Genomic DNA, 72,089 nt, shown 5'->3' with positions numbered 1-72,089 from the left:
TGTGTGTGTGTCTGTGTCTGTGTGTGTGTCTGTGTGTTTGTCTGTGTCTGTGTGTGTCTGTGTCTGTGTGTGTGTGTGACTGTGTGTGTGTCTGTGTGTGTGTGTCTGTGTGTGTGTGTGTCTGTGTGTGTGTGTGACTGTGTGTGTGTCTGTGTGTGTCTGTGTGTGTGTGTCTGTGTGTGTCTGTGTGTGTGTGTCTGTGTGTGTGTGTCTGTGTGTGTGTGTCTGTGTGTGTGTGTGTCTGTGTGTGTGTGTGTGTCTGTGTGTGTGTGTCTGTGGTGTGTGTCTGTGTGTGTGTGTCTGTGGTGTATCTCTGTGTGTGTGTCTGTGTGTGTGTGTCTGTGTGTGTGTGTCTGTGTGTGTGTATGTGTCTGTGTGTGTGTCTGTGTGTGTGTCTGTGTGTGTCTGTGTGTATCTGTGTGTGTGTCTGTGTGTGTGTGTCTGTGTGTGTGTGTCTGTGTGTGTGTGTGTCTGTGTGTATCTGTGTGTGTGTTCTGTGTGTGTGTGTCTGTGTTGTGTGTCTGTGTGTGTGTGTGTGTGTCTGTGTGTCTGTGTGTATCTGTGTGTGTGTCTGTGTGTGTGTGTCTGTGTGTGTGTGCCAGGCATGCTGGGTGAGCACCGCGCTCCCTTGGTGGACGAGGTGGGTGAGCGCCCCACGCTGGATGAGCTCCGGCACTTCGTGGTGGACGGCAATGGCCGCCCAGCGATCCGGGAGGCCTGGCTCAAGCACCCGGTCGACGTCTCACTCACTCACTCAGTCACTCACTCAGTCACTCAGTCACTCACTCAGTCACTCACTCAGTCACTCACTCACTCACTCACACACTCACTCACTCAGTCACTCACTCAGTCACTCACTCAGTCACTCAGTCACTCACTCAGTCACTCACTCAGTCACTCACACACTCAGTCACTCACTCAGTCACTCACTCAGTCACTCACTCAGTCACTCAGTCACTCAGTCACTCAGTCACTCACTCAGTCACTCAGTCACTCACTCACTCAGTCACTCACTCAGTCACTCACACACTCAGTCACTCACTCAGTCACTCACTCAGTCACTCAGTCACTCACTCAGTCACTCACTCAGTCACTCACACACTCACTCACTCAGTCACTCACTCAGTCACTCACTCAGTCACTCACACACTCAGTCAGTCACTCACTCACTCAGTCACTCACTCACTCAGTCACTCACACATTCAGTCACTCACTCAGTCACTCAGTCACTCACACAGTCAGTCACTCACTCACTCAGTCACTCACTCACTCAGTCACTCACACAATCAGTCACACACTCACTCACTCAGTCACTCACTCAGTCACTCACACAATCAGTCACTCACTCAGTCACTCACTCAGTCACTCACTCAGTCACTCAGTCAATCAGTCACTCAGTCACTCACTCAGTCACTCACTCAGTCACTCACTCAGTCACTCACACACTCACACACTCAGTCACTCACTCAGTCACTCACTCAGTCACTCAGTCACTCACTCAGTCACTCACTCAGTCACTCATTCAGTCACTCACACACTCACTCATTCACTCAGTCACTCACTCAGTCACTCACTCAGTTACTCACACAATCAGTCACTCACTCACTCACTCAGTCACTCACACAATTAGTCACTCACTCAGTCATTCACTCAGTCACTCACTCAGTCACTCACTCAGTCACTCAGTCAATCACTCACTCACTCAGTCACTCACTCACTCACTAACTCGCTCACTCTCACAGACTCACTCAGTCACTCACTCAGTCACTCACTCAGTCACTCATGCACTCACTCACTCAGTCAGTCACTCTCTCTCACTCACTCTCTCTTTCTCACTCACTAACTCGCTCACTCTCTCATGCTCGCTCACTCACTCAGTGACTCACTCATTCAGTGACTCACTCACTCACTAACTCTCTCACTCACTAACTCTCTCACTCACTAACTCGCTCACTCACTCAGCCACTCTCTCTCTCGCTCACTCACTCAGTTAGTCACTAACTCTCTCACTAACTCGCCCTCTCACACACTCACCCACTCACTCACTAACTCTCTCTCTCTAACTCTCTCACTCACTCTCCCACTCTCTCTTTCTCACTCACTCGCTCGCTCACTCACTAACTCGCTCACTCGCTCGCTCGCTCACTTGCTCACTCAGTCAGTTACTCACTCAGTCACTCCTTCATTCACCCACCCTCTCACTCAGTCACTTACTCAGTAACTCACTCATTAACTCACTCATTAACTCGCTCACTCCCTCACCCACTCACTCACTGACTCACTGTCTCACTCACTCACTGACTCACTCACTGACTCACTCACTGGCTCACTCACTCACCCACTGACTCACTTACTCTCCCACTCACCCACTTACTCATTCAGTCACTCACTCACTTTCTCGCTCACTCGCTCACTCACTCAGTCAGTAACACACACACTCACTCCCTCACTCACAAACTCTCTCACTCACTCACTCTCTCTTTCTCACTCGCTCGCTCACCTCACTCGCTCACTCACTCACTCGCTCACTCACTCGCTCACTCACTCAGTCAGTAACACACACACTCACTCCCTCACTCACAAACTCGCTCACTCACTCAGTCTCTCTTTCTCACTCGCTCGCTCACTCACTCACTTACTCACTCACTAGCACTCTCACTCAGTCACTCGCTCGCTCACTCACTCACTCGCTCACTCACTCACTCATTAACTCGCTCGCTCACTCGCTCACTCACTCACCCACTCATTAACTCGCTCGCTCACTCGCTCACTCACTCAGTCAGTCACTAACTCTCTCACTAACTCGCCCTCTCACACACTCACCCACTCACTAACTCTCTCTCTCACTCACTCTCCCACTCTCTCTTTCTCACTCACTCGCTCGCTCACTCACTAACTCGCTCACTCGCTCACTCACTCACTCACTCCTAGCACTCTCACTCAGTCACTCGCTCGCTCACTCACTCACTAACTTACTCGCTCACTCAGTCAGTTACTCACTCAGTCACTCCCTCACTCATCCACACACTCACTCAGTCACTTACTCGCTCACTCACTCACGAACTCGCTCACTCGCTCACTCACTCAGTCAGTCAGTCACTCACTAACTCGCTCACTCGCTCACTCACTCACTCAGTCAGTCAGTCACTCACTAACTTGCTCACTCACTCTCATAGACTCACTAACTCACTCTTTCCCTCACTCACTCGCTCGCTCACTCACTGGCTCACTCACTCACTCACTGGCTCATTCACTCACTGGCTCACTCACTCACCCACTCACTCACTCACTCTCTCACCCACTTACTCGCTCACTCACTCACTGGCTCATTCACTCACTGGCTCACTCACTCACCCACTCAATCACTCACTCTCTCACCCACTAACTCACTCGCTCACTCACTCGCTCGCTCGCTCACTCACTCTCTCACTCACTCACTGGCTCACTCACTCGCTCGCTCACTCACTGGCTCACTCATTCACTGGCTCACTCACTCACTCACTCACTCACCTACTCACTCACTCTCTCACCCACTCACTCACTCACTAACTCACCCTCTCCCTCACTCGCTCGCTCACTCACTGGCTAACTCACTCACTCACCCAATCACTCACTTACCCTCTCACCCACTCACTCACTCACTCTCTCACCCACTCGCTCACTCACTCACTGGCTCACTCACTCTTTCCCTCCCCTCCTCCCTCCCTCCTCTGTCATCCCTCCTGGTCAATGTTACTAGGGCGCAGATGTTGACTACCTCACCTGGTCTACAGGAGGACGTGGGTTCCATCCCGACCCTGACGATGTCTGCCGCTGTATTTGAAGTTGCGTTTTAACCTCGGCTGATGGTCACTCATCCAGCAGCGGATTGACCTCGTGGTGGCTTGGTGTTGGTGGTGGTGGCGGTGTCTTGGTGGTGGCGGTGGTGATGGCTTGGTGGTGGTGGCTTGGTGTTGGTGGTGGTGTCTTGGTGGTGGTGGCGGTGGTGGTGACGATGTTGGTGCGTGACTCCCAGGGACTGTCCCAGCTGTGTGTCACCATGGAGGAGTGCTGGGACCAGGATGCGGAGGCTCGCCTCTCGGCGCACTGTGTGGAGGAGCGTCTGGCGCAGCTGCGGACCGACCCGGGGCTGCCTGCTGGCAGCGGTGGTGGTGGTGGTGGCAGCGGTGGCACCACAGCCGCCCCTCCACCCACCACCACCGTCACCGCCACCGTCACCGCCCCTCCACCCACCACCACCACCACCGCCCCTCCACCCACCACCACCGTCACCGCCCCTCCACCCACCACCGTCACCGCCCCTCCACCCACCACCACCGCTATCGTCACCGCCCCTCCACCCACCACCACCACCACTATGGTCACCCGCCCCTCCACCCACCACCACCACCACCGTCACCGCCCCTCCACCCACCGCCAACGTCACCGCCCCTCCATCCACCGCCACCACAGCCATCATCACCGCCCCTCCACCCACCGCTATCATCACCGCCCCTCCACCCACCACCACCACCGCTATTGTCACCGCCCCTCCAACCACCACCACCACCGCTATCATCACCGCCCCTCCACCCACCACCACAACCGTCACCGCCCCTCCACCCACCACCACCACCGCTATCATCACCACCCCTCCACCTACCACCACCACTGCTATGGTCACCGCCTCTCCACCCACCACCACCACTATCATCACCGCCTCTCCCCCCACCACCACCACTACCAGGCCCCTCCGCTCCGACCCCATCGTCCGTCTCTCCAACGCGACACCCCCGTCACTCGTCGTCACCCCCATCGAGGAGTCAAGCCTCTAGGCCGGGGTGGGCGCGGTGGGTAGGGGTGGGGGCTCCGGGGGGGTGGGGGCGCTGGGGGGGGGGGCAGCACGCAAGGCCCCCCACGGCGTGAACGTGGCACGGCCTGACTGCAGAGGCTTTTTCACTGGGCCTGCTTAAACAGGCTTCACTAGGCCTGACTGGACAGGCTTTACTAGGCCTGACTGAACAGCCTCCACTAGGCCTCACTGGTCAATCCACAGCTGGATGAGTGACCATCAACATTTCCTATACTGTTGAAGTCCTATCGTGTTTGTGTCTTATGTTGTTTTTGTCTTAACGTTCTGACACCGTGCCCCCTACTGGACATCTGTGACACACCAAGAGCTTTACAGCTCTTCTGATTCCTCCGGTGTTAATAAAGACTCTGACATCACTCTCAAATGTTTGTCGTTTGTAAAGCTTCCGCCCCATTACGCTCCCAATGACTACGACGCATTAGCAAATCGTAGCCGTTTAGGATCAGTAAGATCACACCCGCAACAGGAGTTGTGTATGGGTTAGTGTAAAGGGTAGTGCATAGTAGTGTAGTGCAGTGGTGTCACTAGGGGGGTGCGGACCGCACAGGGTGACACCATCAGAGGAGGTGACACCAAAATGACCGTCTGTACAATTTGTGTGCAGTGTTTCAGTATAAATTTATTATTTTAAGAAAAAATATATTCCTGTAGTTCTAACAACAAACAACTTTGTTGTTGTCATAACTAAGCGCAGTTTGCATGTGTAGTGGGTTGTATGGAAGTCGGAGACGAATCTTGGAGGCGACACTTTTATACAGGTAGGAACAACAGGTTCCACACTGCCCACCAGGGATTATCTGTCTGTCGTGCACACTACAAACGCCAACACGACTACGGTATCCAACACGGATCGCTCGAATGCGCTGTCCAACCAAGTTCCTACCTGCCCACTCCGAAGGAACGTGCTTCAACATAAACACCCGGCAGTACAGTCCGAGTCTCGCACAGGGCAACTGTTGCACACTCGAAATTAAGGATGTTGGGCAGGTGCTCCAAATCGAGAGCAATCTGTAAAATGCAACAGCACGTGTGTCACACACAGCAATTCTTCTGAGTCGCCATTAACCACGTGGATGGTGTACACCATCCATCTCGTAAACCCACTTCTCCTACTCATAAACAAGCGTTGTCTTTGACGATAACATTTGCACTTCACTATTCGAATATTACTTTAATCCTGAGCTGTATGTCTATCTATACCATCCACTTATATCGGTATTTTACACCCATTATCTGTACTGTATGTGTACAGTATATGTACTGTATTTGTCACCATTGTACAACTTACTACTTTACATGTGTTCTATTCTCAATAGCATTGCAAGTGGTCATACTCTGGGTGCATGGACATGGTTATAGAACAAACAGTATTAGGGTTAGAGAATTAAGAATTGCAAGTATTAACTACAGTACGTCATCCTTTACAATGCACAGTGCAAAAACTCCTCCAATTGAATATATCACAAACTAACAATTCAAAGTCAAGCTTGGAGTCTAAAACAAGTCTAGAACAGTTCTATAACGATCAAAAACAACCTTTGGGTCCTTTACCTGTAGAATGCAACAGTACGTGTGTCACACACAGCAATCTTCACCGAGTCGCCATTAGCCACGTGACTGGTGTACACGTGCGGTTGATCACTAACCCCGCCAGCCCCCCCCACAGGCCCAACTCAGTCATCACATGCTGGTGTACACACGTGCATTGATGTACTGCGCAGCACATGAGGACTTATTAAAAGAGTGGTCCATTCCTAATGTATACTCTTTGGCTTTTTTGGGAAAGTCACGTAGGTAAAACAAAAAATTTATATCGAAGTAATAATAGAAATAAAATCAATCACGACGTTTCGGAGGCAACACAAGCTTCCGTCTTCAGGTGTGATTTATTATTTTACTTCTATTATTACTTCAACAATTGTTTTGTTTTACCTACGTGACTTTACCGATAAAGCCTAAGCGTATCAATCCTTGCAGTCACGAAAGCTTCAAATCTAGAATTCATTCCTAATGTGCCACACAACGGCCCTTCTCTATCGCCACCGCCTGGGGAGGTGCTGCCTCCGGCTACGGGTGCCCGAGAGGAGGCTGCTCTGACCCGACCCAGCCAAGGTTGGGGGTTCCGACCACCGGCCCGCTCGGACCCGGCCCTTACAAGGAACTCACGACCTCCTGTATACCAGGGTCTCACCGCTTGCCCACAGAGTCCCGGCCCTGGCAAGGGCAGCGTGGCTAGGGGTCCCAGGGTTTCTGGCTGGCCGGTCTTCTGGCTTCTTCCTGGACTGGCCCCGGACCCTTCCCGGGGTCCGGCTTGTATACCCAGCACCGGTGCGTCAGCCCCTGGCCCCGCCCACCTTCCAGAGAGTTCCAGAGGGGGCTCCGGGGGATCCCAGGACAGCCTGCAGCCCCCTCCTGCCTTGGGGCTGGGGAATGTGGCTGACTGCCCCAGTTGGACCCTGACTGCCCCTGCAGCAGAGGTCGCAAACAGGTTTTGGTTCCTTACCCGTACCCGACCACACCAGGGTCGCAAACGGGTACCCGTACCCGTACCCGGCCGTACCCGTACCCTACCCGTATCCGGCCGGGTACGGGTAGGGTACGGGTATCGGGTACCTGATTGTGACCTCTGGGATGAAGCCATGTTGCAGGCACGGGAGGGTTGATTCTAGGAACTTGAATTGTGAGAAGAGACAAGACGTTGGGAAATGAGTGACAAACGGTTACTCACCAGTGACTCACGGTCTACCCGTACCCGTACCCGGCCGCACCAGGGTCGCAAACGGGTACCCGTACCCGTACCCGGCTGTACCCGTACCCGGCTGTACCCGTACCCTACGGGTACCTGATTGCAACCTCTGGGATGAAGCCATGTTACAGGCGCGGGTGGGTTGATTCTAGGAACTTGAATTGTGAGAAGAGACAAGACGTTGGGAAATGAGTGACAAACGGTGACTCACCAGTGACTCACGGCCTACCCGTACCCGGCCGCACCAGGGTCGCAAACGGGTACCCGTACCCGTACCCGGCCGGGTAGCCGGGTATCGGGTAGGGTACGGGTATCGGGTACCCGGTTGCGACCTCTGCCCTGCAGTTAAGTATACGCAGCCCATTGACATCGCTACACACGTGTTGAGGAGTGGAATGCTGACGTCAGGTCACGCTCGCCTCGGGGGAATGCCGTCAGGGTAAAGTGACGTCATGCCCCCCGGGGTATTTGAGGGGAGACCCGTGACGTGGACGGGCTCTTCGATGTGGGTCAGAGGAGTGAGCGTTAAGGGAGTAGGGGGCTCCGGGATAGAGAGTAGAGAGTCAGGCTAAAGGGGGCTGCTTTACCCGGCTGGCCGAGTTGGCTGAACCCTCGGCCAGTGCTGTGGGAAGAGCCTGATAGCCTGGTAGGGTGTAGGGAATTCCCAGTACCCTTCCCCTGGGGAGATTAGTTAATTACACTGTGTTAACCCCTTCCCCTGAGGAGATTAGTTACTAACTCTGTGTTAATCCCTTCCCCTGGGGAGATTAGTTAATTACACTGTGTTAACCCCTTCCCCTGGGGAGATTAGTTAATAACTCTGTGTTAACCCCTTCCCCTGGGGAGATTAGTTACTAACTCTGTGTTAACCCCTTCCCCTGGGGAGATTAGTTAATAACTCTGTGTTAACCCCTTCCCCTGGGGAGATTAGTTAATAACTCTGTGTTAACCCCTTCCCCTGGGGAGATTAGTTAATAACTCTGTGTTAACCCCTTCCCCTGGGGAGATTAGTTAATAACTCTGTGTTAACCCCTTCCCCTGGGGAGATTAGTTAATAATTCTGTGTTAACCCCTTCCCCTGGGGAGATTAGTTAATAACTCTGTGTTACCCCCTTCCCCCGAGTTAGGCGTAAGCCCTTAATAAACAGTCCCTACACGACCGGCTTCAGCGTCCTTTTCTACCACACAGCACATGTACAATACACCCACAAGGCTAAAACTCTATGCTAATTCACTTTTTAAATCCTTTATATTAAGTTTGCTTGCTTGCTTGCGTGCTTGCGTGCTTGCTTGCTTGCTTACGACCGTGCAAATCTTTCGGTCGTTTTTTAACCCACTTCCCGTGATCTAATCGAGCTGACATTTTGCACACAGACTCGTTGTGCGAGACAATTAATGTTCGTGAACATTAATTTTACACTGTTTAGGGAAAACAAATTAAATATTTAATTACCAATTGCTTAATACTGGCAGACAATCATCTGACCCATAGGTGGCAGCCATCTCAAGCCAGAGGACGAGAGGACTCTAGCAGCCACGCATATAAAGGATTTATAGTGAAAAACTTTGTTTTTACGGCTTATACTTGTTAACCCTAATGCGCTCCGTTCAGAGCTGTCATTATTACCCAATAACAGTGACGCTTCGAGTCACGTGGTTTCGTCTGCACGTGCTATACCAGCACGTGCTGTTGTGTTCGTCGCTGCTGGTGTTTTTATAGTTGCTGATTTTATACAATTTTCTGGTGTTTTAGCTACAATGTTGTGGCATTTCGTTTTTGTGAACCTATGTCAATAACTTTTTTGAGAATAAAGTAGTAATTGAAGGATATGTGTAGTGTATAGTGTCGTGTATACTACACACTACTTGATATGTACACTACACTATACACTATAGTGTATAGTGCAGTGTATAGTGTCGTGTATACTATACACTACTTGATATGTACACTACACTATACACTCTAGTGTATAGTGTAGTGTATAGTGTCGTGTACACTATACACTACTTGATATGTACACTACACATATACACTGTAGTGTATATGTGTAGTGTATAGTGTCGTGTATACTACACACTACTTGATATGTACACTACACTATACACTATAGTGTATAGTGTAGTGTATAGTGTCGTGTATACTATACACTACTTGATATGTACACTACACACTATACACTCTAGTGTACACACACTATACACTCTAGTGTATAGTGTAGTGTATAGTGTCGTGTATACTATACACTATACAGTGTATAGTATGCACTACACTATACACTGTAGTGTATAGTGTAATGTATAGTGTCGTGTATACTATACACTACACTATACACTGTAGTGTATACACTGTAGTGTATAGTGTCACTATACACTACACTGTAGTGTATAGTGTAGTGTATACTACACACGACACTATACACTACTTGATATGTACACTACACTATACACTCATAGAAATACACTATACACTCCCACAAAAACTCTAAATATACAGCAGCAGATATTGTCAAGGTCGGCATGGAACCCACGACCTCCCGTATACCAGGCGAGATAACACTGGTTAACACACTTTGTCTGGCATAAGGTATTGCAACGGTTGTAAGGTCATTTTGGGGTGCTGATTCCAAATCTGGCATCAGTTTTTGTCTATCACATGAGGTATTTGAGATATCAAATATTGCATTTCCAATAAAAACTGCGGAAGAAAAATATTAAATAAACGTAGATGTCTACATAAAATGATATTATAAACACACTATCCTAAAAATACAGCACCATATTTTAACACTAAAGAAGTCACTAACTCGCAACAACTTGCAATCATAAGTGACAGAGTTAATTTCGGGTAAAATCAATGAAAATGGGGTATGCCGATAACATAAAAATGTGATAGAGCAAATCTGAGATCAGATTTGGAATCAGCACCCTGAAATTAGTCTACAACAGCTGCAAAAGTCCAGGCCAGAATTTTTTGTTGTTGACCAGTGTAATTAATCTCCAAGTCACCGTGATGATGATGATGAGAGAGAGAAATTAATGATTCCAAATGTACAGCAGGCATCCTCAGGGTCTGGAATGAGCACACGACCTCCCGTATACCAGGAGGCGAGATAGTTAATCTGCAAGTCACCGTAATGATGATGATGATGAGGCAGAATCTCAGGCGATGATGTCACAGCTCCTCTGGTGACCCCCTGATCGATCATCTCAGATGAAATGAGTGTCATGCAACGCCACTCCCCCTCCCCCCGCCTTGTTCGCAGCTGTTGAAGCTTCACGGGTCAGCACCACACCTGGCTGAAGCAATCAAGTTAATTGAGGTTAAGGGTCAGGAGTGGGAGCTAAAGCAATTGACCACTCAGTAAATGCAGGTGATGGGATGGGGGTTGGGCACATCTTGCACAACACGTGGCTGGGCCAACTCAATTAAGACCCAATACCAGCTTGCTTCAAATGCTGATGTCATATCCCTGCACCACCACAATCACCGCCATCATCACCATCAGCACGTGTGGAGAGGCAGACGAGGGGTGGCGGTGGTGCAGAGAGGAGCTTCCTGGAAAGACGGGAGGTGTGGAGGAAGGAAGGTGAAGTGAGGAGGAGGAAAGTGAAGTGTGGAGGAGGAAGGTCAAGTGTGGAGGAGGAGGAAGGTGAGAAGGAGGAAGAGGAGGAGGAAGAGGAGGAGAAGGAGGAGGAGAAGGAGGAGGAGAGAGGAGGAGGAGGAGAAGGAGGAGGAGGAGAAGGAGGAGGAAGAGGAGAAGGAGGAGGAGAAGGAGGAGGAGAGAGGAGGAGGAGGAGCAGCATGGGCGAACTGCATCTGCTGCGGCCTCACGCAGGGAACTTTGTCCGCTACCTCCTCCTGCTGCTGCTGCCGCTATGCGGGGTTCGTACTGCACCAGCCTCCTGCTCCTGCTGCTGCTACACCAGGAGACAGTCAACGTCTCTTAGTCGCTGTGGCGTTGAAAGGTGGAGAGATTTTTTGCTCTCCTTACAATGTGTCACCCTCCCTCCCCTCTCCCCTTTCTCTCTCCCCTCATCCCCTCCCTCCCCCTCACCCCGTTCCTCTCCTACTCCCTCTCCCCTCCTCCGTTCCCCCCTCCCTGTTCGCATCCCTCCCTCCCTCCCCTCCCCCACCCTAATCTCCCTCCCTCCCCTCCCCCACCCTAATCTCCCTCCTTCCCTTCCCTCCCTCCCCCCTCCCTTCCCTCCCCCTCCTCCCCTCCCCCCTCCCCTCCTCCCCTCCCTCCCTTCCCTCCCCCCTCCCCTCTCCCCCATCAGTGCCACGCCTCGGGCGACTTCTCCTTGCAGTTGACGTCTCTCCAGGCCCTGCCCAGCAGCAGCACCAGCAGCGGCAGCAGCAGCAGCGGCGGCGCTCTCCGTGGTGCCTCCTCCTCCTCCTCGTTCTTGGTGCTCCGCGTCTGCCTCGGGGAGCCGGCGCCGGGCCGCCCGTGCCCCTTGGGCTCGGCCACCACTCGCGGCGGCGTCCCCGCTGCCGCCGGGCTCCTCGTCACCAGCAGCAGCACCAGCAGCACCAGCAGCACCAGCAGCAGCAGCACCAGCAGCACCAGCAGCACCAACAGTAGCGGTAGCAGCAGTACCAGCAGCAGCAGCACCCTCGTGGTGGTGCTGGTGGTGGTGCCCTTCGACTTCGCGTGGCCCGTGAGACGCTCGCCGCGGCGGCGGTGGGGGTGGTGGTGTTGGGGGTTGTGGTTGTGGGGGTGGTGGGGGTGGTGGGGGTTGTGGGTTGTGGGGTGGGGTGGGGGTTGTGGGGTGGTGGGGGTGGTGGGGGTTGTGGTGGGGGGTGGTGGGGGTTGTGGTGAGGGTTGTGGGTTGTGGGGGGTGGTGGGGGTTGTGGTTGTGGGGGTGGTGGGGGTTGTGCTGGGGGTTGTGGTTGTGGGGGGTGGTGTGGTGGTGGGGGTTGTGGGTGGGGGTTGTGGTGGTGGGGGTAGTGGGGGTTGTGGTGGGGGTGGTGGTGTTGGGGGTGGTGGGGGTTGTGGTTGTGGGGGTGGTGGGGGTTGTGGGGGTGGTGGGGGTTGTGGTGAGGGTTGTGGTTGTGGGGGTGGTGGGGGTGGTGGGGGTGGTGGGGGGGGGGTTGTGGTTGTGGGGGTGGTGGGGGTTGTGGTGGGGGTTGTGGTTGTGGGGGTGGTGGTGGTGGGGGTGGTGGTGGTGGTGGGGGTTGTGTGGGTGGTGGGGTGGGTGTGTGGTGGGGGTTGTGGTGGTGGTGGTGGTGGGGTTGGTGGTGGGTGGTGGTGGGGGTGGTGGGGGTGGGTGGTGGGGGTGGTGGGGTGTGTTGTGGTGGGGGTGGTGGGGGTGGTGGGGGTGGTGGTTGTGGTGGGGGTAGTGGTGGTGGTGGGGGTTGTGGTGGGGGTTGTGGTGGTGGGGGTGGTGGGGGTGGTGGGGGTTGTGGTTGTCATCTGCTGTTGTGAGCTATCACCTGTGGAGGGTAACCTCCTTTGTTTACCAATTCAGCTTTCTCCAAGTAAGAGAGGCAGAGGGGGGAGAGGAGGGAGAGAGGGGAGGGAGTGCTGTGACCTCGCCGTGACCTCGTCTTGACCTCGCCGTGACCTCGCCGTGACCTCGTCTGTGTTGTGGCTTCGAGTGGCTCATTGATGGTGACCTTTGCAGCTGTGGTGCTCGCTGGCTGTGGATGTGTGGTACCAGCACAACGGCACCACGCCAGGTACGTGCGGTGGGTGTGTGTGTACGTGTGTGTGTGTACGTGTGTGTGTGTGTACGTGTGTGTGTGTGTACGTGTGTGTGTGTGTACGTGTGTGTGTGTACGTGTGTGTAGGTGTGTGTACGTGTATGTGTGTGTGAACGTGTGTGTGTACGTGTGTATAGGTGTGTACGTGTGTGTACGTGTGTACGTGTCTGTGTGTGAACGTGTGTGTGAACGTGTGTGTGTGTGTACGTGTGTGTAGGTGTGTACGCGTGTGTGTGCGTGTGTGTGTACGTGTGTGTAGGTGTGTACGTGTGTGTGTACGTGTGTGTGTGTGTACGCGTGTGTGTGCGTGTGTGTGAACGTGTGTGTGTGTACGTGTGTGTAGGTGTGTACGTGTGTGTGTGTTTACGTGTGTGTGCGTGTGTGTACGCGTGTGTGTGTGTGTGTACGCGTGTGTGTGTACGTGCATATTGCTCGTGTATGGTGAGCGGTGGTGCAGTGGTTAGCGCACCGCGCTATTAAATTTAGTAGCCAATATTTAAATATATATTTTTCATAAATATTGCTTAAATATTTATGAAGATGTTTCTTGAAATCTCTATATAACACATATATATCGTTCATAATTTTTTTAGCTGTGCATTTAAATAGTTAAATAATACAGACTTTTTTTTTTACTTTAAATATTCATGTAAACATTGAAAGAAATATTTCAATGACATTTGTCAACATTTTGTTCCGCTATTTATTTCAATCTTCGCGCGACATCTTCCTCCTCCACCCGCACACACGAGGCGGAGGAGGAGATCTCCGGCTGGTGACGCGAGCCGTCCACAGGATCAGCGAGCGCCCCGGCGGGCCGTGGCGCTCGCTGCGCCACGTGTCCCCAAGCGCGAGCGTGGGGTACCGTGTCCGCGTGCGTTGCCACCCCGACTACTACGGCGGGGACTGCAAGCGCTGGTGCCGTCGGCGCGACGACCACTTTGGCCACAGCGAGTGCGACGCTGGCGGACGCAAGGAGTGCATGCCGGGCTGGGCGGGAGAATATTGTGACAGAGGTGCGGTGGTGGCGGTGGCGGCGGTGGTGGCGGCGGTGGTGGCGGTGGTGGCGATGGCGGCGGTGGTGGTGGCGTTAGGCCATGATGAAGCACGCACACAATCCTTGGCAAAAATAAACTCCCGACAACTCCCTCGCTGCTGCTGATTTCGTCAAGGAGCATAAACCATCATCGCCACCACGCCAACTCCGCTCATTCTCGCAGCAGCAGCGGCAGCAGCGGCAGTGCGCGGAACTTTCCGACGCGCTTCTGCGGCCTTCTGGAACGTTCTCTCCTTCCGATATATTGGGAAGCCGCTGGGATTGACGACCTCATTTCTTTAGAACCTGATTCTCTCTCGGCTTGACGCGTAGGCAGGCTTTCGCGAACGATGATTGATCGTGACGAAGGTTTGTTGGGATTAGATCGCGTAAGTATAGACGTTGTGTCGTAACCCTCCACCGCCCGACACAGCCAATCGGTAAGGGGATCTGTGACGTAAACAAAATGAATAATTGTTACTATTAGAATGTAAAGTAGTTTATAGTGTGTTGTAGTGTAGTGTAGTGTAGTGTAGTGTATAGTGTAGTGTAGTGTATAGTAGTGTAGTGTATAGTGTAGTGTGTGGTGTATAGTAGTGTATAGTAGTGTATATTGTAGTGTACAGTAGTGTATAGTGTAGTGTATAGTGCAGTGTATAGTGTAGTGTATAGTGTAGTGTATAGTGCAGTGTATAGTGTTGTGTATAGTGTAGTGTCCAGTAATGTATAGTGTAGTGTACAGTAGTGTATAGTGTAGTGTATAGTGTAGTGTATAGTGTAGTGTAGTAGTGTAGTGTATAGTGTAGTGTATAGTGTAGTGTATAGTAGTGTATAGTAGTGTACAGTGTAGTGTATAGTAGTGTGTAGTGTAGTAGTGTAGTGTATAGTGTAGCGTATAGTGTAGTGTATAGTAGTGAACAGTAGTGTATAGCCGTGACGCTTCGCCGGCGATTGCAATCGACCAGCATAATCGTCGCCGTGTGGCGATTTGCCAGAATGTCTCTGTCGCTTCCTGTCTCAGCAATCTGCAGGCCGGGCTGCGATTCGCTGCATGGCTACTGCAACGTCCCCGGGCAGTGCACGTGAGTAACACTTTGACGCAAACAACCACTCGGTCCATTACCAGCGAGGCCTTTGACGACCTGCCGCTGTCGTCGTCGTGTGTCGAGTAGTGTAGTGTATAGTGTAGTGTATAGTGTAGTGTATAGTGTAGTGTAGTAGTGTATAGAGTATAGTGTAGTGTAGTAGTGTGTAGTAGTGTATAATGCATAGTAATGTATAGTGTAGTGTAGTAGTGTGTAGTAGTGTATAATGCATAGTAATGTATAGTGTAGTGTAGTAGTGTGTAGTGTAGTGTAGTGTATGTAGTGTAGTAGTGGGTGTAGTGTAGTAGTGTGTAGTGTATAGTGTAGTAGTGTATAGTGTGTAGTGTAGTGTATAGTGTAGTAGTGTGTAGTGTAGTGATAGTGTAGTAGTGTGTAGTGTAGTGTGTAGTGTAATGTGAGACCCACGGTTGTGCCGGCCACGCGACGGAGTTTGCACCGTGTCTGTACGAGGCGTCCGCTTGTGCACGTGTCTGCGTGTCTGCGTGTCTACGTGTCTGCGTGTCTGCGTGTCTGCGTGTCTACGTGTCTGCGTGTGTGCGTGTCTGCGTGTCTGCGTGTCTACGTGTGAGCGTGTCTGTGTGTCTGTGTGTCTGCGTGTCTGCGTGTCTACGTGTGCGCATGCCGCAGGTGCCGCTACGGGTGGCAGGGCTCGCTTTGCCAGCGCTGCATGCCCTACCCCGGCTGCGCCCACGGCACCTGCAGCAGTCAGCCCTGGCGCTGCAGCTGCCAGCCTGGCTGGGGAGGCCTCCTCTGTGACAAAGGTGCCACTACCCCCCCACTACACTCACCCCCCCTCCCTCCTACACTCACCCCCCCCTGCACCCCCCCCCCCTCCATTCACCCCCCCTCCACTCACCCCCCCCTCCACTCACCCCCCTCCACTCACCCCCCCTCCACTCACCCCCCCCTCCACTCACCCCCCCTCCACTCACCCCCCCCTCCACTCACCCCCCCCTCCACTCACCCCCCCTCCACTCACCCCCCCTCCCACTCACCCCCCCTCCACTCACCCCCCCTCCACTCACCCCCCTCCACTCACCCCCCCTCCTCACCCCCCTCCTCACCCCCCTCCTCACCCCCCCCTCCACTCACCCCCCCTCCACTCACCCCCCTCCACTCACCCCCCTCCACTCACCCCCTCCACTCACCCCCCCTCCACTCACCCCCCCCTCCACTCACCCCCCCCTCCACTCACCCCCCTCCTCCACTCACCCCCCTCCTCCACTCACCCCCCCTCCTCCACTCACCCCCCCTCCTCACCCCCTGCTCCTCACCCCCCCCTCCTCCCTCCCCCATCCTCCCTCCCCCCCTCCTCACTCCCCAATCTGACCACAAGTATTGTGGTGAATGCAGTAACATGATTCCTTGTAAAAAGGTTTCAATTTGGTGTTTAACATCTTCACACAGCTGTTTAGTTGCCAGGAAAAAAGGAGAGACGTCACCCCCCCCCCTGCACCCCCCCCCCTCCACTCACCCCCCCTCCACTCACCCCCCCCCCCTCGCTTCTCGCTAGATCTGAATTACTGCGGCAGCCACCAGCCGTGCCGGAATGGAGGCACCTGCATCAACGCGAAGCCGGATGAGTTTACCTGCATCTGCCGCCAGGGGTATTCCGGCACGAGCTGCGAGATAGGTGAGTGTGGTGAGTGTGGTGAGTGTGGTGTGTGTGGTGTGTGTGGTGAGTGTGGTGAGTGTGGTGTGTGTGGTGAGTGTGGTGTGTGTGGTGAGTGTGGTGAGTGTGGTGAGTGTGGTGAGTGTGGTGTGTGTGGTTAGGTGGTAGTGTGGTGAGTGGTGAGTGTGGTGTGTGGTGAGTGTGGTGAGTGTGGTGAGTGCTATAGACTCACCACACAGAGACCCATAGACTCAACAGAGACCCATAGACTCACCACACAGAGATCCATAGACTCACCACACAGAGATCCATAGACTCACCACACAGAGACCCATAGACTCAACAGAGACCCATAGACTCACCACACAGATATCCATAGACTCACCACACAGAGACCCACAGACTCACCACACAGAGACCCATGGACTCACCACACAGAGATCCATAGACTCACCACACAGAGACCTATAGACTCATCACACAGAGACCCATAGACTCACCACACAGAGACCTATAGACTCATCACACAGAGACCCATAGACTCACCTCACACAGAGACCCATAGACTCACCACACAGAGATCCATAGACTCACCACACACAGAGACCCATAGACTCATCACACAGAGACCCATAGACTCGCCACACAGAGACCTATAGACTCATCACACAGAGACCCATAGACTCACCACACAGAGACCCACAGACTCACCACACAGAGACCTATAGACTCATCACACAGAGACCCATAGACTCACCACACACAGACCCATAGACTCAACAGAGACCCATAGACTCATCACACAGAGACCCATAGACTCACCACACAGAGACACATCGACTTGTAACGCGAGCGTAAATGGGGTTGTTGCTGGGCTCTGGTCCAATCACACGGCCGGGGTATTGGGGGGCGGAGCCTGGTCTGCGGGGCGTGTGGGAGGGGCCACCGGTCACCTCGGCAGCTCCAATGGGAGGCGAGGTGAATGGGGGCGGAGCCAGCGGGGCAGTATGGGAAGGCCGGATCTGACGATCCGGAAGGGGATGAGTCAGGGTCACGTGGGGGGAATGGATATAAGTGGGAGCCCGGAAGAGATCGTGGCAGTCGGGGAAGTTAAGAGGCTGAGCCACGTTGGGTGGTGAGAGAGATCCGCGCCATCGGCCACGTGGCCGAAGATCCTCAGCACGCCGTCGGCCAGCGGTGTGCGGAGTGCGGGAGTAGAGGAGCTAACGGAGGAGCATGCGTGGCACGCGGGAGGGAGAGAGAGAGGGAGCGTGCGGGGCACGCGAGAGGGAGAAGGAGCGTGCTCGGGGCACGCGAGAGGAGACGATGCTGGTCCCAGGAGGAGACCAGCGGGGTGCGGAGAAGAACCTGAATAAAAGACAAGCGGAGACCAGCAGTACCTGCACCATCTTCAGAAGACAAAGAGGACCTTCCTCCGGCGGTGGCGGTCCCGACCATGGAGGGCGTGGGCGAAGTGGCGGCGAGCGACACGACGGGAGTACAAGATGTCGTCGGGGCGGCCGGGCCGTCTGCGTCGACGGGCGCCGAGGATGGCTGGCGACACATGGCAGTCCAGCTTGATTCGCTGCGGGCCGTTCTGCTGCATTTAGTCACCCTGGTCGCGCCAGTGACGATGCCGAGACAGCCACGCGGCGGGCCTTCAAGCGGGGAGCCTTCGGGTGGGGCCGAGCCGTCCGCCATTGGGGCCTCTGCGAGGCTTCCCGCCCTTTCCGACACGGGGCAGGACGCCGCCATCTTGGGTGTGGTCGCGGCCGAACGACGGGAAGCCGCCATCTTGTCGCCGCCACGGCGGGAAGCCGCCATCTTGTCGCCGCCGCAGCCATCGCCTTACGACGATTAAAGAATTCTCAGTTGGAGGAGATTGGAGCGCATTTGCGTGGCGTTTTGAGTCGGCCATCCGATCCGCCAAGTGGACGGATGTGGAGGCCTTGGAAGTTCTGCCGACGCTCCTGGATGACAAGTCTTTGAAATTCTTCCGCTCCATTGCAGCCGCGAAGAAGGCGACGCTGAAAGGGGCGTTTGACGAAATGGCGGAAGCGTACGAGCCTCCGGACGATGCACACCGCAAATTCGTCCAGAGGCAACGGGTACCCGAGGAATCGCCTGTGGCTTTCCGGGGTGCTGTGCTTGAGCTGGCCATGGCCGCGTATCCAGAGATGGAGCCCGACTTGTTGGAGCCCTTGATACTGGGTAAGATGTTGGAGCTGTCCAAGGACTTGGGCATTCCGCTGCCGGTGTGCGGCCATGAGCAGCTGACCTCCCGGATGGCAGCCAAGTGCCTCGATGCGCAGTTCAACTTGCGCCGTTGGGCGCAGATGACCGCCTGGACGGGGAGCCCGACCGTGGAGGGAGATGCCGTCGGGTGGACTCCGTCGAAGGCTGTTTTCGTGCCGGACGAGAGGGGGCCTGGCGATCTCACTGCGGCGGCGGGCCAGTGGGTTCCTCGAGGGTGAGCGGAGTCGCGCTCCGGCCCACCGCTGAGGGATCGGCCACGGCCAGCGGTGTGTGGAGTGCGGGAGTAGGGGAGCTAACGGAGGAGCGTGCGTGGCACGCGAGAGGGAGCGTGCGGGGCACGCGAGAGGGAGAGGGAGCGTGCAGGGCACGTGAGAGGAGACGACGCTGGTCCTAGGAGGAGACCAGCGGGGTGCGGAGAAGAACCTGAATAAAAGACAAGCGGAGACCAGCAGTGCCTGACGGAGTCTTTTATTACAGACTCATCACACAGAGACCCATAGACTCAACAGAGACCCATAGACTCATCACACTCAGACCCATAGACTCACCAGACAGAGATCCATAGACTCACCACACAGAGACCCATATACTCAACAGAGACCCACAGACTCATCACACACAGACCCATAGACTCACCAGACAGAGATCCATAGACTCACCACACAGAGAGCCATATACTCAACAGAGACCCATAGACTCACCACACACAGACCCATAGACTCACCACACAGAGACCCATAGACTCACCACACAGAGACCCATATACTCAACAGAGACCCACAGACTCATCACACAGAGACCCATAGACTCACCAGACAGAGATCCATAGACTCACCACACAGAGAGCCATAGACTCACCACACAGAGACCCATAGACTCACCACACACAGACCCATAGACTCACCAGACAGATATCCATAGACTCACCACACAGAGACCCATATACTCAACAGAGACCCATAGACTCATCACACACAGACCCATAGACTCACCACACAGAGACCCATGGACTCACCACACAGAGACCCATAGACGTACGTACGGCCTTCCTGGTTTTTTGTGCACCATCAGGAGAGAAGGTGGATGACGACGAGGAGGAGTGCAGCGTTGATGGTGTTGATGGTGTTGGTGGTGTTGGTTCTTCGTGTGCGTCCGGCGTGGGCGTCACGAGCATCGACAGCGGAAGATCTGTCCCCCCGGCTTCCGCCGCCATTGATCGTGAGTGGGGGGGGGGGGTGACAGCGGCCGGTCCGGTGAACACTGAGTAGTGTAGTAGTAGTAGAGACTGAGTAGCTAAGTAGAGGAGTATTTGGAGTCTGTGGTTTCACTCCCCTGCCCCCTCCCCTCCCTCCCCTCCCTGCCTCCCCCCCTCCCTCCACCCCCTGCTCCCTTCCCCTCCCTCTCCCTCCCCCTCCCTCCCCATCCTCCCCTCCCCCCTCCCCCATCCCCCCTCCTCCCCCCTCCCCTCCCTCCCCTCCCTGCCTCCCCCCCTCCTCCCTCCCCCTCCCTTCCCCTGCCCCCTCCCCTCCCTGCCTCCCCCCCTCCCTCCACCCCCCTCCTCCCTCCCTCCCTCCCTCTGTTCCCTCCCCTCCATCCCCTCCCTGCCTCCCCCTCTCCCCCTCCCTCCCCCTGCCCCCTCCCCCTCCCTCCCCCTGCCCCTCCCCCAGGCTCCCTGCTGCCTGTGCTGCTGCCCCTGTCGCTGGCCGTCTGCCTGCTGAGCGTCCTGCTGGCCGCAGGGCGCCGCTGCTGCCCGCGGTGTCTCAGGCGCCGGCCACGGGAAGTCTCGTGGATAGCCAACAACTTGGGTGGAGGCGGCGGTGGTGGCGGTGGTGGCGGTGGTAGTAGTACGGAGGAGGAGGGCGGTCGCTCTCCCAAGCTTCCTCGCAAAGGCTCCGACGACGACGACGAGGTGGTGGTGCGCCTGGAGGCGCGGGAGACGCCAAAGTCGGGAGAAGGACGGCCGACACCGGGACGGGGAGGGGAGTTCTTCAAGCTGGGGAACTGGGAGGTTGAAGATGTGAATGCGAATAAAACTTTGCATGTGAAAATGCACGCGAACACGGTGAGATGAGAGGGGAAGAGGTCTGAGAGTGTGTGGAGTGGAGTGAGATGAGAGGGGTAGGTGAAGTGCATTTGAAAAAAAAAATTGTTCAAGTGATTTCCTGTCACGCGACTGCCGCGTTCAAAGAGACGATTTGCGGATCACAAACGCGACAGGACGGACGATGAATGCCCGTCGGTGCAGTGGGGAAGCCAACCAGCATCAAGAGGCAGCCCAGTGTGTGGGCTGGCGTTCTCCATCCACGAATTACTTCAACGATAATTTTTTGTTTGATAATTGGTTGTTTACCCTTCTATCTGGCAACAAAACTGACACCTTTTTACGAGGAGTCATGTTTGCATAGACCGCAATACCAGCAGTCATAATACAAACATAAGAACATAACTCTGATAAAGTGCACTGTCCTTGAAGTTGGGTGTGGACCAATCAACTTCAAGGACAGTGCATACATTATCAGAGTTATGTCTTTTGTTTGTATTTATGACTGCAGGTATAGCAGTCTATGCAAACATGACTCCTTGTAAAAAGGTGTCAGTTTTGTTGCCAGATAGAAGGGTAAAAAAGCAATTATCATATTTTTACTGGCAAATGAGGTTCCCATAGTGTAGAATCTTTTGTTTATTAAAACATGACAGCCTTGATCCGTACGCGAACACAAACACAGATCAACGTGGTGGCTTCGCTCTCCAACACAACCCACGGTGTGCTGCGCAAGTAACGAATTGGCACGTTCTGTTCACGTGACAAACCTTACTACGTTGCCTGTCGGGTGATGGCGGGTTTGAAGATATTTCTATATCTACGCCATCTAACCAAAAAGAACACCGTGTTACAGAGGTCGCAAACGGGTTTTGATTCCTTACCCGTACCCGTACCCAGCCGCACCAGAGTCGCAAACGGGTACCCGTACCCGGCAGTTCCCGTACCCTACCCGTACCCGGCCGTGTACGGGTAGGGTACGGGTATCGGGTACCTGATTGCGACCTCTGGGATGAAGCCATGTTGCAGGCGCGGGTGGGTTGATTCTATGAACTTGAATTGTGAGAAGAGACAAGACGTTGGGAAATGAGTGACAAACAGTTACCAGTGACTCACGCCTACCCGTACCAGGCCGCACCAGAGTCGCAAACGGCTACCCGTACCCAGCCGGGTACGGGTAGCCGGGTATCAGGTAGGGTACGGGTATCGGGTACCCGGTTGCGACCTCTGCTGTGTTATAGATATTGGTTAAACTGGTATGGAAAACCTACCCTCCCACTCCCAGCCTGTCCACTTCCCCTCCCCACCCCGGTATCTTCTGCCGTGATTGTGTCTTGTAGCATCCACTCCCCCTACCCCCCACCCCCTCCCTGTCTCTCCTCCCTGGCTCCCCCACCCCCCATCTCTTACCTATATAGCCTCTTGTTGCAGCAGCCCTTTTGCCCACGTCAGCATATTGTTTGTTGCTGTGGTTGTCCCACCTGGTGACGGACGCTTGTGTTGCGCCCGAAACGTCGTGATTTTATTTATTTTATTTTATACCTACGTGACTTTACCGAAAGAACCAAAGAGTATGGTGTGGAAAAAGTCAGTGGTAAGGGAAGTCCACTCAGCTCCATATCCTCCTGTACCACATACATCTCTTTTCCAACCCGTGTCGTGTCCGTTTAGCCCCCTTTATCTGGCCAAACAGCTTTCTCGGCAAGCGGTGGTTGGGAATGTGGGCTATATGACCCAGCTAATGCAGCCTTGCTTGCCAGAGGAGCTCACTGATGGAGATTTCCAGATCTTTCAAGGATTTGTGAGCTCCTTAAATAATCCAGCCTGGTTAAAACCCAGGATGGATCATAGGCAGGCCAGCCTGAATGTTTCTAACCGGTGCAGATATTCCATTCGAGGGTTTCCACATTTCACAAGCACAGGGTTGGCCTACTCTTCGCACTGGGCAGGTGTTACGGTGCGGTGCGCGAAATAAGTTAGTATCATCCATGGAGCCCAAGTCACACACACACACATAAGCGCACACAAAAACAAATATTTTTTTGGGGGTCTTTCGGTAAAGCCACTGAATTCCTGCAGCCACTGAAGCTTTGAGTCAAGAAAGATGCTTTTGACAATAAGTTTTCCCCTTTTTTCTGGCAACAAAACTGCTGTGTTAAGATGTTCTTGGTTTTTTCGGTAAAGACTTTACCGAAAGAACCAAGAGTATGAATCCCTGCAGTCACGAAAGCTTTAAGACAAGAAAGATGCAGCGGTCTTCAGGTGGAGAACAGGTCTGTCGGAAAGACAGCGTCTGACGAAGAACAGGTCTGTCGAGGAGACATAGTCTGTCTCTCGACAGACCTGTTGTGGTCGAAACGTCGTGAGAATTATTTTATTATGTTTTATTTTTATTATTTATTATTTCCATTCTATGTGACTTTACCGAAAGAACCAAGAATATGAATCCCTGCAGTCACCAAAGAAGCTTTAAATCGAAGAAAAAATGTGGTCTGCTTTTCATATAAACCCTCTTGGGTTTCCAACCTCACCTGCACCGCTTATTTTTTTTGTACCTTGTGTGTGTGTTTTTTTAAATTTGTACCGTTTGTCTTGTATGTGTGTGTGCATGCGTGCGCGAATAAAAATATTCTTACAAATCAAGCCCAACGTTCCGTTAGAGGTGGGGGGAGGGGGGAGGGGCCTGGGCGTGGCTTACGAGTGTGGGCGTGACGTCACTTCCGGCTGCCTCCTCCTCCTCCTAAAGTCGTCCACTCTCCATCCTCATCCATCCATCATCATCGACTCGTCCTACCGGCACCACGTCTCGAGTCCACCGCACCAGGTACTCATTTGAGGCGGAGTCGACTTAGGGGAGGCCCAGAACCGATTCAAATATTTTTTTCTTGGGGTTTCGCCGCTGCACCACCGCTCCCTACATCCCCGCAGTAACCTACAGGGCCTATCTACAGGTAGTCCCCGACTTACGATCATCACTGTGTCTCTGTGTTTGTGTCTGACCAACATCCACACAGACACATCTCACTGTGTCTCTGTGTTTGTGTCTGACCAACATCCACACAGACACATCTCACTGTGTCTCTGTGTTTGTGTCTGACCAACATCCACTACAGAGACATCTCACTATGTCTCTCTCTCTGTGTCTGACCAACATCCACACAGACACATCTCACTGTGTCTCTGTGTTGTGTCTGACCAACATCCACTACAGAGACATCTCACTATGTCTCTCTGTTTGTGTCTGACCAACATCCACACAGACACATCTCACTGTGTCTCTGTGTTTGTGTCTGACAACATCCACTACGAGACATCTCACTGTGTCTCTCTGTGTCTGACCAACACCACTACAGACACATCTCACTGTGTCTCTATGTTTGTATCTGACCAACAATCACACAGAGACAAAGAACGAGGTATAATACACATCCTCCAAGTGACCAACGTGTAGAGACACCCATGGTTGTTAAATGCAGTCTCCAACTCTTATCCACTCTATATCTGGTCTTGTTTTTGATCTGCAATGAAGAAGGGCCATATGCCAAACATCGCCTATTATATACTTTTCCTTTTAAGGCTACAGTGTTATATGACAATGTGTTCAGTGTTTTTTGTTCACGTGCACACGAAGGCATTATTAGGATTCTCAGGAATCTCTGCTGTTGCTCAAAGCTCACAGAGACAGACACGTAAGGCATCTTGAGCATTCTTAGGGCTCAGTGTTCACGCACCAGGCGCGGAATTCTGAGGTCTAGCTATCGGACACAATTTATAATGTGGAGATTTGCTGTTTCAGGTTGTTCGGGCCTCCACTGCGAGAGATTAACAACTCCGCTGAAAGACAGAAAGTGTTGAAATAGACTTCAAGTATACAACAACGGGGTATCAGCATCCGATGGATTGTGAACAATATTCTATTTAAATTTAGTTTGCGCCGTTTGATCGCTCAGGCATTTTTACCTTTGAAAATAATTATTATTGTCTCCGGCAAATATAGATTTGTAGTCTTTTGTTGCAATGTAATTAACCATGAATCGTGATTTACTTGTATTTTTACTGAATATACAGGGCGTTATTTTGAGTGGCCAATAACATTTTCGCTGTGATACAAAAATATTTTTCGATTTAAAGCTTTCGTGACTGCAGGGATTCATCTTCTTGTTTCTTTCGGTAAAGTCACGTAGAAGGGAAGTAATAAAATAATAAAAATAAAACATAATAAAACAATTCTCACGACGTTTCGGCTACAACGCAAGCAGCCGTCTTCAGGTGAAGAATGAGACACTACCAAACTAGGAGCTTATATATAAGCTGCATTGGGGGTTGAAGAGCGCCTTAACAAAAAGAATGTGCATGTGAAGAGGAATTTAGCATATTCATGGAAAATGCGTAGGCGTTGGGCGGGGGGGTGTCAAAGTCATATTATGCCCATGCATTATGCAGGATCAGCAGCAACCAAGGGGGGTGCAGGGATTAGCAGTAACAAAGGAAAGGAATGTTAATGATATGTAGCTGCAGTTACTCAACAACCACGTAGAAAACTAAAGTATAAACTACATAAAAAAACTAAAGTATAAACTGCATCGCACCATCAGTATACTTACTATACTCTATAATAAGCTGAGTTACTAACAGCAAGTAATACATTACAATTCTACCTCGTAAAAATTCTATAATATGCTTCCATCTAAACCTTATTCTCTTATATCACACGAGCATATACCGTACTATATACTGCCATAGATAAACCCAACATTAAATTATATACTGTATTGCTGTAAACCAACCTATATCTTATACATTTAATATAACACTATGTATTATTCTACACACCCTAATGTGTATCGAAATGGTTTATTACGTCCTTCCAATGATTGCTGAGCCAGAATCCATCTTCTCGGTTAAAATTGTCTCTGTGTTTGTATATGTGGATCGCCTCATGAACGAATCTCTCATGATAGCCAGATGGCTTGCAGAGAACCTCTGTCTTGGAGAAGTCGATATCATGTGAGCCCACTGAGTTGTAACAGTGATCTGCCACGGCTGAGGTGTTTGTCCTACCGTGTTTCAGGTCAGCTTTATGTTCACGGATGCGGTCCGAGACATGTCGTTTGGTTTCCCCAATGTAACTGCTACCACAGAGGAAACTTAGTTTGTAGACGCCAGGGTACTGTATGTCTGGAACCACATCTTTTACAGACGGTACCAGATCACGGATTTTATGTACTGTGTTGAATCGGACCTGGATCTTGTGTTTAATCAGGATTTTGGAGATCTTTTTTGTGACCCCAGCAATGTAGGGTAAGGTGATGGTCTTGAAAGGCTCCTCAACAGGATCCTTCTTGATGGTTGGAGTGATGGCTTTGCGGATTGTATAGTCGGAGTAACCATTTGCCTTAAGAGCTTGGCGTACGTGTTTGAGTTCACTGGAAATGTGTTCATGGTCGGAGATGCATTGGGCTCTATGATATAGAGTCTTGATGAGGGAATTCTTCTGGGATGGATGGTGGTGGGAATCCGGTTTTAGATAAGCATCCGTGTGGGTGGCTTTCCTGTAGACAGAGTGGCTCATTGAACCATCAGGTCTCCTTTTGATTAGGACATCCAAAAAGGGTAGCTTGCCATCATTTTCGACTAATCAAAAGGAGACCTGATGGTTCAATGAGCCACTCTGTCTACAGGAAAGCCACCCACACGGATGCTTATCTAAAACCGGATTCCCACCACCATCCATCCCAGAAGAATTCCCTCATCAAGACTCTATATCATAGAGCCCAATGCATCTCCGACCATGAACACATTTCCAGTGAACTCAAACACGTACGCCAAGCTCTTAAGGCAAATGGTTACTCTGACTATACAATCCGCAAAGCCATCACTCCAACCATCAAGAAGGATCCTGTTGAGGAGCCTTTCAAGACCATCACCTTACCCTACATTGCTGGGGTCACAAAAAAGATCTCCAAAATCCTGATTAAACACAAGATCCAGGTCCGATTCAACACAGTACATAAAATCCGTGATCTGGTACCGTCTGTAAAAGATGTGGTTCCAGACATACAGTACCCTGGCGTCTACAAACTAAGTTGCCTCTGTGGTAGCAGTTACATTGGGGAAACCAAACGACATGTCTCGGACCGCATCCGTGAACATAAAGCTGACCTGAAACACGGTAGGACAAACACCTCAGCCGTGGCAGATCACTGTTACAACTCAGTGGGCTCACATGATATCGACTTCTCCAAGACAGAGGTTCTCTGCAAGCCATCTGGCTATCATGAGAGATTCGTTCATGAGGCGATCCACATATACAAACACAGAGACAATTTTAACCGAGAAGATGGATTCTGGCTCAGCAATCATTGGAAGGACGTAATAAACCATTTCGATACACATTAGGGTGTGTAGAATAATACATAGTGTTATATTAAATGTATAAGATATAGGTTGGTTTACAGCAATACAGTATATAATTTAATGTTGGGTTTATCTATGGCAGTATATAGTACGGTATATGCTCGTGTGATATAAGAGAATAAGGTTTAGATGGAAGCATATTATAGAATTTTTACGAGGTAGAATTGTAATGTATTACTTGCTGTTAGTAACTCAGCTTATTATAGAGTATAGTAAGTATACTGATGGTGCGATGCAGTTTATACTTTAGTTTTTTATGTAGTTTATACTTTAGTTTTCTACGTGGTTGTTGAGTAACTGCAGCTACATATCATTAACATTCCTTTCCTTTGTTACTGCTAATCCCTGCACCCCCCTTGGTTGCTGCTGATCCTGCATAATGCATGGGCATAATATGACTTTGACACCCCCCCGCCCAACGCCTACGCATTTTCCATGAATATGCTAAATTCCTCTTCACATGCACATTCTTTTTGTTAAGGCGCTCTTCAACCCCCAATGCAGCTTATATATAAGCTCCTAGTTTGGTAGTGTCTCATTCTTCACCTGAAGACGGCTGCTTGCGTTGTAGCCGAAACGTCGTGAGAATTGTTTTATTATGTTTTATTTTTATTATTTTATTACTTCCCTTCTACGTGACTTTACCGAAAGAAACAAGAAGACAAAAATATTTGTTTCAAGTGCGCCTCCAGCGAGCCAATGGCAATGCAAACGAGCGAAACGTATTACGATTTTAAAACATCGGGGAACCTTTAAACTACCGTGTGGCCGATTTGATGGGAAAAAATTCGTGCAACCAAACAGTGACTTGCAATTGGCTGTGTGAACCTTTCAAATAACCCGGTGTGATTTCTTCCAAGTGCAGCTGCAGATTATTTATTCGGTGAACTGCTATATTGCCGTACATAGCAGCCGGCTGTTTGCGTACGTGCGTTCCTGTGAAAGTCTTATTGCGTTTAAAATGCCCTCTTAATTTTTGCTATTGTCTTCCCAGATGCCCGATTCAGCGTAAGGAGCTCATCGGATACAAACACTCCCGCCGCCCCACAGGACTTACGGGAGGCGCCACGTCCACGTGAACCGACGCGCACCATTCACCCGAGCGTGCGACGATAACGACGATCTGGACGTGAGCGTTATTGGGACCGTGTTGGCTGGCGCTGCTCGCGAGGAGACTTTTGTGCGCAAAACCACGGTGGCGCCCCACTCCCTTGTTTGTGCGTTAGCTTTTGCAGCCTTCCCGCAGCGACGATGGCTGGTGGTGTGACGGCATTCCCGGCGGTTTTTGTACTGCTGGCGCTCGTCCTCGTGTTGAGCGTGCCGTCCACCACGCTGGACTTTGGGCAAGTTCCTACGGCCACCTACGTGACCGACACCAGTTACGACGCCGGCGCCATCGGAACGCTCTTCTTGATGATGCACAAGTTTCTGGACCTCGTTCAGCCGAATTCATTTCCTCACGGTGAGTGCTTTGGGAGATCGTGTGACTATATTGGAGTGTTGGTATATATACATGCGGTTTATATTTCAGTTTTATTGATTTGGTGTAGCCCTGTGAGCCATTCGGCTCTTGAATCAGGTGCAACCGCAACAAACAGAAAACAAAAACACGAACAAGGAAACATCTTAAAGTGACTTTGCGCAAACAGAAAAATCCAGGAAAAACTGCGAAGTCTTCCAGAAAAAGCACCGTACACCAACGCTGTGTGCAACAATCCCAGTGGGATGCAAGTCAAACAACAACCACAAGACAACTTAGATTAAGGCCATCAGTCTAACTCCATACTACAACAACACAAACATGGCCAAACCAAACAGCTTTTCGAAATCACCAAAATAAAGCCATAAGCAATCTAACAGTGATCATAGGAACTGTGACCGAAATTTCACAATAAACGACATAAACAACATGTACCACCAAACCCTGTAGCCATAGCTGGCCGCATGAGTTTAGCCAAAATCCTATAAGGTCATCCTTTCCGTAGATTCAAAAGGGTAAATGTGCAGCCGCACAATGACCTGAGTTAGATTCCCCACCACGGCCAACATCGGTGGCCAATTATATCTGACCTGATTCTGTCCTTTTTACCATGTCACTAACCTGCGCAGACCGGCGTAGTGAAGTATGGTCAAACGCCTCCCACGGCTGTCACCGCACGTTGAGGCCATCGTCCCGCAGCAAATTGCTAAGGGTCTGTAAATGACCGCGTTGTTTGAAAATCACAATTCTCTATAAGCTAAATTTCGATGTAAAGCTTTCGTGACTGCAGGGATTCATCTTCTTGGTTCTTTCGGTAAAGTCACGTAGAAGGGAAGTAATAAAATAATAAAAATAAAACATAATGAAATAATTCTCACGACGTTTCGGCCACAACGCAAGCAGCCGTCCTCAGGTGAAGAACAGGTCTGTCGACAAGATATAGTTTTTCACCTGAGGACGGCTGCTTGCGTTGTGGCCGAAACGTCGTGAGAATTATTTTATTATGTTTTATTTTTATTATTTTATTACTTCCCTTCTACGTGACTTTACCGAAAGAACCGAGAAGATGAATCCCTGCAGGCACGAAAGCTTTACATCGAAATTTAAATGCGTTTAGATGATTTTGCTGCTATAAATGTACACGTGATAAGCCACTTGGTTGAGCTATTAATTGTGCCCAGGTCACTTCTGAAAAATAAACCAAAAGCTCAGTGGGCTTTACCTGGTAAGAAAAAGAAAGTGTTATTTGTATATATTTATATATTTGTATATATTTATATATTTGTATATATTTCAAGTGATTTGTTCACCTCTCGTATATTTTCACTCCTGCCGTGTTTGTTGTTGTCACGTTCTGGCCCCGTGCCCCTACCGGGCACCTGTGAAACAGAGCTTCATAGCTCATCGGATTCCTCCACGAGAAACACATTCTGATTCTGAATTGTCTCACGTACCCCCGGGAGATGTCTCGTGTAACCACACGTGGTGACCTTGCCACACGCAGAAAACCGCCGCTCCATAGCAAGTTTCGGCACAATTTATGTTCACAAATTTGTGCTCTGGTTTCCACGCTCAGAAATATTTCACAGCGGCACTTTACGTGCGGAGTTTGGTCGCGTAGGATACGTGCGCGTGCATATCAAGGCAAAGATTACGCGATGCACACCTTTGAAAACGTTTACCGGGAACAATTCATTACTTTGTTTTTGTTCAAAGAGATTGTGAGGTTTACATTTTTTCGCGGCATTTCTCTCTCGCAGAGCTACTCGCCAAAGCTATGAAGCAAGGTTTTGGAGTCGTAAACAAGGACTATCGCCAGGTTAGTTTGCACGCTTCGCAATTTTCACTTGCGCTCTTGCCTGCTCTGCAAAGACGAGCCACTTGTTTGTGTCGTCGTGCATCACTTTCACAACCTCAGTGCTTGCTTGGGATACGATGTCTTGCTTGGGATACAACGCCTTGCTTGGGATACGACGTCTTGCTTGGGATACGACGCGCTTGCTAGAACTTGTATGGGTCGTGATGAGTCACCGCGTAGACCCCATTCACGACTCTTCCTCACCACCATCCCCGTAGGCTCCTCTCAGCAAGATAAAGTGATGTTAAATTTTATTTTTATTTCAATTTATTTGTATTTATTTATGCATTTATTTCAATGTATGTATGCATTTTAGTAATAAGTAGTGTCTAAATAATTTTATACAGCCCTATTAATGTATAATATGCCATATAAAATATCATTTATTCTCTGGAACGGATTATTTCCTTCCCCGTTATTTCTTATGGGAAAAACTCGTTTGTTATACGGCATTTCCGGTATAAGTCCTACCTTCTGGAATGAATTAACGACATGTACCGAGGTTCCACTGTACAGAGGATCCCCGCTTGTCTGTGGTTCCTGGCACCTCTGAGTTGTTCTATCTCTGTGGTGAACGCCGTGCAAGCGCGTTGCACCTCGAAACGATTATACCATCATTAAGTGCCGTAACCTGCAAGCCTGGCGGTTCAACTCGGCGTGGGTGACTTGGTGATGTGGCTCACGTTGCCCTCAGATCATCCGCTATGAGCTCGGCTTTATCGTGTGCGCGGCTTTGGGCGTCGCCTTCCTGCTGCTGCTCCCGCTGGCGGGCTGCTGCATGTGCCGCCGCCGCCGCTGCTGCGGGAACCGCCGCGGAGAGATGCTTCGGAGGCCACGGAAGAACGACGACTGCAAACGCAGCTGCCACGGCGCCTCGCTCCTCCTCGTCACGCTCGCCGTCGAGTGAGTCGTCTCGTTAAATTTCGATTTAAAGCTTCTTTCGTGACTGCAGGGATTCATCTTCTTGGTTCTTTTGGTAAAGTCACCACGTAGAAGGGAAATAATACTCGGTCAGCTGAGCCTTCTTATCCCGGAGTTTGTTGAAGGATCTCAAAGTTATGTGGAATCCCTCCCCGTAGAGGCGGTTAAATTTCGATTTGAAGCTTTCGTGACTGCAGGGATTCATCTTCTTGGTTCTTTCGGTAAAGTCACCACGTAGAAGGGAAATAATACTCGGTCAGCTGAGCCTTCTTATCCCGGAGTTTGTTGAAGGATCTCAAAGTGACGTGGAATACCTCCCCGTAGAGTTAAGCCAGCAGTGTTTGTGTGTTCTCTGCGGTAAGTAAAACGTGTTTCTGCTTCCCCTTTGCGTCTCCGTGCAGGGCGGGCATTGTGTGTGCCTACGTGGCCAACAACAATGTGACCAACAATATCCGGCAGTCGGAGACCCTGCTGTCGAGCAACTTGAAGGACGTCCGGACCCTGCTCAACACTACGCCCCGTGTAAGCGGCAGCTGCCCCAGCCTCACGTCCGCGCAGTTTCCTCCGTTAAATGTCACCGAAAAGCACGCACCTGTGGGTGTAGATTAAATGTGAGCAAATGATTCGCAGTGGCGCACAAAACATAAACAACAAGAACAACTCGACGCAATTATCAATGCCACTGCATTAATATGAAAAGTATAATATAATAATGATAATTGTTTTTTTACCATTCTATCTGGCAACAAAACTGACACCTTTTTTACAAGGAGTCATGTTTACATAGACCACAATACCTGCAGTCATAATCCCAGTGGGATGCAAGTCAAACAACAACAACAACCACAAGACAACTTAGATTAAGGCCATCAGTCTAACTCTGTACTACAACAAACAAACATGGCTAAACCAATACACTTTTCGAAATCACCAAAATAAAGCCATGAAAGTGGTGTGCACGCTGCAGTGGTTCTTGTTAGGGGGCTCTGTGCAAATTGCAGGTGGGCATTGCGGATAATTTGTAGAATTCCACTTGTTGTGAAATGTAAATGAAAGGAGGATTCCAACTCACAAATAGTCTGCGGCGTAACTCGTTTTGTGGCTGTGGCTTGGCATATCAGAGCGTGGTTTTGAACAGGGTACAAGGCAGAGGTCGCAAACGGGTTTTGATTCCTTACCCGTACCCGTACCCGGCCGCACCAGGGTCGCAAATGGGTACCCGTACCTGGCCGGGTACGGGTAGCCGGGTATCGGGTAGGGTACGGGTATCGGGTACCCGGTTGCGACCTCTGGTACAAGGCGGTCGTGTGACTGACTTGAGTGTGTTTCTTTCTTTGCCTTTAGCAAATCGACTACATCGTTGAAAAATACAACATCACGAAGGACAGGGCGGTTTCCGATCTCGACCGTGAGTGTAAATATATAGGCTTGTTGCTTGTTCATTTTGGGGTTATAGGTATCTGAAAATGTTTTACTTCTTTAATCATAGTAAGTAATTGTATCCGTATCTCTTGGCATTATCTGCAGTGTCGGGTAATAATGTCCTTTCTATTAAGGCAGCATTTCATAGTCATCACAACTTTTAGTGATGTCCCAGTGCGGACCCCTTTGGGACTAATGCTGTTTTTCCGTGACCGTTGGAAACCGGGCGCGACATCAGCAGCGTGTCCGTGTCCCCCTCACTCGTGAGCCACGAGGCTGTGGGGCAGCTCCATGTCCACTCCCCTCACTGCCCTTTTCTACCGTCCACGGCCTTCTGGAAAGCGACCGGTGGAACGACTATTGCAAATCGCTTTTCAACGCAGGCTACGTTAAGGCGATTCCCCCGAGCTAATGTCTTTGTCATGTTCATCCGTTCCTGCTGGAGGCTGAACTAAGTGCTGATCACCACCGGCTCTGGGTTGATATCCGGATGTGACACCGTGACCGGCCGCGAGGGTGGACGACCGATCCGGCCCGTCCCTCCCAGCGGTCGTGGAGATGCGGCAAGACGGCCTCCGTGTGTGTCGCGCTCGATTGCACGTGCGGCCTCGCTCCCCCGAGCCGATAACGTCGGCGTCAATACTGCCGTTATTTGTTCAAACGTTCAATGAAATGGGTACACATTGCGCACCTGGTAATTGCTAGAATTTGAAACTCGGGGGGGAGGGGGGTGAGACATGGAGTTTCATGTGCTTAAATAGAAAAAAGCGTGTTTCTTCGGCCAGTGATTATTTATTCAACATTGCGCCGACATATCTTTCCAAAGACAGAGATCACCGGTATATTTTGTGCAGGTGAGCGGCATGCCACGAGTGAATAGAAACAGGTGGGATGGAGGAAGAGCAGCAGCCCGCACTCATTGTGGGCACGAGCTATCGCGCCGTTCGCCTTCTTGTTTTCCAATCAATGCCTCTCTACTCCAGCACAGAGGCCACGGGTATTTGTAGACACCATACCTGATGCACAATTCGTTTATTTTCCGAGAAACAAAATAAATTTTTCACCGTACACTCTCTTGCCAAGGCCTACAAGTTACATGTACGTGAGGTGATTTTTCCACATTTGTCCGCGTGATTGTTCCCGATATGTGCGCTATAAGAGCCTCGTACCGAAACCTCGCCTTTCATGTTAGTCTGATTTAAATGTAATTAATGGTTAATAATGAAAAAAAGTCGCAATGAGCAGAAACTAAATGTGCAACTCCATTCAGTATGAACATGATGCTGTCATTTTAATTTTAAAGATAATGTGACGAATTGGAGAAGCCGGGTCAGGTGACGTGGTTAATCTAACTTCCTGGATCTTATCCTGAAGACGTTTGGCACATTTTCACGTAAAACATCGGGTATCTAATTGTTATATTTAGTTGCGATAATTAATTGTCGGGAGCGCTTGTACATGTGACATTTTAATATGTTTGGCTATGTCAGGTGGTACGACAGAAATTTGGGCAGATTATTACGTGGTCTAACCCAAAAGTCAATTATGAATACAAAATAAACACTTTAACTTGGTTGCGTTGTAGCACTTGCTCCAGTGCATGTGGAACAGAGGTCGCAAACGGGTTTTGATTCCTTACCCGTACCCGGCCGCACCAGGGTCGCAAACGGGTCCCCGTACCCGTACCCGGCCGTACCCGTACGGGTATCGGGTACCTGATTGCGACCTCTGGGATGAAGCCATGTTGCAGGCGCGGGTGGGTTGATTCTAGGAACTTGAATTGTGAGAAGAGACAAGACGTTGGGAAATGAGTGACAAACGGTGACTCACCAGTGACTCACCGTCTACCCGTACCCGTACCAGGCCGCACCAGGGTCGCAAACGGGTACTCGTACCCATACCCGGCCGGGTACGGGTAGCCGGGTATTGGGTAGGGTACGGGTATCGGGTACCCGGTTGCGACCTCTGATGTGGAATTGGTAACCCCGTAACTTGTTGGCCTCACAAGGGCCTGATTCAATTAGGAGCTGCTTAGAGCACGATAGGGATAATGGTGGTGAGGCATTACAGGTGACACAACATCTGAAGGGTGTTGTAGCTGCTAGCAGCTCATGTAAATATGAAATAAAATAAGAGATGTTTGCGTGGCCAGGTGGCAGCCCTTGAGTGTGGCTGCTTTGTGCCCCTGGCGGTTCGTTTCTAATCTGTGCTCATCTGCTGGGCCCTGTGTGATGGAGGGCAAACAAACAGAGGTGAACAGGAAAAGCGTCAATTTTAAGAACATTGGGTTGGTGTTTTGAAAGGTCTGTGGCAAGGGCTGCACGTATGGGTTTTTTAATTAACCCAATCCCCCCCCCAAAAAAAATCCATCCTAAATGTGAACTTACATCTGATAACTAAAATATGTTGGTCTTTAAAATGCTTTCTCCAGTGTTAATACTATTGTAGAGAAGTTCTCGCGAACGTACTTGGAGACGGAGGTAAGCTAAGGGCTTTCGCCAGGGTTTATTAAAGCTGTTGCAATATTACACACCAGGGTACACAACTCCCAGGGGCTAGGGGGCTCCTACTCGGAGTCCGGGTCCCTGCCGACTAGCTCCGGTCTCTCTCTCTCGTGTCGCATCGTGGACTCTGCAGACTCCACAGACACACACACATACACACACCCAGACACACACACAGACACACACACAGACACACACAGCAACACACACACACATACAACAACAACAACCGCCATTCGCCACTAAGTGGCGGTGACGTCACCACGATGCTTGTGCCAGGCCAAGTGCACCTTGAGGCCACGTGAAGTGTCGAAAGCCCGCTGGCAGGAGGTCACGGGGCAGACCCAGCAGGTGCCACGGGTCGACTGACTGAGATGACCGAGATGACTGGCTGATGCACCACCTGTGCCCCCTACTGTGCCAACTTGCTGTGCTTTAGCCACCCGGCGCTCCGCTCGTTGTTGTGAGCGTCGCTCCTCCGCCCTCCGTTGTTGTTGGAGGGCGACTGCCTCCAACTGCCCAGTAGCGTCCTTCACGAGCCTCCTCCACTGAGGCCGATCTTGACACCGCTGGTACCAGTCATCGGCAAGTCCACTCAGCTCCACGTCCTCCTGTACCACATCACTCCATCTCTTCTTCAGCCCGTGCCGCGCCCGTCTAGCCCCCTCGATCCGGCCGAACAAAAGCTGTTTAGGCATGCGGTGGCTGGGCATGCGGGCTACATGACCCAGCCAACGCAGCCTTGCCTGCCGGAGGAGCTCACTGATGGGACTTTGCCCAGATCTTTCAAGGATTTGTGAGCTCCTCACACAATCCAGCCTGGTTAAACCCAGGATGGATCGTAGGCAGGCCAGCCTAAATGTTTCCAACCGGCGAAGATGCTCCACCAGGGGGGTCCACGTCTCGCAAGCGTAGAGAAGGGAGGGAATGACCGTGGCCGAGAAGACCTGAAGCTTCGTGCGGAGCGACAGACCAGGTAGCTTCCACACAGCGTTACGCAACCGATGAAAAGATATTGCCGCTCGACTGATTCGGAGTGAGACCTCTGCTGATAGACTGGAGCCGGTCATAAGCACACTGCCCAGGTATGGGAAACTCTCCACTCTCTCCACAACTGCCCCATCACCAATTGGGAGTTGTGGGGGTGGAGTGTCCGATGGTACAACATACCCAGGCAGGTGCTTAGTTTTGGTGGGGCTGATGGTAAGGCCCCACCTCTTAGTGGCACGCTCCAGTCTCAGCAGCAGCGCCTCCAACTCCTCTTCTGAATGAGCAGCTATTACCAAATAATCGGCATACATAACGTGGTTGACCAATAGGGAGCCATCCCTTGATCGCACCCGGGCGTCGATCAGCCTCCCATTATATCTGTACCAAATGGAAATTCCCCCGGTACAGCTATTGAAGGCTTCACGAACTACGCGGTCAAAATAGATGTTAAATAATGTGGGAGCCAGAGGACATCCCTGTCGCACCCCAAGGTGTACAGGGAAAGGCTCCGACTCCCGGCCACGTAGTTTTACCCGGGCCCGCTCACCATCATGAAGGTCCTTAATGATCGTGAGCAGAGGGTCAGGGACTCCGAAAGCACGAAGAACAACCCAGAGCCCAGTCCTACTGATGGTATCATAGGCCTTGACCAGGTCAATAAAGCAGAGATGTAGGTCTTGTTGGAATTCCCTACACCTCTGCTGTAGCAGACGGACAGAAAATATGGCATCTGTGCAGGAACGCCCTTTCCTGAAACCGCATTGGGGCTCCGCAAGCCTCTCCTCAGCGTGCCTAGCAAGGCGATGTTGAATAATCCTTGCCAGGACCTTACCCGGCACACTGAGGAGTGAGATGCCCCTGTAGTTGTTACAGTCGGTACGGTCCCCCTTCTTAAAGAGGGGAACCACCAGGGCATCCTTCCAATCCTGCGGAACCCGTCCAGTGGTCCAGACTGTTGTTATGATGTCATATAGGGCAGTCTGTGCACAAACGCCACCCTCCCTCAGCATTTCGCTTGGGAGATCATCTCTGCCCGATGCCTTTCCTGGTCTCAGACTGTGGATCGCCCTCAGTACTTCCTCAACAGCTGGCACCTCAGCCAGCCACTCACAGGGGGTGACCTCTTCCAATATTTGAGGCACCGCAGCCTCAGCAGGGTTATCACCACTTTGTGCCATGATGTTTTCCTGGCTGAGAGAATTTCCCTCCCCCAGGACCTCACAGAAATGCTCAGCAAATCTGCAAACCTGTTCCTGGGGGTCGGAGATTGGATCACCGTTTTTTCCTCTAATGATGGTAATAGGTGTGGCGCTGCAGGTTACTTTTTTGATGGAGTTAAATAGTGATTTGTGATCACGGGCCACTGAGGCAGACTCCATCTCCTCAGCAACCCGCGACCACCACCCATCCTTACAGCGCCTTACGGCTCTCCGAACTTCCGAGCGAAGGCTGCGGTAAACCTCCTCATTCTCTGACGTGGGATGCTGTAGGCGATGAGAGTGGGCCTGTCGCTTTTTCTCAATTAACCTGAACACCTCCTCTGTCAGCCAGGGTTTCTGGGGAGGTCTGGACCGCATACCCAAAGCAGCCATTGCAGCTGCATGAGTCACAGTCTTAAACCTCGCCCATTTCCCCTCGACATCAGGTGGAGTGGGGGACGATGCCAACCCCAGCTGCAAGCGATGATGAAATTCTCGCTTGCAACTTTCATCAGCTAACTACACACATACACACACCCAGACACACACAGACACACACAGACACACACACAGACACACACAGCAACCCAGACACACACCCAGACACACACACAGACACACACAGCAACACAGACACACACCCAGACACACACACAGACACACACACAGACACACACACAGACATACACAGCAACACAGACACACACACAGACACACACAGCAACACAGACACACACCCAGACACACACACAGACACACACAGACACAGACACACACACAGACACACACAGCAACACAGACACACACACAGACACACACACAAACACACATCCAGACACACACAGACACACAGCAACACAGACACACACACAGACACGCACCTCTCCAGCTACCACCGGCTTCTCCCCAGACTCCCTATTCGATCCCTCTCTCTACCCCTGGTTCCCTCTTCACCCTGCTCACTCTACCCGTTCCCACGGTGACCCCGCTTACGTCACGGGGTCTCCCTTAAGTACCCTGGGAGACGTGACGTCATCGCACTGAACGGCACGCCTGACGTCACGTCCCCATTTTACTCCTCTACACTATGAACGTTGCAGTTCTGCATCACAGTGTGACTAATCGCTTCTTTGCCTCTGCTCGCCACGCAAGTTAAGTCAGCGTTCAGGGGCACGGCGTTCGCAGTTGCCTTACATCTCGATCCGATCCGTGCCGGTTCGGACAATTTTACAGACGTGGGACCGTTGCTGGGCCAGAGGATCCAGAGGCGGCTGGGCACGAAGGTTTATCCCGCGCTACGGGCTGCCCTGCAGATGGCCGACGGTCAGTGTCCACACGGCACCTTTGCCAACCGCGACGAGCGCGGTTGGCCGCGTGCAGCGCGGACCGAGTTCGACGCAGTGCATACGTAGAGCGCGCACGCCACGGCTACGCGGGAGCAAAGGCAACGGAGTGGAACCGTTTTATAAAATTGAAACGTTCACATTTTAGGTTGCAATCAGGTCCAGTGGCGGTGGGGGGGGGGTAGATCTGTTGCGTTGGGGGGTGAGGTGCAAAATACGAGTGGTGGACAACAGAGGAGAGGGAATGCTGGTGGGGGGGGCCATCAGGGACACTTTTGGTGGTGCAGGACCAGCCCCACAAGCCCCACAAGCCCAGCTGCACGTTCCCATGAAATGCGATGGAAACTGTTCAGGGAGAAATAGATTGGGCAGAGTTTGGGGGGGGTGGGGGCATGGGGGGGGGCTTAGCCCCCCCCCCCCCCGAACTGGGCACCTTTATTAATTTATTTTCAGTCGTTTACAAGTAAGGTTCAAAATAAATAAATTATATGCACCCGCGATAGAATTCAAACTCCGCCTATGAGAAATTGTTATTCTACACGTCAAATTATTGTACATATTAGATGCGTGTCCTTCTCGACAAATTGTTTGCACTTGATGATGTTTGCGTTTTAGAAATTTGAATGTGCCAGTCATTGTTTTTCATTCCTTTCCTTCTCTGTGTTGCTTGAGCTACAGTGAGGGAAAAAAATATTTAATCCCCTGCTGATTCTGTACGTTTGCCCACTGACAAAGAAATGATCAGTCTATAATTTTAATGGTAGGTTTATTTGAACAGTGAGAGACAGAATAACAACAAAATCTAGAAAGACGCATGTCAAAAATGTTATAAATTCGATTTGCATTTTAATGAGGGAAATAAGTATTTGACCCCACTGCAAAACATGACTTAGTACTTAGTGGCAAAACCCTTGTTGGCAATCACAGAGGTCAGACGTTTCTTGTAGTTGGCCACCAGGTTTGCACACATCTCAGGAGGGATTTTGTCCCACTCCTCTTTGTAGATCTTCTCCAAGTCATTGAGGTTTCGAGGCTGACGTTTGGCAACTCGAACCTTCAGCTCCCTCCACAGATTTTCTATGGGATTAAGGTCTGGAGACTGGCTAGGCCACTCCAGGACCTTAATGTGCTTCTTCTTGAGCCACTCCTTTGTTGCCTTGGCCGTGTGTTTTGGGTCATTGTCATGCTGGAATACCCATCCACGACCCATTTTCAATGCCCTGGCTGAGGGAAGGAGGTTCTCACCCAAGATTTGACGGTACATGGCCCCGTCCATCGTCCCTTTGATGCGGTGAAGTTGTCCTGTCTCCTTAGCAGAAAAACACTCCCAAAGCATAATGTTTCCACCTCCATATTTGACGGTGGGGATGGTGTTCTTGGGGTCATAGGCAGCATTCCTCCTCCTCCAAACACGGCGAGTTGAGTTGATGCCAAAGAGCTCCATTTTGGTCTCATCTGACCACAACACTTTCACCCAGTTGTCCTCTGAATCATTCAGATGTTCATTGGCAAACTTCAGACGGGCATGTATATGTGCTTTCTTGAGCAGGGGGACCTTGCGGGCGCTGCAGGATTTGAGTCATTCACGGCGTAGTGTGTTACCAACTGTTTTCTTGGTGATCGCATAGTGTGTTACCAACTGTTTTCTTGGCGATCGCATAGTGTGTTACCAACTGTTTTCTTGGCGATCGCATAGTGTGTTACCAACTGTTTTCTTGGTGATCGCATAGTGTGTTACCAACTGTTTTCTTGGTGATCGCATAGTGTGTTACCAACTGTTTTCTTGGCGATCGCATAGTGTGTTACCAACTGTTTTCTTGGTGATCGCATAGTGTGTTACCAACTGTTTTCTTGGCGATCGCATAGTGTGTTACCAACTGTTTTCTTGGCGATCGCATAGTGTGTTACCAACTGTTTTCTTGGCGATCGCATAGTGTGTTACCAACTGTTTTCTTGGTGATCGCTTGCTCGTTGACGCGCTCCCCCCCCCCCCCCGTCCCGGCAGTGATGTTGGCGACGCGCCTGGCGCTGCTGGACGTCAACACGTCGCTCTCGGTGCTGCGCGACGGTTCCGAGAAGCTGCAGAGGAACTTGACGACCGTGCGCAGCGGCCTTAACGCGACCCTCAATGACCCCGTGTGCCAGAGGGCTCAGCGGTGCGTCGCCATGTCGGGGCAGCTCGTCCTGCTGAATATCCACGCCGACTTCAGCTTGGTACGTGTGAGTGTGTGTGTAGTAGGTTCAAAGAGACTTGGACGACATAGTCGGAGGCACCCTTATTTATTAACCGTTTCACTCAGCACAGGCCAATGTATACAACACTCGGAGGGGTATCGGCCCCTTCACCCGTCTAACAGGGAGACCCCACTATCTCTATCCCGGCCAGCCTACTCCCAGGTCCTCCACTACAGGGCTAGGGGAGGCTAGCTGACCCAGCTCTGGTTAAGCTGGGATCACGGCACCCTGAGTCACCAGACCGGCTCTTACAAGAGCATCGGCTCTGGGCTATCTGGGCCACGCCACTGGCTTGCCCTGGTCGGTCCTGAGAAGGACAGCGAGCCAGGGGAGTCCCAGGGCCTATCTAGTTGGTCTCCCTTCTTCACTGGTTTGAGCTAAACACTGAACCCCGAGCCCACCGGCTCACCGCCTTATATAGCAACTCCTCCCCGAGGGGTGGGGCCGTGGGGGATCACAGCGCCGTTTCAGCCCCCCAGGCTAAACGATGCGGACGTGGATGTAAGCATCCTTCCGCGTGCGGGCATAACCACACCCCTGGTGTGTTTGTTCGCCCTCCCGTAACACCTCTACATGTGTACGTGGAACTTATGTCGCATCGTATGTAGCCAACCGCCGTAATCAACGGTGCAGGGGAAGAACGGCAAACTGGTGAGCGCCAGCGTGGCTACTCACGCTGCCTCTAATCCACAGCAATCGCTGAGGCGGTCGAGGGTTGGTGGATGACAAGCACGTTCGGGAAACTCTCAAATCTGCCGGGCTGCGAGGTCGCCTTCTCCTTGTTTTGCCAGGGCGCGGCAGTACAGCAAGTTGCTTCATTTGCATCTGTATTCCATCTGTACGGGGATTGGGTGTTACCCCCCTCCATCCGTGCATTTGAATTGTCTCCGAGGGCTCTGGTTTCCTGTATAAGTACTCAATGGAGATGGTCAAACATCCTCATATAGAGCCATAGAGGCTTGAGCAATTGTTGGTGCTGGTTCTGGCTGCCTTCCTGCTTGTCTGTGATTTCCCATGCCTCTGAATCAAACGCCAACCTCCTGGGTTTAAAGTGTTAGATATACGCACGAGATGTAACCAATTCCCTCTCCTCATGAGGGGAGGAACTTCTGTGCAAAGAGGCTGGATGTTGTCTTTCCATGGCAGCCTTAACTGTAGATTACATGAATTTGTGTTCTTCCAGATACAAAAAGACCAAGCTTAACCACTGTAAATGTCTAATTAATGCCTGAGCTTCGAAACAATGTTTGTACAATGAGCACTGAAGAACAGGTTTACTGAACATTGAAAGGGGACCGGGTTTGGTTTAGTTTGACAGTGCGCAGAGCTGATGGTGGTGTTTACCTTCCTGTGCAGCCGCAGGACGTGTCCCGGGAATTGGAGCAGGTGAAGAGACTGCTAGACACCAACTTTACAGCGATGGTTGACAAGGTATGTACTGTTTTTTATTTTTTATCTTGTAATGCACACGTTTTCATACATTAAACATTATACATTTCTACGTGACTTTACCGAAAGAACCAAGGAGATGAATCCCTGCAGTCACGAAAGCTTTAAATCGAAATTTAATCGCCACTACGGGGTGGGATTCCACATAACTTTGAGATCCTTCAACAAACTCCGGGATAAGAAGGCTCAGCTAATCGAGTCTCTCAACTTTATGAAGAGATGCCGCGACTCTAAGGTAATACCAATCGCATTTACACTAACCTCTGCTGCTGTAACTTCTTCTAATGCTAAACGAATTCTGTCTAGAACTAGCTTAGCTCTTATCTCAGAGAAAATCAGACTTACGCGCACCGATCTTGATCAGTTAGACAAGACACTCTACAAATCACACTTATCTTTGACTGCAACAATGTCCACATCAGATTGGGAACATGTAGACAAAATGACTGCCTCTTCAGCTGCCGCTATGTCGACCAAATGTAAGGACAACTTGATTTCCAAATTCAACCGGCTCTCAAACAAGAGACCGGACCCACACACTGAAAAGCTAGACATTAACGAAGTCGTAATTAATCGCAGTAACAGTTCTCTTTCTGAAATAAAAAAAATAAAAAATTCTACGTGAAGATTTTCAAAAATTCTGTTCGCTAGTGTGTTTGAGACTTAAAAGTTAAGAGTATTGGTGACACAAAGTAAATCGTAAAACTGCTACATCAATGTTACATTTTTCGGTGTTATTTTTCTCCCCTGCGCAGGGTTATGCAGCTTTTAATGGCACGCCTGAAATCATCGCACAGCAAACGAGAAACATTGCTGCAGGTAAGATAACAAAGCGGTGATGAAGTATAATAACACGCAGATGGTTTTCTCAAACTTATATTCTTGGTTCTTTCGGTGAAGTCACGTAGAAGGGAAATAATAAAATAATAAAAATATAAAACAATACAATTCTCAGGACGTTTCGACTGCAACACAAGCAATCATCATCAGGTGTGAAATCCACAGCAAGAAAATTTGAAAAAAAGTGGCGTTATTTTCTTTAACGTCAGCACCACGGATTTATCAAATCCTTCGAATGATTGCTAAGCGAGAATCCATCGTCTCGGTTAAATCAAAATTTCTCAAACTTGTTCACACATTATTGATGAGCAGGGAATTGACACTGCTGTGTGTAATACAAACATTTATTTGTTCCTATTGCTTTTGCGCGGATCGTTAAACATTGTCTTTTCAGCGAAGTTGCGTAAGTGCGGTAAACGTAGCATGCATGGAAACATCCTGTGATTATAAGAGGTTGGTGGAACCGTGTCTAGTTCCGCCGTAGCGTGGTTAGTTAAGTGCTCACCACCCGAGGGTATGTTGTGTTAATAGCCCTGGAGGATGTTGTGCAAATAGTTAATACACGTGTTGCTCCTAAGATAACGTCTGCGACTTAGTTGGACTCAAGCCATATGGATGGTTTCGTGAACAAATCTTTGTTGATAGCCAATCGGCTTGCAAAGTACCATCGTCTTAGAGAAATAAATGTCGTGTGAGCCAGACGCATTAAAGTAATGATCAGCCACGGCAAAAGTATTGGTCCTGCCGTGTTTCAGATCTGCCTTGTGTTCACGAACACGGTCCGAGACATGTCAGAAATCTTGTCCTTCACAGATGGGATCAGGTCACGAATTTTATGTACAGTGTTAAATGGGACCTGGATCTTGTGTTTGTTCAAGATTTTGGAAATCTTTTTGGTTATCACTGCTATGTAAGGCAAGGTGATGGTTTTTATTGGATCTTCAGATGGCTCCTTCTTCACAGTTTGGGTGATGACTTTGTGGATTGTGTAGTCAGAATATCCATTCGCCTTGAGAGCCTGGTGTAGGTGTGTGAGTTCACTGGTCAGATATTCATGGTCGGAGACACATTTTTGATGAGGGAATTCTCCTGCGATGGATGGTGGTGGGAATCCGGTTTTAGGTAGGCGTCAGTATGGGCTACTTTCCTGTAGACAGAGTGGATCAATGCTGATAGATGAAGTCCGGTCACCGTATTGTGCTTTTGACATGTACCTCCACACACAGAAAAGGACAACGGTCAACACATTTTATTCTACGTGCTTGTGAGTTAATTGCTAATTATTAAAATGTATTGGATAGATTTAGCAGCGTCACAGTGATTTGGGTACCATCTTTCTTACCTCTGTATTCTTAGTATGTAAATTGTATAAATCACGACATTAATACATGGACGTTGAGATTAAAAATGAGAGTATTGCATTAATCTTCAAAGTCATTATCCAATATTGTGCCGCATAATCCTGTATTTCAAAATAAGTGTTTTAGTCCATCAGCATATCGTTCTGGAAATCCACGAGGAGATTGGCTAAAACATTTATGAATGTATACGTGGAGACACGAGAATGGAGTTCTGCTTCTAAGGTGATTGGTCATTCATCATGGTGTCTGGGACATGGCCCCACAACTTCTGGCAAACTGTTGGGGCCGCACTGCCGGCACTCATTGCCGGCGCGTACGTGCTTGCGAGCGTGCGTGCGAGCGTACGTACGTGCGTGCGTGCGTGCGTGCTTGCGAGCGTACGTGCGTGCGTGCGAGCAGGCGTGAAGGATCTACTGGACCACGTGGGCACCAGCATCAAGACGACGGCGAGGCAGCTGCCCCTTCAGCTCGTGGTGCACAACGGCACCAAGTACCTGGACATGGGCCAGGCGCTGGTGCACGAGCACCTGCCCACGGTCGCCCAGTACGACTTCTACAGGCAAGTGCCGCAGTGAAGCGCCGTCGGGTGCGACGGGACTTCTCGGCCATAGTAAGCAACGTGGCAATAGTAATTTCGTGTTGGTGCACAAATGGGGAAGCCGTGTCGATAAGAACTGAGAGATGAGAACGTTGTTGTCGCGTGTAGAAACAGTCAAGGGCTCGCCTTGGAGAGCGCTCGCATGGACACATCCTCCTTGAGAAGGAGCAGTGAGTTCAACGGAGGCGCACATCAATTCTGCAATGAATTTGGTCACTCGCCTCGACATTCCCACCCGACCTTCTGTGTCGACATTGAAGGCGCTGCTTGATGACTGCGACTGCCACGCTTGCCGGTGCCATTCGTGAAGCCATTTGTGACTGGAACTTTTAGGATGTCATTTTTAGAAAGACTTCCTTCAGCGTAGGAAATGCAATTTTAATTCTTGCCGTTATAAATGCCATTTTGAATGCCACATGTGGTTTCATTTCATTAGTGTCGTGCATAACGTGGTAATTTTGGATTTCTTACTATATTTCCTTTGTACATAGGTCTGGTAGTTTACTATATTATTAGTAATGTGTGTATGTATGTTGAACTTCTTTCGCACCATACGTAGCCAACCATAAACCCTCTCTTCCCATGTACCATGCTTGTTGTTTAGCCAGGTCCTTGTTGAGAGAGAGCTCAGTGGGCCTCGCCCAAAACACACTGGCTGACCGACTGATGTATAGGATGCTGGAAGGGGGTGGTGGGGGAATTCCCGCCTGCTTAAGGGCACAGAGCAAACAGTGTTTATGATCATGGTTTTTTTTAATTGAAGACTAGCTTCACTACCATTCTGCCATTCTACAGTTGGACATCGGAGGCAGAATTATCCGTGAGTATTTTTGGAGCGTAACCCTCGCGTAAAAAACAAGTATAACCCGTAAAAACAAAGTTTTTCACTCTAAATCCTTTATATGCGTGGCGGCTAGAGTCCTCTCGTCCTCTGGCTTGAGATGGCTGCCACCTATGGGTCAGATGATTGCCTGCCACCATTAAGCAATTGGTAATTAAATATAATATTTTTGTCCTAAAAAATGTCAAATTTTGGAAATATTTTTTCACGAACTTTAATTGTCACGCACAACGAGTCTGTGTGGAAAATGTCAGCTCGATTGGATCACGGGAAGTGAGTTATAAAACGACCGAAAGATTTGCACGGTTCTAAGCAAGCAAGCAAGCGAACTTAATATAAAGGATTTAAAAAGTCCGCACCGAGGACACGTCTCTCTATTGGCAGGGGGGGGGGGGGTGGGGGTTGGGGGCCCAGCCACATGAGTATTGGTGGGGTGGGGGGGGGCGCACTCACCCCCGACACGAGCGTCACGTGCTGCTGCCTCGCAGGTGGCTCGTGTGCGTCGTCCTCTGCTCGCTCGCGGGCCTCGTGGTGCTGCTCAACCTGCTGGGCCTGCTGTGCGGCACGTGCGGCTACGGCGAGCACGCCGGCGGAAACTTCCTGATGGCGTGAGCGGCCAGCGGCGACGCGGCCCCCCCCCCCCCCCCCCCCCCCCCCCCGGCAGGAGGGAGCGGCGTTCGCCGCTTGTTGTTGTGGAGGTCCGCCGTTCGAATCGGATGGGTCCCCCCTGGTTATTGTTGGAGGAGTGGGTTTAGGACAGAGGTCGCAATCGGGTACCCGATACCCGTACCCTACCCGTACCCGGCCGGGTAGGGTACGGCCGGGTACGGGTATCCGTTTGCGACCCTGGTGCGGCCGGGTACGGGTACGGGTAAGGAATCAAAACCCATTTGCGACCTGTGGTTTAGGAGGGGTAAGCTCAGGGTGGCCGTGTGCTTTCACGGTGGACGTTAAAGCTTCTCTGAGCTCAGCCGAATGGGCTTTACTCGGGAAATGCATTTCTGATTTGAGTCGGCCATTGTGTGCTCAGAGCCCAAATTTGCCAAGTAAAAAAAATGGTCAACCAATGACCGGGGTGGAATGCGTAGCAATCATCGCCCCCTACTGGCAGATTGATGCCCTTGGCTTGCAGGCCAGGTGATAAGCCACCTTGTGTAGCACACGAACAACTGTCACTGGGGAGGGGGGGTCGGGGGGGGTCCCCTTTCAAAAATGTTGATAAGACGCGAGTCGATTATCACTTGTAACGCACTCCGAGATGCGCATGTGCTATATTGGAAAAGCAAATTGTTATCCATGAATGGTTCAGACTTAAGGAACTGCAGTATTACGTGCCTTGCCGGTGCCTTGCTGGTCCTGTGATGGCGTGACGTGCTTTTTGGAAGGCTATGCCACGGAAGTAATGTTTACTTAAATGTGACTCTAATTCAGCATTTGAAAGAAGCACTTCAAAGAATTTTGTTTGCGTGCCGTTGATAAAGGACGTCATGCCTTTTACTGCTCGGGGCCTTGGCGAGAAGAATTTAAGTGAAAACCCGTTTTCATTTTGTTGTTGTATTCATTTGCAGCTGGGCTGAGACACATCAAAACAGGACAATTAAAAGCCTTTAAGAACACTCATGGAGTGTATTGTGCAGTATGGGAAACTGAAGTGTAGGAGCACCAATCCTGTCGGGGGGGGGGGGGGATGTGTAAATGCACAACCCTGTGTGTTGTCGAATATATGTATGTATGTTGAACTTATTCCGCACCGCACGTGTGTGTTTGTGCTGTAAGCAGTGGCGTGGGCTTCAGCTTGACCTTCTCGTGGCTGCTGATGCTGGTGGTGACGCTCACGTTCGTCCTGGGCGGGAACGTGGAAAAGCTTTTCTGCCAGCCCTTGGCCGACAATAACCTCTTCAAGGTGGGCGCACGCGCGCTCTGCTCTGTGGGCGAGAGATTCCGTGGGGTCGTCCTTGTCGTGGGGTTTCGCTGATCAAGTCCACCGGGAGCCATTGCCCCATGTTCGACGAAGACGTGCAAATGAATTGCATGCATTGAAATGAAAAGTCTCACTCGTGAGTGCTGCGTGTGCGCGCGACAGCGGAGCGCTGGTTCGCGCGCTGCGCTACGAACCTGGCGACCCGAGTTCGATTGCCGCTCACAGCTCACGTCGGCGATGGATATCTAAACTGGTTATGGGCCTTCCGCTAGATTGACTCGGCGTTAAATGAGTACCTGGTGCGGCGTGTTTGAATATACCGCGTCACTCTATCGTGTGCCATTCCAGCATTAACAGGTGCTCGCAACCAGAACCTGCTCCAACAGTCTGTTAGAGGCTCTGTGCGGAACCTTTTTGCGTGAGATGGAGGCTGATTAGTTCGGTGTGGCAGTAGAGCAGGCCTGCAGCCGTGGGCCACGTTCGACGCTGATTCCTGTCGCCGCCATCCCAGCGACTGATTTGCGAATCGGGTGTCAAACCGTCTCGTGAATTTGGCAAAAAAAACTCGCGTGGAATGTCGGACAATGCCAGAATTGCACAAAAGTGTGGAAACTAAAACTACGACAATTGGGCCCATAGTGTGGGAAGGTAGTCGTCTTCCTGGAAGGTTCTGCACCAGTGGTGGCAACATTCAACACATCCTGACGACACGGTGTACTCTCTCCGTAGGAGCCCCCACCGTTGACTCCCCACGAGTTTCAGCAGGCAAACCATTTGGTGCTTAGATTACAGACCCCTACCCTATAGGGGTCAGCACTGCACGCAGAGTGTGGTGGCACTCAGTGCTCACCCAGCCCCCTCTAGGGCTGGTGCTACAACCACACGACGTACGGGGGGTGTCCGTGATGGCAATGCATCGCACTCCGCGCTTCACTCGAGCCGGCATTGGGCGCTTTGTAAACGTGTTGAAGGATTTGCTAGACGCAAAACAGTAAGAGTGCATTGTGGTAGGCTCAAATAATCTTGGTTTGGCCAGCTCACGGCATCTAAATACAACTCCTTTTCCATATTTTTGGGTTTTTTTGGTAAAGTCACGTAGGTAAAAATTTTAAATGAATAAAAGTAAAATAAAATAAAATTGTTATGTAGACTAGCCGTAGTTTCAGCCGCACCAACCTTACCATAATAATAAAAAGGGGGCCAAGCTTGGCTCCTCCCACCCTCAACCTGTATATATACAAGGACTGTTTTCTTGGAATTTCTCTTCCTTGATACAGCAATCGTGCTGTGACGGTTCCACCTGAAGACGGAAGCTTGTGTTGCTATTTTCCTTTTATTAATTTTAATTTTTTACCTACCTGGTGACTTTACCGAAAAAACCCAAGAATATGAATCCTTGCAGTCACGAAAGCTTCAAATCTATAAACAACTCCTTTTGTGCATCCCATCAGCCGTGCGGAACTCTGGGAGTGCATAAGTTTGGCAGCGTACAAAGCCCTTGGCTCCGTTCGAGTGATATCTCATTACTTAGTTCTTTCGGTAAAGTCACGTAGCTAAAAAATGATGCAGCAAATCTGGCTGTGACGGTCCCACCTGATGACGGAGACTTGTGTTGCCTCCGAAACGTCGTGATTTTTATTTTTATTAATTTTAATTTCATTATTTACCTACGTGACTTTACCTAAAGAACTAAAGAGTATGAATCCTTGCAGTCACGAAAGCTTCAAATCTAGAATGATATCCCATCACGACGTACCGATACCTACAATTGACTAAATTAAATCGCCACACACAGAGTGCTTGGGATGATGCCTTTGCGGTGTAATCTTGTAGCCCGAGTTTAAAGACGAGGCACTTCCTGACCCACTCCGGTTTTAAAGTGGCGTGTGAATGCTGTCTTCTCACTCGTACCGTACTGCTGTTGAGGTTTTTTTTTAAAGTTTGTTTAGGTTGACACTTGTGACCGTAACAAAACTCTGTTCAAAAGAATGGTAAAAAAAACTCACGTCGGCATCACTGTCTGGTACAGCTGTCCCTATCCTTTTAAAATGTCCTGAAATCTGCTCTAAAGCCAACACACTCGATCCATTAGTCTCTGTTTAATCCGGTATCTTTGGGAGCAGAGCATTTGAACCGTCTACAAACCGGACTTCCTCCACCCCCCTACCCTCCTCCCCCTCACGTGACTTGTCGTGTTCCCCACTTTTGACAGTTGAAAAAACAAAATGTCTTCCTTCCTTTCTTAGTTCTTCGATACGCCAAATCTGTTCAAGCCGAAGCATCTCTTGCCAGGAGTTCTCTTCAACAATCCAGACCTGAACATTACCATTGAGGGCGTATACAGGCAAGTCTGTTGCTGTACCACACCCGCTGTTGTACCCCGTCATATGATTCTTGTTTTGACGGAGTCGCTTAGTGTGAGCGCGTTGGCTTTAAAAGGTGGTGAGCGGTGAGGGTGAGTGTTGAGGGTGAGTGGTGAGTAGTGATGGTGAGTGGTGAGCATGACTGGTGAGTGGTGAGGGAGAGTGGTGAGGGAGAGTGGTGAGGGTGAATGGTGAGGGTGAGTGGTGAGTGGTGAGGGTGAGTGGCAAGTGGTGAGGGTGAGTGGTGATTGGTGAGGGTGTGATTGGTGAGGATGAGTGGTGAGGGTGAGTAGTGAGGGTGAGTGGTGAGGGTGAGTAGTGAGGGTGAGTGGTGAGCGGTGAGGGTGAGTGTTGAGGGTGAGTGGTGAGTAGTGATGGTGAGTGGTGAGCATGACTGGTGAGTGGTGAGGGAGAGTGGTGAGGGTGAATGGTGAGGGTGAGTGGTGAGGGTGAGTGGCAAGTGGTGAGGGTGAGTGGTGATTGGTGAGGGTGTGATTGGTGAGGATGAGCGGTGAGTAGTGAGGGTGAGTGGGGAGGGTGAGTGGCGGTTGTGAGTGGTGATTAGTGAGGGGTGAGGGTGAGTGGTGAGCGGTGAGGGTGAGTGTTGAGGGTGAGTGGTGAGTAGTGATGGTGAGTGGTAATTGGTGAGGGTGTGATTGGTGAGGATGAGTGGTGAGTGGTGAGGTGAGTAGTGAGGGTGAGTGGTGAGGGTGAGTGGTTGTTGTGAGGGTGAGTGGTGAGAGTGAGTGGTGAGGGTGAGTGGTGAGCGTGAGTGGTGAGGGTGAGTGGTGATTGTTGAGGGTGAGTGGTGAGGATGAGTGGTGAGTGGTGAGGGTGAGTGGTGAGGGTGAGTGGTGAGGGTGAGTAGTGAGGATGAGTGGTGAGTGGTGAGGGTGAGTGGTGAGGGTGAGTGTTGAGTGGTGAGGGTGAGTGGCGGTTATGAGTGGTGATTAGTGAGGGGTGAGTGGTGAGGGTGAGCGTGAGTGGTGAGTGGTGAGGGTGAGCAGTGCGGGTGAGTGGTGATTGGTGAGGGTGTGATTGGTGAGGATGAGTGGTGAGTGGTCAGGGTGAGTGGTGAGCGGGGAGGGTGAGTGGTTGTTGTGAGGGTGAGTGGTGAGGGTGAATGGTGAGGGTGAGTGGCGGTTGTGAGTGGTGATGGGTGAGTGGTGAGGGGTGAGTGGTGAGGGTGAGTGCTGAGTGGTGAGGGTGAGTGATGAGAGAGTGGTTAGTTTTGAGGGTGAGTGGTGAGGTTGAGTGGTGAGGGTTAGTGGAGAGTGGTGAGTGGTGATTGGTCAGTGGTGATTGGTGAGGATGAATGGTGAGTAGTGAGGGTGAGGTTGTGTGGTGAGGGTGAGTGGTGGTTGTGACGGTGAGTGGTGAGGGTGAGTGGTGAGGCTGAATAGTGAGGGTGAATGGTGAGAGTGAGTGGTGAGTGGTGAGGGAGAGTGATGAGGGTTAGTGGTAAGGGTGAGTGGTGAGGGAGAGTGGTGAGGGTTAGTGGTGAGGGTTAGTGGTGAGGGTGAGTGGTGAGGGAGGGTGGTGATGGAGATTGGTGAGAGAGGTTGGTGAGTGGTGAGTTGTGAGGGTGAATGGTGAATAGTGAGTGGGAGTGGTGAGTGGTGAGGATGAGTGGTAAGGGTGAGTTGTGAGTGGTGAATGGTGAGGGTGAATGATGAGTACAGTCAATATGCACTTCTGTTATCATACCAGGTACCACCACCACAATATGTACTCCTCTCATCATAGCAGATACCACCACAGCAGTATGCACTGCTGTAATCATAGCAGGTACCAACACAGCAGTATGCACTGCTGTAATCATAGCAGGTACCAACACAGCAGTATGCACTGCTGTAGTGATAGCAGGTACGACCTCAGTCGGTATACACTGCTGTAGTGATAGTAGATACTGCTATCGAGTTGGTAGATACCGCTATAGTAAATACTTAAACAGTCAGTATATACCACTACAGTCAGTCAATACTGCTACAGTCAGTATATACTACTATACAGTCAGTACATACTGCTACGGTGAGTAGCTACTAGAGTCAGTAGATACTATTATAGAGTGAGTAGATACTGCTATAGATTTTGTAGTTACTACTATAGTCAGTGGATACACTATAGAGTCAGCAGATACTATACAGTTAGTCGTTACGAGTATATAGTCGGTAGATACTACTGTAGGCCCAGTAAATACTACTATGGTCAGTAGTTATTACAGTCACTAAATACTACTACACAGTCAGTAGCTACACATGGCTCAGTAGATACTACGGTACAGTCAGTAGATACTACTACAGAGTCAATAGATACCACTTCCTCTGTTGTATGTAAGGTGTTGTTAGTATATATACCTACGAGGGGTAAAGATATTTTTTGAGGGGGGGGGGGGGGGAGACCGCAATTTTCGGAAACATTTTGACATCAACTATTTACCCCACACTCTCACACACACACATACACTCACACTCACACACAAACTCACTCTCACACTCAGACTCACACACACAGACTCACTCTAACACTCAGACTCACACACACAGACTCACTCTAACACTCAGACTCACACATACACTCGCTCTCACACTTTCAGACTCGCACACACTCGCGGCGTTGCTCCGTGTTCGGTGGGGGGGGGGGATGTCACGAGTGGGCGTGTTTACCTTCCCCCCACCCTCCCCGATATCTTCAAACAATCGCGGAGATTCTTATTCCCGTCGAAAAGCTACGAGGTTAGTCACGCAACTTCACAGCTCAGTTAAAACATTTAAATATTTATGTTTACTATTTTGTATCACTCTTATATAGGGATTAAGTTATGTTTGATGATAGTAAATATACACTATGCACCACGATTTTTCCCTGGGTAAAAAGTGTTATTTTTATATTGCTTAAGCCTCCTAAGTATATAAGATGGCTATTATTCCCCATACATGTTGCTTTTGTGACCAGAACTTTATATAAAGGAAAGAATTACACAAATGCACACGTTTTCTCCTAGCAAAATAGGTCCATTTGTAAATATCACTGTCCGTGTCAAAAAAAATTAAGTTTGAGGGGAATTTTATCCCATTTGTAACTTTTGAGATGTCAGCGTATAGAAAATAACACTTACTACCCAGAGACTAACACATGTGTAGTTTTTGGTAAAAAAATAAAATATTTTTACGATTAAAAATTTGGTCACTGTCTGTATCTCAAAAACTAAGTTTGAGGGGAATTTTCTCCAATTTGTAACTTTTGAGATGTCAGCGTATAGAAAATAACACTTACTACCCAGGGACTAACACATGTGTAGTTTTTGGTAAAAAAATATATATTTTTCGATTAAAATTTTGATCACTGTGTCTCAAAAACTACGTTTGAGGGGAATTTTCTCCCATTTGTAACTTTTGAGATGTCAGCGTATAGAAAATAAGACTTACTACCCAGGGACTAACACATGTGTAGTTTTTGGTATAAAAAAATATAATTTTACGATTAAAATTTTGATCACTGTGTGTCTCAAAAACTACGTTTGAGGGGAATTTTCTCCCATTTGTAACTTTTGAGATGTCAGAGTATAGAAAATAACACTTACTACCCAGGGACTAACAAATGTGTACTTTTTGGTAACAAATGTTTTAAATATTTACAATTTTTGACAACTTTTTTTATTTAAATAAATAAATCTCTTTAAGCTTTCGCTCCAGCTTCTTGACATTTGCACTCTCAGTACGGGCGATATTCAATGAGATTATGTTTACTCTCACACTCTCACACTCACCACTCACTCTCTCTGACTCACACACACACACACTCTCAGACTCACACACACATACACTCACTCTCACACACACACATACACTCACTCTCACACTCTCAGACTCACAGACATGCAGAACCACTGCAGTTGGAATGGTTCCGTGCGAATTGGTCCATTGCGGTACACAGTTGCATGTCACATTGCCGAGCCATTATTTAGTCGGCAATGAAGTTATTGACCGAAAGGCCCAATCCTCGCCCCCTTCTCGCCTGGGCAGCTCGTTCCAGGGAGTCCAAACAAGGAAAAAAACAATTATCAGCCTCAAGAAGACTAAAGCAAATATAAGGCCAAAACTAAGTGTTTTATTGTACTCGGTGAACACACCTTTTATTACATTCCTAGCTATCAACATCATCATCATCTACTGCTGGATGAAATCCTCTCCAAGTTGTGTGGTTTTTTTTATCCTGGTGTATGTCATGCGAGTAGATGAAACAGTTGCATTTACATAATTTATTATTTCAAATTGGTATAGTAGTATTCTTAGGTTTTTTTCGGTAAAGTTACGTAGGTAAAACATTTTAATTAATAAAAGTTATCGTGCTGTGACGGTTCCACCTGAAGACGCAAGCTTGTATTGCCTTCGAAACGTCGTGATTTTTATTTTATTAATTAAAATTTTTTACCTACGTGACTTTACCGAAAAAACCTAAGAATATGAATCCTTGCAGTTGTAGTGACATAGAACGGTCACTACTGTGTCGGCCCGTACGAGGGCTGGGGGCCCTAAGGGGGTGCCTGGGGGGTCACGTGGTGGAGGGATCCGGACCTTCCCAGAGGTGGGGAAGGGAGACGTGGCCTGGGAAGGGAGGCGTGGCCTGGGCAGAGCCAGCCACGCCTGGGCGGAGCCGGCCACGCCAAAGCAGATATAAGCGTGGTGTGAACGCGGAGCGAGGCTGTTGTACTGTACTCCGAAGTGAAGACATCATGGGTCGTCGTCCTGGGCCAGGCAGGCCGTTGCCTGCCTGGTCCAGTCTGTGTCGCGTTCCAGAGTGTTAGTGAGTTGAGGAAGGTGGTCACCACCTCATGTACAGCGTTATGTTACTTACCGTTTAATAAATAGTGTTGCCTCCAAGCTGCGTGTGTGTGCACCTAATTCGAACCCACTACACAGTCACGAACGCTTCAAATCTAGAATGGTATAATAGTCTTGCTGATGAAAATACGTCTGGGAGCTGAATATCAATGTCGAGGTCTGCTAGCCACGAGGGGACTGCGGGAAAGTGCACATACACCTTGTGAAGTGTTTTGGAGGTACGGAGAGACGAGAGTTGTTGTATCTTGAACCCGCCTTCTCTGAGGCTGACTCAATACGAATGCGAGTGTCTGGAATCACCGCCCCCGCCCCCCCCCCCCCCCGCCCGTGTGTTTTTACAGTGATTGCAAAAGTAACACAGGGATCCATTCTGCTTTTCAACTCTCAAATCTATTCAACTTGGACAGCCTCCTAAACATCACTCGGGTAAGTGCATGTTCACGGAAATGCGCCAACACTGTGATTTGGAATCCTCGTACGAATCAGTTGATATTATTTATGTGCGGTTGAATTGTTTACGTGAGAATACGCCGTGTTATCTTTTTTCCTCGTGATCGGAAACACGATTGCACACTCACCGTTGTATTACTATTATACAGCAGGCTTCTTTTGAAATGTTGTGCGGGTCAAAATAAACCGCCTAATTCCGGTGTTCTGTCTCCTTTCCACACCGCCACCTGAAAACCACCAGTATACGGATGACATCGCAAGCAAATTTGACCCCATCAATGTGAACCTGTTGGACATGAAGCTGCTGGAACCCAGTGTCAAGCAGAGCCTGCTGGACTTCGCAACGACTGGAATCGGCAGAATCGACTTCAGCGCATTCAGCGCAGAGGTTCTGTGTCCGTGTCGTCATCTGTGTCCGTTTTGTCATCTGTGTCTGCGTCGTCATCTGTGTGCGTGTGGGGTTCACTCACGGCGTCACACATCCGATGGTCAACTTCTCATTCATGGTCATGCATAACACCACTTTTACACTCGCACTAATGGCCTCTGAAGATCGAGAGAACAAAACTTCTGAATACCCCCCCTATAGGTTGACTCAGCCTTAAATAAGTTAAGCTGGTGCAGCATGTCAACATCATTGCCGGAGAGGCAAAGGTGGCTGGTTACGTGAGGTCCTGGCCACATCACCGCTTCTTGCGCCTTATAGGTCTGAATAGGTGCTTACTTAGAGTACTTGTTTCTATTCATAGGACTAAATGGGGAGATCCATGTGTATGTGCATGTATTCAATATTGCGTGCCTGTGTAATGGTTCTGGAGACACTTGTAGAGGTAACTTCTTTATTACAATTCAACACTCCAACAGTCCTGATACTCTGTTACAGCCTAGGTACACAACCTAGGTACACAGCCTAGGTACACAGCCTAGATACACAGCCTAGCGACACAGCCTAGGTACACAACCTAGGTACACTACTCTGGCTACGCTCTGGGGTCCTCCGGCTACAATTACCCTAGGGGAGGCTATCTGACCCGACCCAGCCAAGGTGCGGGTCTGGACTCTGGCTTCCTCGGAACTCGCACTTACACGGACGTAGAGCCGGGAGTCCCAGAGTCCCACCACTGGCCCTCACAGCGTCCCGGCCCTTACAAGGACAAGCGGGATGAGGGTGTCCAGGTTCCTAAGCTGGCTGGCTGGCGGGTCTTGGGTCTTGAGCTACAACTGGCCCTGATCGGCCAGGGAGCTCCCCTTTTATGCCTCGTCCCCAACGAGGGGTGGGGTTGTGTGCGCCCCCAGGTATCTCACAGAGCACACACAGCCCCCCCCCCCCCCCTCCCCCCCCGTTGGTGGCGCCAAGGGGCTTAACTGTCTGGGGTGCCTGGGATCCTAGCGCCTGGCGCCAGAGCCCCCAGTAGCCCCTCCCCTCTTATGGCACTACACCTGCTGAGAGGGTTGGCGACTATCTCTTGAGAAACTTGTTCATCCTGGTCTGCGGTCTTCGTAGCAGTCCAGCTTTTATTGTCTGCGAGCGGTCTCCAATGTTAATTGTGCAAAGTGCAATTGCGAGAATGCGTTTGCTCTTTCGTTCTTAGCGCATGGCAACCCACTGCTGCCAGCTGATTGGTTGCCGTAGGGAAACAAAAGCCCCCTGAACTATTGAACCTCGGTGTGTAGGCTGATTAATTTATTACACTAAAGTAGCCAAAGCAAATAGGTGGATCAAAAAATCTGAGCGCGGTGGGATTTATCAAAGTGAGTTGCAGTAATGAAAACAGAGCTTTGTAAATGTCCAAAGCCAATGGGCCCATAAGGCCGATCAACATTAATTCCCCCCCCCCCTCCTATGTGGTGTCTACGTTAAAGCTGGCAGCTCATCATAAGCAATGAATGGGCAATTAAGCACCGCACCATCGGCTTGTGAAACACAAAGCTGCCATACGCACCGCAAGTAGGGGTCAACGACGTAGCCTGATGTCATGTTGCTGATTGACGGCCTGCGATACAAGTGGCGTAGCGCAATTCACGACTCTGAGGCAGGTTGCTGTTAGGGGCTCACGCCAAGTTTGTTAAGGGCTCACGCCAAGTTTGTTAAGGGCTCACGCCAGGTGGTTAAGGGCTCACGCCAGGTGGTTAAGGGCTCACGCCAAGTTTGTTAAGGGCTCACGCCAGGTGGTTAAGGGCTCACGCCAGGTGGTTAAGGGCTCACGCCAGGTGGTTAAGGGCTCACGCCAGGTGATTAAGGGCTCACGCCAGGTGGTTAAGGGCTCACGCCAGGTGGTTAAGGGCTCACGCCAGGTGGTTAAGGGCTCACGCCAGGTGGTTAAGGGCTCACGCCAGGTGGTTAAGGGCTCACGCCAGGTGGTTAAGGGCTCACGCCAGGTGGTTAAGGGCTCACGCCAGGTGATTAAGGGCTCACGCCAGGTGGTTAAGGGCTCTCGCCAGGTGGTTAAGGGCTTACGCCAGGTGGTTAAGGGCTTACGCCAGGTGGTTAAGGGTTTACGCCAGGTGGTTAAGGGCGAGGCTCCTGCTGGAGAGGCACAGAGAGAAGAACAAAGCTGTGCACGTGTCGTTCCTCGACCTTGAAAAGGCATTTGACAGGGTCCCCCACGACCTCATCTGGCACTCGCTTCGATCCCATGGAGTCCCTGAAACCTACGTGCATTGGGTGCAACTCCTATACAAGAACGTCACCAGTGCAGTCAGGTGTGCAGTGGGCATATTACCGCCATTTCCCATCAGCGTTGGAGTGCACCAAGGATCGGCCCTGTCACCACTCCTGTTTATCCTGTGCATGGACACAATCACTGCCGACCTGCACACGCCCCTGCCATGGTCAATTCTCTACGCGGATGACGTCCTCCTCACAGATGAAGAGAGAGGAGAAGTGGAAAGACAAACGCGCCTGTGGAAGGAACGTTTGGACGAAAACGGGATGAGGTTCAACATCAAAAAGACAGAGTATATGGAGTGTGGCCCCCAAACCGACGGCACCATCAGCATTGACGGAGAAGATCTGAAGAAAGTGACGGACTTTAAGTACCTGGGCTCCACCATCAGCTCAGATGGTAGCATCACGACTGATGTGAGGTCACAAGTCAATGCGGCATGGATGAAGTGGAGGAAAGTCACCGGAGTCCTCTGTGATAGGAAAATGCCGGATAGGCTGAAGGGAAAAATTTACAAGACCATCGTCCGACCGGTGGCACTCTATGGATCCGAGTGCTGGCCAGCCACAACTGTACACGAACAAGCTCTCCACACCATGGAGATGAGGATGCTCAGATGGAGCCTCGGACTCACTCGATGGGATCGTGTCATGAACGAAGACGTTCGGAAGCGACTTGGTGTGGCCCCCATTGCGGACAAGATGCTTGAGGCAAGGCTTCGGTGGTACGGCCATGTGATGCGAAGTGAAGAGTCATCAGTGGCCAAGACTGCCATGCGTATTGAGCCAGAGGGCCGCCGTCCACGCGGACGTCCAAAGAAGCGATGGATGGATCGAATAAAGGAAGACATAAAGACGGTCAACGTATCCCCTGAAGATGCCCTGGACCGAGCCAAATGGAGAAGACAATGCCGAAAAGCGGACCCTGCGCCACAGCGGGAACAACGCTAGGAAGAAGAGGTTAAGGGCTCACGCCAGGTGGTTAAGGGCTCACGCCAGGTGGTTAAGGGCTCACGCCAGGTGGTTAAGGGCTTACGCCAGGTGGTTAAGGGCTCACGCCAGGTTTGTTAAGGGCTCACGCCAGGTGGTTAAGGGCTCACGCCAGGTGGTTAAGGGCTCACGCCAGGTGGTTAAGGGCTCACGCCAGGTGGTTAAGGGCTCACGCCAGGTGGTTAAGGGCTCACGCCAGGTGGTTAAGGGCTCTCGCCAGGTGGTTAAGGGTTTACGCCAGGTGGTTAAGGGCTCACGCCAGGTGGTTAAGGGCTTACGCCAGGTGGTTAAGGGCTCACGCCAGGTGGTTAAAGGCTCACGCCGAACCAAACCAGCCTAGCCTACAACTCCCCATGGGACAGGGTACCGTGATCCCTACAACGCCGGCTAACTCGGCTCTCCACCCTGCCCCGGCCCGGGACTACCCCAACCTCGGCGGAGTAGCCTCCCCTAGTCTCGTGTGAGGATCACCTACCCGAGTCCCCACTCCTACCCCCGACGAACCCCGGTTCCATCCCGGGTCCCCCTTTAAATACCCCCCTGGGGCATGACGTCACCGTCACCCACGGCCCCCCGCCTGACGTCACGTCCCGCGACGCCGCTCTCTACGAGGGCGCGCGTGACGTGGTGTCACCCACTACACCTGTACACGTGTGTAGGGGTGTCAGGGGAAGGATTCCCACCAATAGGAGGGTTAGTGGAACAGTGACAGGAGAAGGGGGAGGGCTAATCGAGGAGACGTGAGGGAGAGCACGGGCGGGAAGAGGGGAGCGAGATTGAGACGGCTGGGGACAGCTGTGGATGGGAGAAGGGGAGTACAGGACGAAGCCCCTGCCACCTTGTGTCGGCTTCTCCTTCACACACGAGAAGCATTCATTGGTGCAAGGTGGCATGCTGTTAGATAGTTTTAAAAAAACTTCATATTTTACTGGGTAAAGCTGTGTAATGATGTTGGTGTTTGTGTACACGTATAATACAGTTTCTTTTTTTTTTTACGTAGCCTTCCATTCTTGGAAAAATATAATTACACGTGCCCATCCGTTTTTGTTTTTGCTTTGAAAGGATTCGGGAGGTGGTGGGGGGGGTGGTGGTTTGTGGAATTATAGCCGCTCTCCGCAATGAAACATAAATATCCCACGGCAAGAGGTCCCGGGCAGTGCTTCTCATGGCCGTGAACACTGCGGGAGGAGGATCGTGGTTGCTAAGACGATATGATGCCGGTAGTAATAATAAACTATCAGCGTGATGCCCTCGCTCGTAGTCCCGGCTCATCTGGCTGTGAACAACAGTGACCCAAACGCAGGGGCAGTTCCTGGAACCCACGCTGCAGTTTAACTGCACGATGCATTCGTTGAGAAGGACAAAACACAACTTGGGAATTGCATCGTGGAAGTTTTTTTTTGTTTCGTAAATTACAATCAGAAATATAAATGGGCGATGTCCTCACTTTGTTGATTAATTGAAATATCTCACTGAGGTGTAAGGAGGTATTAACAATCAATGTCTTTTGTAGTGTGTGGAAAATACCACAGCCCTGGTTTGTGGGAGCCATGGTCCATGACTGAACATTTGCACTGCCAAGTTGTCTAAAGCAAGCGTTTCCAAACCCCTTGAACCACTGCGTCACTTAGACATCGTGATATGTGCCTTCAATGATTGCATAATGTCCAGTTGGAAATATTGTGCTGAAATAGTTGGGTGGGTTTTTATCTGCTGTGCATGTCGTGCCGCCTGGTCTAGAACATTGCACGTTAAAGTTTGTGTTTTTAATTTCCTTACAGCTCAACAAAGGCATTTCTGAGGTTGATCTGCTTCTGTTTGCCGATGAACTCAGCGAAAAAGCTAAACACCTGGTGAGTGTTGTCAAGCTTGTACGCTTTCATTTTCTCAAGTGTATTTCTATTTCAATGCTTTGAAAAATCTGCATGTGGTTCACTCAGGTTTTTCCCAGCTGAAGTGTGGAATGAGCCAAACTAAAGTGTGCAGACGCATATGGGATTTTAATCATAGCTAACGTGTTATGTTTTTTTAAATCTAATTCACAGTGCTGCAGTGTAAAACCTATTTGAATGCTTTTATGTACATAAATGTGGCCTTTCTGGTAAGACCCTGAATGTATCTATTTAAAGTTAGCGTAAATGGCACGAATGTTTAAAGTTGCGATTTCTTAATCTCATTCATGTGTTGACCTCTCGGGGGGGGGGGGGGGGGGGGGGGAAGAGTTCTGGGAAAAAGCAAGAGTTTGATTTAAGAGAGTTGGGTTTATACTGGTAGGAACCTCCTGGTTACACCAGCCCACAGGGGATTATTGTGTCGGTCGTGCAGGGAGGGGCTGGGTGGGGAGGGAGGGGCTTGGTGGGGGGTGGGAGGGGCTGGGGCTGGGTGGGGAGGGGCTGGGTGGGGAGGGGAGGGTGTGGCTGGGTGGGGAGGGGCTGGGTGGGGAGGGTGGGGAGGGGCTGTGTGTGGCTGGGTGGGGAGGGGCTGGGTGGGGAGGGGAGGGTGGGGAGGGTGGGAGGGGCTGTGTGTGGCTGGGTGGGGAGGGGCTGGTCACCCCGTGGTGCCCTTATAAAACTCAACGTTTAACCTACTCACGCCGGCTTGTGCCCGCCCTCACAGTCTTGGCATATTTGCGGAATACACCACGCCGCCGTTGACCCTGCAGGCCATTGACCGAGCAACCCCAACGTTCCTACCAGCTCCCTCCGCAGGAGAAATGTGTTTATTAACGAACGTGGGGCACTCGTTTGGTCAACTCTGTTTGGTTGTGCGCGATGATTTACATTTGATTCACGATCGACGTTTGCGTGCGACTGTGACCGCAGAGCGAGGCGCTGGCGAACGCGCTGCGGGGGACACGCGGCGAGCATCCGCTGGATTCACTACAACCAAGTGGTGCTTCTCAACAGCAGCGTGGTGAGCACTGTGCCCTGCTGGTTACCTGCCTTGCGCCCCCTTTGCTCCACCAATGTTCGGCATTGTACACTTCATCGCAGCGGCTTGGGTTGCGCAATAAGTATGTATGTATGTTGAACGTATTTCTCACCGTACATAGCCAATCGTGCTATTCGGGTGTGTACACCTTACCAATGGTTTGTGCTTTACTCATGGCTGGTTTACACACCATAACATGGCCTGGGTTTCGATTTAAAGCTTTTTTCACGTAGAATGGAAATAATAAAATAATAAAATAAAACATAATAACATAATTCTCACGACGTTTCGGACACAACGCAAGCAGCCGTCCTCAGGTGAAGAGTCTGAATGATACGTCCTGAAGCCCAGGACGTGTCATTCAGACTCTGTCTCCTCGACAGACCTGTTCTTCACCTGAGGACGGCTGCTGAAAGAACCAAGAAGATGGCCTGGGTTGTATGCCTTGCCAATCAATGGGTTGTGCACCTCACCATTTCCCGCATCGTATACCACCACGTGTTACACTAGCAGCGTTACGTACCGTGTAGTGGTGGCTGGGTTCTATGTACAGCAGAGAATGTGAATGGGGTGATTCCAGCGCTAAACCGCCTTTGCAGGAGGTTCGCGGTCCGAATCCGACAGCCCCTGGTTCGTTCTGCGGGTGTACACATCGTGAGGCACGTGCTGCCTGCTGCACAGTGGACGTTTAAAGATCCCGTGAGATCATTGGAACCTCATTTGCCAGTAAAAAATATGATAATTGGTTTGTGCACATTATCAGAGTTATGTGGTTTTTTTTTTGCATTATGGCTGCAGGTATTGTGGTCTATGTAAACATGACTCCTTGTAAAAAAGGTGTCAGTTTTGTTGCCAGATAGAAGGGTAAAAAAATAATTATCATCCCGTGACATCTTTTGAAGAGTGGGCCATACGTTGTGCGCTGGCGTCATCGTCAACATTTGCCAAATTTTCAAAAAGGATCACAAATTTCCTCAATTGGGATTACACGCGGCAATCACCACCCCCACTGGCAGACGGATTCCTACTTAGTAGGCTGCTTCTGAGTCACTTTTTGTTTGCCATAGAGGGACAGCTGCTATGGAGGGGTTCCCCTTCTAATGTTTGAGAGGAGATGGAAGGCATTTTGTTATTAAATAATTATTAAATTGGCACACCTATTGGGAGCAAAGCAAGGTTTGCTCATATCTGAAGTGTGCTTGTATCAGAAGTTGCTCTTGAACTCCCTCCACCAGTGTAATGTTTGATGTTGCTTATACCAGAACTGTGCTTATATAAAGTGTGCTTGTATCCAGTTTCTCCTGTATCAATATTTGTATTGCAAAAAATACGGTCTAACAACAACAACAACAACCTTGTCGATCATGAAATATGGATTGTAATAATGTGCTCCGAGCTGAACCCACCACGTAACCAGAGCGTGGATCCACAGTCAGGCACCGATGAGCTGGTCGTGACGGCCCATAATGGGGTCCACCTCACTCAGGCCAGCCGTGTGTGACTGATGGAGAGGCAGAGGTCGCAAACGGGTTTTGATTCCTTACCCATACCCGTACCCGGCCGTACCAGGGTCGCAAACGGGTACCCGTACCCGTACCCGGCCGGGTACGGGTAGCCGGGTATCGGGTAGGGTACGGGTATCGGGTACCCGGTTGCAACCTCTGTGGAGAGATGGCGGTGGGGGTTCCCCAGTCTTCAACATCACATCCGCTGCTACAAATGTAACACATTGCAGCGTCAGCACTACGCGTGGGACACGGAGTGTTCCTTGTCCGATACAGCAGCCGCCATTTGCCACCACCAAGTGGCGGTGACGTCACCACAGCGCTTGTGCCAGGCTGGGTGCACTGCCACGGTGGAAACACCCGTGCGTCATCGAAACCGCAGAAAACTTTTGCAGTAACGTTCATGCTCGTGCTGTTGATGTACCCTTTAACATGGTGCTGTACGAATACAATATTTATTTAATTTATACTAGTTGGAACCTCCTGGTTACACCAGCCCACAGGGGATTATTGTGTCCGTCCGTCCGTCGTCGTGCAGGGAGGGGCTGGGTGGAGAGGGAGGGGCTGGGGAGGGAGGGGCTGGGTGGGGAGGGGCTGGGTGGGGAGGGGCTGGGGGGGGGGTGGGAGGGGTGGGGCTGGGTGGGGAGGGGCTGGTCACCCCGTGGTGCCCTTATAAAACTCAACGTTTCACCTACTCACGCCGGCTTGAGCCCGCCCTCACAGTCGGGCATATTTGCGGAATACACCACGCCGCCGTTGACCCTGGCCATTGACCGAGCAACCAAACGTTCCTACCAGCTCCCTCCGCGGGAATGTGTTTGTTGTTGACCAATTCAGAAATAAGTGCTTACCATTTGTGTTGTTTTCAGAGTACTTTGAACAAGAGTTTGAACTCTTTCCAGAGGACATCCCTTGCTCTGCAGGTTGGGACTGGTGATCACATTCACACTGCATAGCTGCTCCAGTGAAATGAGACTAATTCACCACGTAGAATATTTCACTTGAGTTTGATCACAGACACAAATTGATCCAGCTCATGAAATAATATCTGTTGATGGTTATTGTTGATTGGAATTTGCGTGTGCGGGACCCGCGTGGACACACGCGTACTTGTGACATGCTTATCCACATGTGCACTTAACGCCCTTGCAAAATAGTCAAAATAATTGTGTTCAATGTTTTGTGTGTGTGAATCCTAGAGTGCGATTACAGAAGCCATTGACAAATTGGACATTGCCCAGAGTCTCATCAATAACAATGCCTCAGAGGTTATCATTGGGGTAAGTTGTTACGTTAAAGTGCCATGTGTATCACGTGATTTTTAACGCGGATTGTTAAAATAAAGTTTCCCTTCGAGAAAATGCGTTTGGGGAATATTCGTCAATTCAGTCGGTCAACTTTGCGCGAGGTCCATTGAGTAAGGAAAATCGTTTTCGATTGCTTTAGTTTTGTAGGAATGATTCGTGGTGTACAGCCAAGTAATTTGAGTTGCAAGCCTCGTGGATGCATTGCTAACAAATGAGACCTTTACGAACAAAATGTTTAGGTAAAGCACCTTGCGGAAAATTTACATGGACCTTTTTCAGCAATCGTAACACTTTGCAATATGGCCTTTTTCTAAAGGAAATGAAGACCTATATGGAGACTATAATAGGATACTTCGAGAGTTACGTTACTTGGACAAAGTTTTCCGTGAGTACATGAAAGCTGAATCGTCAATACAATGCACACCTCTTAGTAGCCCACTGACTTGACTTATTATGTGCATTCTTAATCACGAACATATATCTCCCCGTGAAACTGGGGACATTTAAAGTAAGTTTAGAAGCTGGAGTCGGGTGTAATCGAAGTTGATTTAATTGCAACTTAATTGAATTGAAAGGTGTGGCACAGATACCCACGTTTGCATACCAGCGCTGTGTATAGGTTCTTTTGTAGACGTGTGTAATGTGAGGGTATATCCGGGTGGTTGATTGATCACACCTCGTTATGATGATTGGCTCTACCGGCCCAGGCCCATAGCCAATGGGGAGAGGTCTAGGGGCGTGGCCCTGAAGTAATGGGAAGGTGACACCTGGGAGGAGATGATTGGCCCTGCTGGCTTTGGCCACAGCCAATGGGGGGACGGGTCAGGGGCGTGGTCCTGGGACCGTAGGATGGAATCTGGAAGATTCCAGGGAGGTTACCCAGGACTGGTTGAAAGGCACCACGTGACCCAGGGATTTAAAGGGGTGGAGACGGGCAACACGTGGTCAGATTTGGAACGAAGGGTGACGCCACGCTGGAGCGGGGTCCAGGCCTGCCACGTGGCAGCAAGAGTCTCTCTCTCTCCTCCCTCTCACGCTGTCTGTCAACAGCGTGAAGGAGTAAGACAGTAGTGGAATTTATATGAAGAGATCTGTGAACGAAAGAGAAATAAAGACCCTGATTCCAGAAGTCGCTTCCACCACCTTTATTACACGTGCATGTGCAGCCCATTTGTATTGGATGTCCTGCAGTTGACGCCTTCAACGTTTTCCACGGCCTTGTGGCGGACCAGGTAGAGGCTTTCTAGCGAGTGTCGCTCGCTTGATAATTGGTGTTTTACCCTTCTATCTGGCAACAAAACTGACACCTTTTTTACAAGGAGTCATGTTTGCATAGACCACAATACCTGCAGCCATAATGCAAACAAAAAACACAACTCTGATAATGTATGTGCACTGTCCTTAAAGTTGATTGGTCCACACCCGAGACAGCTTTCTTTAGAGCCCAGTTCTCACATGGTGTTGGACCAGATGACGCCAAAAGGCACACAACTCAAAGACAACGCACCATCAGAGTATGAGAGCTCGGGTCAAGCATTTACAACCATTGGAACCTCATTTTACTGGCAAATGAGGTTCCAGTGGTGTCGCTCGCTTGTTAGGAGCCGCCACTCGAACTGTCCCCAGACCTGTGCCCGGGTGCTGTGCTGTTGAGCCCGAATACAAGACGCAGGTCGATGTTGCACAAATTGCGCGTCTGGTTGTTCTGGTCTCTTCCACCGATACAACTGGTGCCGTTCATTACTCAGACCCTTAAACACGTTCCAGAAAAGTGTCTTATAAATCATCGCTTTGGCAACAACCTGTACCAAATGTGGGATTTTTGCACACAGTGTTGGTGTACGGTGTTTTTTTCTGCAATATTTTGCTGTCTTTTCTTGGATTTTCTGTTTGCACTCGGTCACATAGTCACTTTAAGATGTTTTCTTGTTCATGTTTTTGTTTTTTGTTCGTTGCGGTTGCACCCGATTCAAGAGCCGAATAGCTCACAGGGCTCTACCTAATACATGAACTTGACATGTGAGTTGGTTGAATGTGGCGAGCTCTAAGACCTCTCAGACGGAAATCGATTTGTGTGTCCGCTAAGTTCCTCCACTCTTTTGTGCAGATTTCCAACAAGGTGGGCGCCTGCAAGCCGCTCTCCAACCTGGTTGACTCTGTAGACATCATTGTGTGCAGCTACGTGATGGACTCGCTGGTGAGAGGAGACGCTTCTGAGTTGTGTACCAGAGAGTAGCATTTGGCACAAGGGTTCTTCCTGCATTGGGACATTTTCTGAATGATAAATAATGATACTTTTTGGAGGAAGCTAGATTATTTTCCTGCGGTTAGCACACTGCGCTACCAACCCGGTGACCCAAGTTCGATTCCCGCTTACAGACAACATCGGTGACGACTATCTGAACTGGTCCCGGACCTCCCGTTGGTCAACTCAGCCTTAAATGCATGCCATCAGCACTGGGAAGACAAAGGTGGCCTAGGCATGGTGTTGGCCACCCACCCCCTCTCGTGTATGTCATGCTAGCCTTAATAGGGGCTCGCAAATAGCACTTGCCCCGACAGTGCGGTCAACGCTACTGTGTTTGCCTCGTCTCTTTTCTTCAGAACGTGTTTTGGTTTGGCCTCGGTTGGGCGACGGTGTTTCTAGTCCCGAGCATCATTTTTGCCGTGAGGCTGGCAAAAAACTACCGGCGAATGGACACCGAGGACATGCATGATGAGTGATTGCAGTGTGAAATCTGCTCTGCCGTGTACGTCCGAATACATCGGCTTAAATGGTATCATCAGGGGGTCCATGTAGATCAGTGGTTCTTAACCTTTTTGGAGGTACCGAACCCACCAGTTTCATATGCGCATTCACCGAACCCTTCTTAATTGGAAAAATAAAATATGATTTTTCAAATTCAAAACATAGGTATATGTTTTACCTCGTGCACATCATGAGTCAGGTGTGTGTCTTAATCTCCGCCGAACCCCTGAGACTGACTCACCGAACCCTGGGGTTCGGTCGAACCCAGGTTAAGAACCAATGATGTAGATTTAAACAATGTAGCGTACATTTTCTTGGTTCTTTCGGTAAAGTCACGTCGAAGGGAAATAAAAAATAAATATAAAACTAGTAAATTCTCACGTTCGAATGCACACAAGCAATCGTCATCAGGTGTGAAATCCACGGCAAGAAAATTTGAAAAAGTGTCGGTTGTTTTTCCCTAACTTTTTCAAATGTTCTTGCTGTGGACTTCACACCTGATGACGCTCGCTGCTTGTGTTGCAGTGGAAACGTCGTGAGAATTTTTATTGTTTTATATTAATATTATTTTATTATTTCCCTTCTACGTGACTTCACCGAAAGAACCAAGAATATGAATCCCTGCAGTCACGAAAGCTTTAAATCGAGAATTATTTTATTATGTTTTTTTTTATTATTTTATTATTTCCCTTCTACGTGACTTTACCGAAAGAACCAAGAAGATGAATCCCTGCAGTCACGAAAGCTTTAAATCGAGAATTATTTTATTATGTTTTATTTTTATTATCTTGTTATTTTCCCTTCTACGTGACTTTACCGAAAGAACCAAAAATATGAATCCCTGCAGTCACGAAAGCTTTCAATCGAAATGTAGCGTACCTTACATTTTCGGTGACTGGGCGAGGTGTTTCAAGGGGCATTGACACAGGCGGCTTGGCCTACGCACGGCACGGCTGAAAGTAGCGCGCGTCAGCTGGAGATGTGGACGTCACCTTCACCCACTGGAGATGTCAACGCAGCAACACGGATTGACCCCTGCGGTTGGCCTGGAACCCTGCTTGTTCACTGTGATCTCATGCCTGCCTGCTGTCTCGCTTTTTTTCCCCGCCTTTTGCAGTGCTTCAGTCACGAGGATCTGGAATTTAGCCTTCTGATCGCCATTCCTACTTTTGAAGTCGTGTTAGTTTGTTTGATGGTTCCACTTTGGAATGTTTTGCCCGTTCTTTTTTGTTGTGAAATTCTGCACGCCTTTCTCATCGCAACTGCACACTTTTGTTTGTTAGCAAATGTACAATTCATCTTTTTGGTTCTTTCGGCAAAGTCACGTAGAAGGGAAGTAATAAAATAATAACAATAAAACGTAATAAAATAATTCTCAAGACGTTTTTTATTACTTCCCTTCTACGTGACTTTACCGAAAGAACCAAGAAGATGAATCCCTGCAGTCACGAAAGCTTGAAATCGAAATGTACAATTGTTGTGAGCCTCTTTTCTCAGTTTACCATCCGCGCTAATAACGCCACCCTGCTGCTCTGCCATGCAGTATGCGATGTGATGACAATAACACACGTGCAGCGCTACAGAAGTTCACACTGTTTACCGTTTGGCTGTGGGAGTTTTACCACGTTACGAATTTCAATGCTGTGGGGTTTTTTCCTCTGCATATCAGGCCATTGTCTAGTAAGAATGAATCTACGAGTATTTAATGACTACGAGATGCTCATTGAGAAGGGTGCAACGAGCTCTAATGTCGGTGACGTCATATTTGAGGGGGGGGGGTCTGACTTTTTGTGACGCCGTGTGACGATGGAGGGGGGGGGTTCTTTACGGTGCGTGGAGAAACATCGCCGTGGTTATTTTAATAACGGAACGAGAATGTTCAACGGTTTCAAAGCCACGGAATAAAATTGCGCGTCAGCTGTTTGTCGGTGGGTGCCTGCGTCGTGTTCTCTGTGGGCAATGAAGCTCGTTCGGTCTACGCACGACGTCTTAAAAACATCTTCTTGGTTCTTTCGGTAAAGTCACGTAGAAGGGAAATAATAAAATAATAATAAAACATAATAAAATAATAAACATGAAACATAATAATAATAAAAATAAACATAACATTTCGATTTAAAGCTTTCGTGACTGCAGGGATTCATCTTGGTTCTTTCGGTAAAGTCACGTAGAATGGAGATAATAAATAATAAAAATTAACATAATAAAATATTCTCACGACGTTTCGGCCACAACACAAGCAGCCGTCCTCAGGTGATGAACAGCGTCTTAGAGTAGCGGCATCTCTCTTCAGCAAACTCCGGGATAAGGAGGCTCAGCTAATCGAGTCTCTCACCTTTCTGAAGAGATGCCGCCACTCTAAGACCTGTTCTTCACCTGAGGACGGCTGCTTGCGTTGTGGCTGAAACGTCGCGATAATTATATATTATTATTATTTTATTATTTCCCTTCTACGTGACTTCACCGAAAGAACCAAAAAGATGAATCCCTGCAGTCACGAAAGCGTTAAATCGAAATTTAGTCTTAAAAACTGAACATTCCTCTCGAAAACAAAACGCTTTCACGACACCATATCAAGCTTCCATAAGAAAATACAAACTCTCCCAAATTTTTGTTTTAATAATGCAATGACCACACTGGGAAGACTGAAACAATAAAAACTGTCTTTCTTTAGACACAAACATTGTTTCCCAGCTACGCTCCATTTAGAGTTGGTAATGGTTACCATAATGTCTTAATTTGATGACTGCGATATTGTTTATCATTGTGCCTCTGTAGAGGTGTAATTGTGCATGGCCACGGATGTAGAGGTGTAATTGTGCATGGCCACGATGGCTAACAACACAAGGGGCGGGTTAGGGCCGTACACAGGGGAGGTGCTCACACCGACGTCCGCACCTGCATCCCCCCGGGCCCCTCCCGGGGCCGAGTCCTATAAAGGTGGTGAGCCGGAGGGCTCGAGGTGGAGATCAGCTTTAACCAGCGAAGACTGAAGACCAGCTAGAATAGGCCCCGGAGCTCCCCTGGCTCGCTGTCCTTATCAGGGCCGACCAGGGCAAGCCGGTGGCGTGGCCCCGAGAGCCCAGACTGACGAGCCGGTCTGGAGACTCAGGGTGCCGGGATCCCAGCTTGACCAGGGCTGGGATAGGTAGCCTCCCCTAGCTCCGTAGTGGAGGACTTGGGCGTAGGTTAGCGGGTTAGATGTTGTGTATCCCTGTAGCCGAGTGAAGGGGACGATACCCCCTTAAGTACTGTGTACCCGTTACTGTGCACAAGTTGGTGTAATAAATATGTGCCTCCGACCCTGTCGTCAAGCCTCCTAAAGACTTACTACACCTCCAATACATCGTTCATTAAGCTCAACCCTATATATCATTCTGCTCTAAAGATTTCCTCTGGACGCCTCTTACAAACGCAACACTGCAACCTGTACAAAGAAGCAGGGCTAACGTCCCTTCAAGATCGCAATCATTAATCAGGCCTTGTTCATCGCAATGTCCTTTGTGTAACGGTGTAACACTGCAGGAGACGAGTTGACGTAGCAACACGTATT

At 50.1% G+C, this 72,089-nt stretch overlaps 2 protein-coding genes across 2 annotated transcripts in view; both read left to right on the top strand.

Annotated features, from left to right (window-relative positions):
- Nucleotides 1-7,312, top strand: part of LOC133361800 (activin receptor type-2B-like) — a gene marked incomplete at its 5' end in the record, with an annotated part of 11,696 nt that extends 4,384 nt beyond the window's left edge. Inside the window, 3 exons of the mRNA XM_061580796.1 lie at nt 603-733; nt 4,016-4,184; nt 7,176-7,312. Of these exons, the coding sequence (XP_061436780.1) occupies nt 603-733; nt 4,016-4,184; nt 7,176-7,312 (437 nt within the window). The remainder of the gene's footprint in view (nt 1-602; nt 734-4,015; nt 4,185-7,175) is intronic.
- Nucleotides 7,313-24,075: 16,763 nt separating this feature from the next.
- LOC133361801 (prominin-1-A-like) lies at nt 24,076-69,823 on the top strand. The gene is given in 26 exon segments (XM_061580797.1): nt 24,076-24,177; nt 28,765-28,778; nt 28,997-29,232; nt 31,011-31,069; nt 31,803-32,011; nt 32,431-32,551; nt 33,374-33,437; nt 39,378-39,467; nt 41,493-41,701; nt 43,079-43,153; nt 43,927-43,990; nt 45,772-45,931; nt 47,300-47,419; nt 48,591-48,714; nt 50,979-51,076; nt 56,281-56,365; nt 56,631-56,777; nt 61,826-61,897; nt 62,867-62,893; nt 62,895-62,957; nt 65,350-65,403; nt 65,680-65,760; nt 66,104-66,172; nt 67,895-67,984; nt 68,392-68,507; nt 69,654-69,823. Coding segments are annotated over 25 exon segments (2,484 nt in total). The 5' UTR covers nt 24,076-24,177; the 3' UTR covers nt 69,691-69,823.
- Nucleotides 69,824-72,089: the final 2,266 nt, after the last annotated feature.

Source organism: Lethenteron reissneri, unplaced genomic scaffold, assembly GCF_015708825.2.
Source record: "Lethenteron reissneri isolate LAM-NWPU_2019-01 unplaced genomic scaffold, ASM1570882v1 scaffold_1240, whole genome shotgun sequence".
Taxonomy (NCBI): domain Eukaryota; kingdom Metazoa; phylum Chordata; class Hyperoartia; order Petromyzontiformes; family Petromyzontidae; genus Lethenteron; species Lethenteron reissneri.
Note: the sequence above shows the minus strand (reverse complement) of the source record. Positions and strands in the feature narration are given on the sequence as shown.